At 44.0% G+C, this 60,948-nt stretch overlaps 2 protein-coding genes across 3 annotated transcripts; both read left to right on the top strand.

Moving 5' to 3' along the window:
• Positions 1-1,848: 1,848 nt before the first annotated feature.
• On the top strand, positions 1,849-15,307 carry ANKRD24 (ankyrin repeat domain 24; the record flags this gene model as incomplete). The annotated part of the gene is made up of 20 exons (XM_080935887.1): positions 1,849-1,893; positions 2,777-2,863; positions 2,974-3,104; positions 3,179-3,267; positions 3,929-3,993; positions 4,604-4,661; positions 6,351-6,421; positions 6,544-6,650; positions 6,832-7,016; positions 7,487-7,524; positions 7,837-7,917; positions 8,010-8,117; positions 8,692-8,727; positions 8,802-8,900; positions 9,724-9,796; positions 10,008-10,126; positions 10,224-11,579; positions 13,833-13,958; positions 14,454-14,519; positions 14,755-15,307. 20 exons carry the CDS (start codon positions 1,849-1,851, stop codon positions 14,830-14,832), a joined length of 3,018 nt encoding a protein of 1,005 aa, XP_080792013.1. The 3' UTR covers positions 14,833-15,307.
• Positions 15,308-17,263: 1,956 nt separating this feature from the next.
• On the top strand, positions 17,264-25,919 carry LOC308435044 (uncharacterized protein). 2 transcript variants are annotated; one of them, XM_080935586.1, is made up of 4 exons: positions 17,264-17,357; positions 23,492-23,618; positions 23,822-23,882; positions 24,410-25,919. In XM_080935586.1, exons 1-4 carry the CDS (start codon positions 17,355-17,357, stop codon positions 25,722-25,724), a joined length of 1,506 nt encoding a protein of 501 aa, XP_080791712.1. In that variant the 5' UTR covers positions 17,264-17,354; the 3' UTR covers positions 25,725-25,919. The 2 variants fall into 2 exon arrangements, with proteins under 2 accessions (XP_080791712.1, XP_080791713.1); XM_080935587.1 differs by lacking the exon at positions 17,264-17,357 and having other exon boundaries at positions 23,539-23,626.
• The last annotated feature ends 35,029 nt before the right edge of the window (positions 25,920-60,948 follow it).

Below are 60,948 nucleotides of genomic sequence, written 5' to 3'. Positions count from 1 at the left end.
GCAGCTAGGGTGAAGCTTGGCTTTTGTCTCAGCAGCCCCTAGGGAAGAAAGTGAACACTCATGGTGGCCCTGGCCCGGATCCTCTCCTGCTGTAGCTGAGTACCAGGCTGCAGCCCTGCGAGTGTTATCTCAGGCTGAGCTCTAGTCCCCAAGGTGTCCTTCAAGGTTCCAGCAGGGGCTGTGGGCTCCGGACCCAGCTTCTCTTGTATAGAATGGGAATTTCTTTATCTGGGCACCCTTGCCGACCTTCTGACTTTGAAGAAAATCCCCCAGGCAATGGCGGAGCCTGGAAAAGTTTTGGAAGCCCTGCCTAGCCTAGAATCTCAGTCTTTCCTCTTCAGTCTCCAAGTGTTGGAATCATGAATTGGATAGCTACACCAGGCTCGAAGTATTCTCTTTCTCCCTTTCTGCTTGTCGTTTTTTTCTGTGTAGTCCTGGCTCTCCTAGAACTCCCTCTGCAGACCAGGTGCCCTTGAGCTCGGAGATCTGCCTCCTCCGCCTCTCAAATGCTGGATTAAAGGCGAGTGTGCACCGCTGCATCCTGCTCAGTGTTTTCTCCTTTTTGAAAAGTTGGCACTTGTATGTGTGTGTGTGTACACATGTATGTATATGTGTGTGCACACATGTATAATGTATATATATATGTGCCTATACATGTGCATACACGTGTATATATGCATATATGTATATATCTACACGTGTATATGTATGTATGTATCTATGTACACACACAGATGCTTCATGACTTCCTGCAGAGAGAAGACACACCAGTGTCTAGAGTGTTGTGGGACACAGAGTTGCTTATTAGAGAAACCATACCTCCACCTTTGCGAGGCAATTGAGTGAACTACTCACTTCTCCCCGGGTCTGCGTGTCTGGGAGCTCCCATCCCACAGCCCCTGGCCTGTGTCCCCGCATGCTGCTCGGTCTAAAGTGCCACAGCTAGAAAGCTGTCCCCCAGTCTCGGGTTCGTGGACCCCTCTGTGGGCCCTTCGTGGAGGGCTCTAATTTCAGGCAAGGCAGACAAGTTCCCAAACACCGTGGAGACAGAAACGGGGGCTGCAAACCGCCCTATGACCCAGCCTGGGGCGGTGCACCGACCCAGTTCCATGTGTCTGTTGAATGAAATGTGACTCATTGGGTAAGATGGTGTACCAGGCCTGTGCGGGCGGTGCGTTCTGCTCAGCCTCTCAGCACGGCCCTCCGCAGCCGTGTCTGGAAAGTCTTTATGAAACCCATTGTGCATATGAGGAGGGCGGAGGCCCCAACAGGTGAGTCTAGGTCAGTCCCATGGTGGATAAGGTCCAGGCAGGCCTGGGATTCAAGTTCGGACTGAGACTTGAGAGCTACTGGAACGGAGCAAACAAAGAGCAGATGGATGGACGGGTAGGCTGGAGGAGGGAAGGGGTGACGAAAGCACTAACAAATGTTGGAGAGAATGAATGTGTGAAATGACGGGTGAACGAATGAATGAAAAGATAGGCATGAACGTATGAATGAATGAGTGAACCAATAGACGATCGGAAGGTGATGGATGAATAACCCATCATTCTAAGTAAGGTGACCTGGAGGTGAGGAGGCTGACACCGGATAGGTACCATCCTGGGGAAAATGGGAGCGACATGAAACAGAGAAAGGATGTGAAGGGGTGTGTGTGAGCTTTGGAGGAGGTGGGAGGGGCCTGGGATATGAGCGGAAGTTGGGCAGGCTCTGTGCCTGAGGAGGATGTGGACAGGGCCTGAGCCTGGGGAAGAGGTTTGAGGAGACTGTGCCCTAGGAGGAGGGCACAGCCTGGAGTCTCAGGAGGTAGACGTGGTCTGATAGGGCCCTGTTTTTATCCCGTTCGCCATGAAGCAGCTGTGCCTGTGCGCTGCTGTCTCCTTCGCGATAGGCGTTTGGGTCTCTCTGAAGGCCTTCCTCTCCTTCCTAGAAGGAAGCGGGGTCCGGGCGCCTGTGGAGCCTGGACGGGAAGTGGAGGGCAGCGCCTGGCGTCGGCAGGTGTAGGGTCAGCAGGTCGTTGCCCGATGCAGGTCTTAGAGGACACTTGGCAGTGGCTTGGGAACAGTCCATGTTCCTGTGCAGTGAGTTTAAAAACATTGGCGGCTGCAGTTCTGGCCAGGCCTTGATGCTACCTGGGGGCGATGGGGCTTTGGCAGAGCTGTTGTGAAGGGCATGGGCGAGGTCGAGGGCACTGGAGGTTAGTTTGGAAAAGGCCAGTCATCCCAGCATTCGGAGGCTAAAGTAGGGGATCTTTAATTTTAGTTATACCCTGTTTCAAAAAACCAAAAGAGTAAAATAATTGTGAACTAGGAGCTTGGCAATGGTTCAGTGGGCAGAGCTTGGCACCCACCAAGCCCTGGCTTCCATCCCCAGCATTACATAAACCAGATGTGATGTTCCACACCTGTCAACCCAGCCGTGAGGACTGGGAGGTAGGAAGTTCAGGAATTCAAGGTCACCCTTGACTCAGAGAGTTTGAAGCCAGCAGGGGCTACATGAGACCCTGACTCAAAACACAAACCTGGGGCATTGAGACCCTTGCCTTTAATCCCAGCACTTTGGGGGCAGAGGCAGGCCTAGTTCTGTGACTTTCAGGCTAGCCTGGTCTACATAAGAGAGATGATATTAAAACAATGGGTGGTCCCCTGTCTTAAGGCACACAGAGCGGCCTGAGGAGGATTGGTATCTAGAAACTGCCCTGGTGGTGGGCCTGGAGACACATGCTGGGGGTACACATTGTCTCTAGGCCCCCAGCCCAGGACCACCTATCCTACAGCTCCGGCTCAGCCCCACCGACCTCAGCTCCTGCCCACCGTGTGGCCGGTGCCCTATCCCAAAACCTGCAGCCAGAGGCAGGCGCCAGGCAAGTGCTCGGGGCGGGTGGGGGAGAGCCCGAGCAACTGGCCCTGTTCCTTGGTGGGGAGGGGACATCGACCCACTCGGTCCCTTGAACCTCTGGGTGTGCCGCCACAGGGCCAAGACTGGAGCAAAAGTGACCAGCGACTGCTCCAGGCTGTGGAGAACAATGATGTGGCCAGAGTGGCCTCCTTGACTGCCCAGAAGGGGCTGGTGCCTACAAAACTGGACCCCGAGGGCAAGTCTGCGTGAGTGTCCAAGCCCTGGGGCCAGGGTGGCTTTGGACATTCTTCTGGGGTTGACCCCTGACCCATGCCTCTAGGTTCCACTTAGCTGCCATGAGGGGCGCGGCGGGCTGTCTGGAAGTGATGCTGGCTCAAGGTGCTGATGTCATGAGCACAGATGGAGCAGGTACTTCTGCACCTGCCCCTGGGTGATGGCAGGACTGTCTGCACCTGCCCCTGGGTGATGGCAGGACCGTATCAGCTGCCCCTGGGTGATGGCAGGACTGTATCAGCTGCCCCTGGGTGATGGCAGGACTGTATCAGCTGCCCCTGGGTGATGGCAGGACTGTATCAGCTGCCCCTGGGTGATGGCAGGACTGTATCAGCTGCCCCTGGGTGATGGCAGGACTGTATCAGCTGCCCAGAGCAGAGCCCATAGGTCCAACTGTGGGATCTCACTGTCCACACTGGGGCTGGAGCTCAGTATGTAGGACAGTCACCAAACAGAAGGGAAGTCCTAAGGTCTGTCCTCTGAACTGCTGGCACACTCATCCCAGCACTTGTGTGGAGGTTTAGGGATCAGGAGTTCAAGGTAATCCTCAGCTACTTATGAACTGGAGGCCAACCTGGATTATACGAGAGACTGTGTTAAAAGTAAAAGACCTCTTTGATTGTAGCACCAGGTGGCAGGGAGTTCTAGGCCAGTCTGGGCTCCTTGGGACATTGTTTCAAAAACAAAGGTAGCAAAGGAATATAGCAATAAAAAAGGCCTCTGGGAACAGCACACTTTTAAGAAGTAGCTGAGTTTGGAGAAACCCTGGAGGACACTCCCTTCTCTTCTCCCTCAGGTTACAATGCCCTTCACCTGGCAGCCAAGTACGGGCACCCAGAGTGTCTGAAGCAACTCTTGGAGGTCTCGATGTCCACTCCCTGTCCACACTGAATTCCAGCTACTTCTCCAAACCCTAGCTGCTCCTGGTCCCCAGCCCCGCCCCTTTGTTACAGTCATCAATGTAGGAGGATCTGGAGGGTTTGGAAAGGGGGTTCTCAGGGAAGGAAGATGGGGGAGGGGAGATGGCTCAGTGATTTCAGCACGGGCTGCTCCTACACAGGACCCCATGGAGGCTCATAACCATCTGTAACTCCAGTTCCAGGAGATCTGACGTCCCCTTTTGGTTTCCCCAAACATTACACTCACATACACATATGTACACATACAATTTAAAAATAGATCTTAAACAACGAATCTGTGGGTCCGAGAGATGTCTCAGCAGGTAGAAACATTTGCCTCAAGCCTGATCTGACTTTGTCCCTTGGGAAGCACATGGAAGGGAAGAAGAGGCTCCCACAGGGTATCCCCCACTCTTGGCAGAGAGCTGTGCCGTGGGCGAGCGTGCACATGCACGGAAACCGAGGCAACAGAGAGTTACAGGAAACAACCTGAGATATAGCAGGGCCCAGGGGAGCAGGGGAGGACAGTCATTCAGGAAATCGAGATGACACCGCCTGTCACTCACTCCCAGGCTTCCTGCGTGGTGGACATTGAGGACAGCAGTGGGTGGACAGCCCTTCACCATGCAGGTAAGGTGCAGCCTTGTTCTCCCAACTTCAAGGGGAGCCCTCTGCCAGTGAGCCACGTCCATAGCCCTCACTGGGGGATCCTAGGCGGGGACTCCACCCTGACCACACCCCCAGCTCCCTTGCTGGGGGGATTCGGAGGGCGACCTCTATGTCTGACCTGCAGCTCCAGATCTTTTCTTAGTTTTAAAAGAGTGTGTGTTCATGTGTCCCTGGGTATGGCCTGTGGAAGTCCAAAGACAATCTGAAGGTGTCATTGTCAGGTACCTTCCATATCCTCTGAGACAGGGTCTCTCTGAACCTGGTCTTTATAATTGTGCCTCTGCTTCCCTGGTGACGGTGCTGGGGTCACAAATATGGACTCCCATACCTGACTTATGTGGGTTTCGGGAACAAGGTCCTCAGTCTTCCCAGTCCTCTCTCTCAGTTTTATGTATTGTCTCTGTAGCTTAGGCTAACCTTGAAGTCCAGGCCCTCCTGCCTTGGCCTCTGGGTTTCTAGGTGACAGATGTGGGATGTGGGTCATCATTCCCATCTGCTCCGCTTAGTTTAACCTGCATGCAGCTCAGGGTCAGCCCTGAGTACAGTCCCTACCAGAACCAGCCCCTTTGCCCATTGTACAAAGAAGTCAGGCACGTGTACTAGTGGGGGCACCCTGTTTCTTGGACCTCAAAGTCTAGTCTCTGGGTGTAAAAAGTGGGGTGCCTAGAGCCCTAATTCCTTCCACGATCTCCTGAATGCAGATAGGTCCTCCAGCATACGCCTCAAACCCAGACTCCATCCACAGTCTGTAAGGACTTATTGCAGCCGGTGAGCCTCCTGTTCCCGGGAGAGCACACTTGGGTTTACTTTGGGGGTATCAGCCACTAATTCCCCAGAGTGGCACTCCCAGGCGGTGTCAATGCCGATAGGGGATGTTGCACTTACCCATTTATTGTAGGGTTTATTTATTGTGCTTGTGTGACAGTCAAATGGTGACTTTTGGGAGGTGGTAGTCTCTCCACCAGCTGGGTCCTGGACATTGAACAAGGTCATTTGCCAGTAAGCACTTTTACAACTGAGACATCTTCCTAGCCCATTTTTTATAGTATAGAATAGTTTGTTTATTCAGGTCATGGGGGAGTTAAGAGGGTAGTAGAGGCTGGGGGGGGGGGAAGAGAAGGGGTAAGGGCAGAGACAAGGGAGCAAGAAAACAAGAGCCTAACCCATTTTTTAAAAAGTTGTTTTTATTTGATTTAAAATTTTTGTGAAAATATATTTTAAAGATTCTTTTATGTGTGTAAGTGTGGTTTGGTTGCATGCATGGTGGTGTTCCACATAAGTGCCTGGTGCCATCAGAGGCCAAAAGAGGGTGTAGGGTCCTGAGAACTTGAGTCACATACGTGTTGCCATGTAGGTGCTGAGAATTGAACCTGGGTCCTCCGTGGGGCAGCCAGTGCTCCACCTGCTAAGCCATCCACCCAGCTCTGTGGTATGGTCTTACTCTGTAGCCCAGGCTGCCCCCTAACATGAAACCATCTTCCAGCCCGGGTCTCTCAGCTGCTAGGATGAGCAGTACTAACTGCTGTTTTGTGTAGTGAGTTCTAGGCCAGCCTAGGCTACAGACTAAGATGCTGTCTCAGCAACACACAACATAGTGATCTTGGCAGGCAGCAGCTGTCTCTCCCACTCACTCTTCTTTGTCTGTCATAGTGGCTGGTGGTTGTCTGTCCTGCTCAAAGCTGCTCTGTTCCTTTAAGGCACACATGAACCCCCGGGATCGGGTGAGCTGCTGGGACCTCATGGGTGGGGTACAGTGGTATCCCATGGTAGATGCCCACTACAGGCAGATTCCAGGCATCATCTGCAACGCACAGGTGAGACTCATGCCGTTTCCTCCTATCAGTCAGGTGCCACGCCCCTCATCATAGCGGCTCAGATGTGTCACACAGATCTGTGCCGCCTCCTCCTACAGCAGGGGGCTGCCACAAATGACCAGGACCTGCAAGGCAGGTGAGCACTTCCCCCCAACCTTTCCATCATATGCTGGAGGATGTGTGGCAAATATCTGGACCTCTTTGAGCTGAAGACCTAGTCACCTCTTCCTCCCTTTCCTTCCTGGCCTGGGTACAGAGATGGGTGTAGGGTCTTGGGGACAAACCTCTGCCCCCTCAGCAGCCGCTTTACCCCACAGGACAGCGTTGATGCTGGCATGTGAGGGGGGCAGCCCTGAGACCGTTGAAGTCCTCCTGCAGGGCGGAGCCCAGCTGGGCATAACTGATGCACTGGGCCAGGATGCAAGCCACTACGGAGCTCTGACTGGAGACAAACTCATCTTGCAGCTCCTACAGGAGTCTGCACAGCGCCCTTCACCTCCAAGTGGTATGCAAGCCTGGCCCCTGCTCTCTTAGGCTCTTTCTGGCCACCCCCCCTTATATGTTACTGATTGAGGCACCCCAATATGCCGAGCCATGAATATTTTTATGCTTCCTAACTCGGCAGTGATTTCTTGGGTCATCCTTAGTATGGAGACTCTGCCTTTCCTAAGAGCTGGTAACCCACCCATTCATCCCAACCTGGCGGCTCCACTGCCCTGAGTCTCTGAGAGTTTCAAGGCCCTCCTCACACAGGACTCCACCCATAGTTTCTACCTTACTGTCCCTTATTCAGAAGCTGGATTTTGTGGTGCCCGACCAGGAGACTAGAGCAGTCAGATCTGAGTTTGAGGTTAGCCTGGGGTAGGGAGTGAGCCTCACAGCTGGAACAGAAGGAGCACTGATGCTTGGGAAGCTCTGAGACCTTTCTAGAGCCGAGAACACAGAACTGTTGCCTGTTTCCTCTCTCCCCAGCCTCTCTCGAGGATGACTCCGGAGAGGCGTCATCTCAGGTAGGAATCTGGAAGGCGTGAAAGTCCTCTGCCCCCTGACCTACAGGAACAGTCTGTATGTACAGGGTTCTGTCATGGCTCCTGTCCAGGACCTGCTGCTGCTCAGTGTCTGTCACAGGAACACCATAATCCTACACACTGGGGACTAGGGTCACTAAGGGCTACTTCACGCAGAGCAAGAGCAGGCCTGGCCACTTTCCACGTCCCTGCTCTGGGTCATGAAGCCGGGGAAGTATACACAGCAGGGCTGGGTCATACTGTATCCCCTGTATGGACCCTGGAACTCATGTTCTGCCTTCCTGTCCCCACCAGAACTCAGTGTCCAGCCATGAGAAGCGAGGAGCCCCCAAGAAGAGGAAGGCACCCCAGCCTCCAGCCACCACGCCAGTTCCTGTAAGAGTTGCAGGCAGCCTGCGGGCAAGGTGGGGTCCTTTTAGCCCTAGAGACTTTACCTAAAGTTGTGTCCCCTGATGGGGAGGGGACAGGATGATCAGGATGCTTATGAGGAGATTGTTCGCCTGAGACAAGAGAGAGGCCAGCTCCTGCAGAAGATCAGGGGCCTGGAACAGCACAAGGAACAGAAGAGGAAGGAGGTCAGGAGGCTGCAGGCCCTTCAGTTTATACCCACCTACCTTCCTATCCTCCCTTCTCCCTCTTGTCCTACTGTCCTTTTGCTCCCGACACTCAGCCCCTCCAGGCTCTGTTCATCCCCAGGGCTTTTACTCATGCTGTTTACAGTAGTCCCTCCGGCTGTTCCTGAGGCTCCCTTCCTCCAGCATCTCCCCTGCCACCATATTTAAAATTGTACCCTCCTTTTCAGCTTCTTTCATTTTCACCACAGCACTGTCCACTCAAAGGCTCGCCCGTGAGGGCAGCTCAGGTGAAAGCGCTAAGATCAGAATGAATGAGTACGGCGGAAGAGTGGCCCACAGTGAGGAATGTATGAACGAGTGAATGTAGGAATGAATGAATGAATGGCCCAGAACAGGATCTGCTATGCCAATGTACCAAAGCGCCTTGAGTGAAAGAACAGAATGTGGTCTGACACACAGTGTGAAGGGTCAGAGTGGTACACAGTAGGTGCACACTGTATGTGGAGAAAAGACAAGGCTACCAGACACTGCATGGCTGTCCAGTCCCAACCACTTCTACCTGCAGCCCCTGGAGGCGGAGGCCAGCTCAGTGCACAGCCTGGAGCGACAGGTAGGTGGGGAGGGCGCAGCCAGTGTTTGGGAGAGTCGAGTGTCCTGAAGTCCAGTGCTGACCTCAGTCTGCAGGTGCAGGAGCTGCAGCAGATGCTGGCAGAGAAGCAGGAGGAGAAGGACAGCCTGGGCCGGGAGGTGGAGAGCCTGCAGAGCCGCCTGTCCTTGCTGGAGGTGGGCAGAGCTTGGGAGTGGGAGCCGCAGGAGGAGGGTCTGAAGAGGGGCAGGGCAAGAGGCTGGGTAGGGTTCAAGCTTGGAATGGACACAGGGGTTTAGGGAAGGCAGGGAGTGGGAAACGGAGGCCATCATGAAGTGTATCCTGCCGGGGCATAATGTCCAGGGCACACATGACTTCCATAAAATCACACACATATCAAGACTTCTGCAGGGCTGCAGAGATGGCTCAGTGGTTAGGAGCACCGACTGCTCTTGCAGAGGTCCTGAGTTCAAATCCCAGCAACCACATGGTGGCTCACAACCATCTGTAATGGGATCTGATGCCCTCTTCTGGGGTGTCTGAAGACAGTGACAGTGTACTCACATATAATAAATAAATCTTAAAAAAAAAGACTTCTGCAAACACACATACACATGTAAGGATGGCAGCCCTTCTGACACACACACCAGTCACACACAGGCCACACCCCTCACACAAACGTGTGCACTCACTGCAGATATACACAAAATAAATGTGATGAAATATCCTTACAAGCACGTGACTACACAGACATACACAGAGATGAGCATGTATGGGGATGTGCTGGGATTCAAACCCAGAGCCTTGACTATGTGGTGCTTGCCTATCATGTGCAAAGGCCCTGCATCTCATTAGGAGGTGGAAAGGCCATTTTGGTGCTCAGCAGATACAGACACAGTCAGTTGGGAGTTGCCCTTGCTCCTAGGTGTTGTGTGGAAATATGAACACTCAGTTTGGCAGGACCTAAAGTCTGTCAGTGAGGGGCAGGATCTGAAGGTCTACTTTGTGCTGGACTCCTAGAATGAGAGAGAAAACACAAGCTATGATGTGGCCACCCTGCAGGATGAGGAGGGGGAGATACCTTACTTTCCAGGTGAGATCTGCCCCCTCTACCACACCCTCCCTGCTGCCTACCCGGGATTCTGAGGGCTGGATGGCTATGTGGATACAGAGCCCTGACCAAGGAGGAGGCATGCAATGCCAGGAGAGGGGCAAATGCAGTGTGATCCCTGAACTGCAATGCAGTTCCCCATTGAGCAGCTCCTGACTGTCTCTGGTGTGTGTCCTCTTCTCAACCCTGTCAGGAGCTGACACACTGCGGTCAAAGAACCAGAATCCATCAGCAGAGGAGACAGTGGCTTCCCTGAAGGAGCAGGTGGCTCAACTCACCAGGAAGAACCAGGAGCTGCTGGAAAAGGTTCAGGTGGGGAAACTGAGGCAGTGGGCAGCTCTGCAGACCTCAGGGTGGGCAGGGAACATGGTGAGTCTGCCACTTAGCCTGCCTGCCTCCCTACCCCCAGATCTTTGAGGAGTTTGAAAAGGATGAGACGCAGATGGCAGAAGAAAGTCAGCCCGAGGTCGTCCCCCTGGTCTTGTATGAATCCTTACAGGCAGAACTTGAGCAGCTTCGGAGTCAGCACACAGAGGCCATGCATACGCTGCAGCAGCAGCAGGGGGAGCCACTCACGGCTCAAGGAGAAGAGACAGCACACCCAGAAATCAAGGGCAAGGGGATCACTATACAGGATGGACCCAGTGTCCCAGACCTGAATGGCACCACGTATGCAGAAACCATAGCAAATGGAACGGAACCCCAGGCAGGAGGCTCCAAGGGCGTTGGGAACACTGAAGCAGAGGCTTCAGAAGCAGCACCCGTAGAACCCAAGGCTGCGAGTTCAGAGGCCACGGGGAAAGAAGGATTGGCAGTCGAGGCAATGGACACCAGTGCCACTATGGCTGAGACCCTAAATGTGAAAGCTGTAGGCGACAATGCTGAAAGTGAGCTAGTGGCTGCAGAAGGAGTGAAGGCTGATGGGGTGGATGTGCTGCAGACAGGCCTCACAGGAACAGTGATTAGAAACATGGAGGCCACCAGAGTGCGGGATACAGGAATTCAGGCTACAGGAGTAGGGGCCACATCAGTGAAGACCACTGGAGTGCAGGCCACAGTGGCGGAGGTCATAGGAATGAAGGTCACAGGAGTGCAGACCACGGCGATAGAAGCCACAGGGGTCAAGGACATCACCTTGGAGGCCACGGAAGCGGAGGCCAATTGCTGGAAGGCCACGGAGGCAGACAACCCTGGAGCGCAGGACACAGCTATGGAGCCCACGGGAGGACAGGCCACTGTGACAGAGACTACGGAAGCTGAGACCAGCGGCATGGAGGGCTCCTGCGCTGCGATCCTGCCCCCAGGGGCGGCGGCGGCGGCGCTGCAGGCCGAGCTGGAGACCCGGATCCGCGGTCTGGAGGAGGCGCTACGCCGGAGGGAGCGGGAGGCTGCGGCCGAGCTCCAGGCTGCTCGGGGCCGTTTTGCAGAGGCGGAGGCGGAGGCAGAGGAGGCAGCGCGGGAGCGAAGCCGCGAGCTGGAGGCGCTTCGGGAATTGCTGGCCACGGCCACGGCCACTGCCGAGAGCGCACGCACAGAGGCCGCCGAGTTGCGCCAAGCGCTGGCCGCCTCCGAGGCTCGGGTCGCCGAACTCAGCTCTTCGCAGGACGCTGCCCGGGAGGAGCTGGAGCGCCTGCGCGGGGCCTCGGTTCCTGCGGACGAGCACGAGCGCGCGCTGGGCGCCCTGCGCGACCACGTGAGCCGGCTGCAGGCGCAGCTGGCCGACCTGGCGCACAGGCACGAGAAGACCAGCGCGGAGGTCTTCCAGGTGAGCGCCTGCGCCCTGCTGACCTCTGTGGGCCTGGGCTGCTGCGCGAATGCCTATGCACATGCGCAGTGTTCCCGAGGCCAGAGGGGGCGCCAGTCACTGGATGTTGGAGTTCACAGAGCAGTGTTCTAACCTCTGCTATTTCTCCAGCTCGTGATATTTCTATTTAGATTTAATTTACTATTTTGTATGTGATGCACACACATAGCATGGTGGGAAAGCCAGGCAGCCTGCGGGACACAGTCTTCTCTTCACTATGTGGGTCCTGAGCACCAACCAAGGCTATTAGACTTAGCTGCAAGATCCTTTACCCACTGAGCCATTCTCAAGCCCCCCCCCCCTCGTTTTTATAGCAGAAACCTGTGTAGTCCAAGCTGATCTTGAATGCCTGATCCTTTATCCTCTACCTCCAATTGGAGGGACGGCAGGTGATGCAGGACCTGTCTACACAGTGGTGCATGCTGGGCCAGCTCTCTACCCGCTGAATCCCATCTGCGCTGAAAATTTGTTATTGCCAACTAGGTGACTCACAGCTGCACAGTGAGGCCCGGTCTCAGCAAAACCAAAACCAAACTTCCTTAGAAGGGATGGTGTGTGTGTTTTGAAACAGTCTCTCTCAGCTCTTGGGTTGGCCTTAGAGTCACAGTGTAGCCTTGGAAGTCCTAATCCTCCTGTCTCTGCTTCCTGAGTACCTGGGTCACGGGCTTGCACCACAAACGAGGAAGCGAGGGCACAGGGAGGCCTAACTACCTGTCCAGGGACGAACAGTTCCAGGGTCCGGTGGGAATCAGACCCTTCCTTGAGGTGGAGTGGAATCAGCTCACCATGGAAGGGTGGGAAGAGCCCAAGGATCCAAGCCTCTTTGGGGTCTAACTGTCCCAAGAGTCACGCATGGGCTTGGGCCACAGGTGCAGCGTGAGGCATTGTTTATGAAGAGCGAGAGGCACGCAGCCGAGGCCCAGCTGGCCACGGCCGAGCAGCAGCTCCGGGGGCTTCGTACAGAGGCCGAGAGGGCGCGCCAGGCCCAGAGCCGTGCCCAGGAGGCCCTGGACAAAGCCAAGGAGAAGGACAAGAAGGTGGGTTCCCTCCTTGCTCACTATTGCCCACCAACCGGAGATTATACAAGAACCTCCCAGCCAGCAAGGTCTTGAGAATTTGCCCATTTCTCACATGGGAAACTGAGTCCCAGAGAAGGAAGAAAGTCTCAGCTAGATTCACTCTTGGCCTCAATGCTCAAATTGACAAAATATAACCATGGTAACAGATATCCAGCCTTTTCTGCATTCTCTAATTATCCCCATTTGAAGTAACAGGCACAGAGATGTGATGTCACTCAGACAGGGTCACGTGGCCACAAAATGGGTCATAAGCTGAGATTTGAACCCATTTATATATTTAAAAAATGTTTAAAATTACATGCATTTATTTATGTTGGGGTTGGGGCATGCATGTTTAGTCAGAGGACAACTTGCCTGAATTCATATTGTTCAACCATTTGGGTACCAGGGATTAAACTCAGGTAGAGAGTCAGGCTTGGCAGCAAGTGTCTTTACCCCCCAGCTGTCTCACTGACCCTCAGTTGTATCTTTTTCTGTGTGCCCTTTGTGTGCATGTGCATGTGTGGAAGTCACAGGGACATAAAATGAGATAAAAATCCCAAAATGGGTTTATGGGTTACTGGGTAACCATAAACCAGACAGTCCCAGACCCTAATTTTTCCCAAGGTGTGTCAACATAGGCCTTAAGATAAGGAGGCAGAGTGTTTTCTATGAGGAATCCAAAAAAAAAAAAAAAAAAAAAAAAAAAGAAAAAGAAAACCCAAACAAAAAGCAGTATTTATTGGCCTGGAGGCTCCGTACATAATGTCGGGTTCCTGCTTGTGTGAGCAGGCATGGCCATGTAACAACAGAACTTTATTATTAGGTGTTGTATGTGATTTGGAATCCCTTCAAGGGTCATAAAATAGATCTTTCTTTGGATTTTTCTCTCCAAATATTTAAAAATATGAGGAACATTTAAGCGATGGGCCGTATAAGTACAGTTTCTTGGGGCGCTTTCGCAGCATTCGGAACTCTCCTCAAGTGACTGGATTCCTGGCCTGTGTTCTGACAAGCAGGAGGGTTGATCAGAGTGAGTCAGCTCAGCTTCTGGCTCGAATCGGGGGCCTTCTAAGCTGCCCAGGAAAGGTGAAGAGAGGTCCCTGGTGTCTGCCTGGCTCAGCATGGCCACTCACAGGGTCCCTCCCCTTACCAGATCACGGATCTGTCCAAAGAAGTTTTTTCACTGAAGGAAGCTCTGAAGGTGCAGCAGTCCACCCCGACCAGCTGTGAGGAGGAAGCCCTGCGTGTTCAGGTGACAGCCTTGCAGCAGCAGATACAGGTACTGGCTCTGTGGGGGGGGCAGGGATGATGGAAGGATGATACAGCAGTGGGGGTGGAGGTGGGGATGGGAGGATGGTGGGAGGATGATACAGCAGTGGGGTGGAGGTGGGGATGGGGGGATGGTGGGAGGATGATACAGCAGTGGGGTGGAGGTGGGGATGGGGGGATGGTGGGAGGATGATAGAGCAGTGGGGTGGAGGTGGGGATGGCTGGCAGGGAACTTCAGACACTTCCTGAGTCAGTCACCAGCAGCCAAGGACATGGGGTCTTCACTCAGGTGCAGGGTGTGGGTGTGTCTCCCTGTGGACGGGCTTCCCTTCCAAATTACCTTCTTTCCTTCCCTCCCCTTCTTGTTCCCTTCCTCCTTCTGCACCTTTCTTTTGTGGCAGGGTCTCATGTAGCCCAAGTTGACCTCAAATTCACTACATACACAAGGATGAGCTTGTACTTCTGAGTGTACAAGCTAATCCCTTTCTTTCCCGTGTGTCCACAGGAGGAGGCCCGGGAGCGTGTCGCTGTGGTGGCCTTATACCGCACCCATCTCCTCTATGCCATTCAGGTGAATCCCCTGCCTCCTGACTTCAGCCCAGTTTTATTGTTCCTCTACCACCTCCTAGGCCTCAGTTTCTCCTTCTGTTTAGAGCCAGCCTCCTGGCTTCTGGGGAAATCTTTTGCACTGTCCTACCTCATGAGACATTGACACCCTTGGCTTTGAACAGAGAGATTTGCAAGGGACAGGGGAGCACCTGGCAGGTGCACCAGGGTGTGACTCTGCCTCTGCTGTCTCCCACCAGGGACAGATGGACGAGGATGTACAGTGCATTCTCAGCCAGATCTTACAGATGCAGCGGCTTCAGGCTCAGGGTCGCTGAGGACACAGGTCAGCTACTCAGCCTCCATCCTTCAGACACCACCTTCTCCAGCTCCCAGGGCACGAACATGACTTAACACTCGGTGGAAGACCAGCCAGGGGCCTTAGCGATGGTGGCCCGCTGACCACCCCACAGCTCCCCATAGTCCAGCCCTCTGATTCCGTCACTCCTTGTATCCCATCACCAGGCTGGCTTTTGTCAACTTGACACAAGCTGGAGTTATCACAGAGAAAGGAGCCTCAGTTGAGGAAATTCCTCCATGAGATCAAGGGGGAAGGGCCTGGCCCATTGTGGGTGGAGCTATCCCTGGCCCAGCCCATTGTGGGTGGAGCCATCCCTGGCCCAGCCCATTGTGGGTGGAGCCATCCCTGGGCTGGTGGTTCTGGGTTCTATAAGAAATCAGGCTGAGCAAGCCAGGGGAAGCAAGCCAGTAAGTGACATCCCTCCATGGCCTCTGCATCAGCTCCTGCTTGAGTTCCAGTCCTAACTCCCTTTGGTGATGAACAACGATATGGAATTGTAAGCTGAATAAACCCTTTCCTGCCCAACTTGCTTCTTGGTCATGATGTTTGTGCAGGAATAGAAACCCTGACTAGGACACTCCCTATGTGACATATCATACCTCCGCACAGGAGTACAAGCCCATTGTGTGTGTGTGTGTGTGTGTGTGTGTGTGTGTGTGTGTAAAAGGGAGGGGGAGGCAGGCATAACCAGTGTGACAAACTCAGTGAGGACAGGGATGGGGCAGGGCACTCAGAATGCAGTTTGGTCCTCTGGCTCCACAACACTATTATAGTAGTCAGCATAAGTGCAACACTTAGAGAAACCCAGCAGTAGAGTTGTGTCTTCATGGGACACACCTAGGAAGGGGTGGGAGTGTGGTTAGCAGGGGACCTGTGACCACGGTAGAGGTGGTGGGGTCTGGGGCAATGGTGTTGGTAACTGAGGTAGACTAAAATCTCATGTCATGCCATAGCCAACTTCATTCAGAGCCCCAGACTGTATATGCTGAGGTTTATGAAAGGCTGCATGAGGAAGAGAGAGAGCAAGACAGAGCGAAAGAGCGAGACAGAGAGAGAGAGAGAGAGGAGAAACATGTTTCCCTAGAAGCAAAATGGTTTCTTTGAATAACAGCATCAAGTAATGTAATCTGAAGTAATTTCCCTCCCATTGAATAACGCTGGGAGGGGCATGAATATACCGAGGTCAAAGAGTCTTGTTTCTTGGCGTGTTCTCACAGCATTCAGAATTCTCCTTAAGTGCTTGGATTCCTGGACTGCGTTTTGACAAGTACCAGTGTGATCAGCTTATGCAAGACCTACAGATGCCAAACTAACTTACTTATTCTTCCTCTCTCTCCCTCCCTCCCTCTTTCCCCATTTCTCTCTCTTCTTCTTCCTCTCTCTATCTCAGTCTCTCTCTCTCTCTCTCTCTCTCTCTCTCTCTCTCTCTCTCTTTCTCTCTCTCTCTCGATTTTATGTTTTTGGTTTTTTGGTTTTGTTTTTTTGAGATAGGATTTCTCTGTGTAGCCCTGGCTGTCCTGGAGCTGACTCTGGCTTTAAAGTCATAGAGGTCCTCCTGCTTCTGCCTCCTGAGTGCACAACCATCAACTGGCAATGCCAACCCTTTTTAGTCATCTTTCCATCCCAGATCATCACGTTTGGGGACCTTAATTTTGGGTGTTTCCGGTCTGGTTTAACTGGTTTCCGGTCTGGTTTAAACAAAAAAAATAGATTAACTTATTCATTTAATGTATATGAGTACACTGTATCTGTCCTCAGAAACACCAGAAGAGGGCATCAGATGTCATTACAGATGGTTGTGAGCTGGGAATTGAACTCAGGACCTCTGGAAGAGCAGCCAGTGCTCTTAACCACTGAGCCATCATCTCTCCAGCCCCCTGGTTTAAACTTTTGATGTCCTGCCTCAACCTCCCAAAAGGTGGCATGAAAGGCCATTGCCACCACAGAAGGCTGGTAAAGTGTTAATATTTGGCCAGGAGTGTACAGCTGAAAGAGATATGAGCAATCCTAAGTGCATCTTATTGAAATTGCCGATGCCTCATGAATATCAATTAGGCGGCTTAAATTTGACTTGAATGGGCTGGCGTCATGTCATCTGTGAGAAGTGGGACCACACAGTGCACATAGAGTAATGATCTGTGTGTACTACACACCCTATGCCTATACGAAGAAGTGCCTACTGTGTGCAGAAATAGTGCAGGGACGACTTTGCAGTACGGGCGCAAGTTCTACAGTCAATCTCTGGAGGTCAGTAGTGCCTGGGTTGGAGCCCAGGGCTGGGAACCACTGTGTTAAGTCCTTGAAAGCCTCTCTGTGGCTAAGAAGATGCTCCTGTCACTCAGCCAATCAGGGCGTCGAGACGGACTAGCAGTCAGAGTGGAGGCGGGAACTTCCGGTCTGCCATTCGCGGTTTGACTGTGAGTCTGAGGAGAGCTCTAGTGTGTCCCGTGCGTTGTGCTGCTGGAGCTGTGAGGAGAGCGGGCGAGCTCGGAATCCGCTATGGTGAGCGGGGCCGCTGATCCACGCGGGGAGGATCCGTGTGGGGTTGACCCGGGGTGCGGGAACCGGCGGCGAGACGCGGCGCCCGGTGTGACTCCGTTTGGTCCCGAGGTCTCTGCGCCTCCCGGGCGGAAGCGGGACCTCAACGGCTTAGTTCCGCTGACTGCGCCTGCGCACAGCATGGGGCGCGGGAGTTGGTGCTTGGAAAGTGTTCACGCCGGCGTTCGGCGCTCACGCACGCGCGGCCTTCGTTGTCAGGGAAGGCCGATTGCTGACTGGCAGAGCTCTTGTTCCTTTCGTGTCTTGTAGAGTTCTGCACTTGGCATTTGACATTCAGGTGTAGGTTCCGTCTGCAGTGAATTCTGCGCAGGTGTAAAGTGTGTTATTAACACAGTCGCACGTAGATGCCCCGGTGGTCCAGTCACGTGTGTCAGTAAGGCCAGACTCAGTTTCCTGGTCTGAGTTGTCAAAATTGACCAAATAAGTGTGATTTTGTTCTAAGTGTTCTCTCATGTTCCGCTGGCCTCTATTCTTTCTCGTTAGCACAGTCTGTATTGCAGGTGTAGGGGAAGTTCTGAAGTCAGATGGTGTCACCGAGTGCTGATTTTCAGTCTTGTGTTGCTCATGTTTTGCTCATGATGACCTTTGTCATCGGTTTTCTGTTGTTTCTTGCAGAAATCGTTAGAGTACTGGACTTTGTTGAATCTATAGCCCAGATTTCGTACTGAAATAATACTGAGACATCGGGAAGGCTTACTTTCAGAACAGCTTTACCTCCAGACTTTGAGAAATATATTTTTACAATAAGGTCTCCCATGTCAACTCAGGTTGCCTTCATCTCACTTTGTGGCAACACAGGCCTTGCTGCCTTTCTGAGCCAACCTCCTCAATTTTTGGGTTAATGGTTTGGAGCACCGCACAGTTCTAAAAAAATTTATGTGACTCATGTAGTGGCCTGTTGATATCAGTGACAGGAAAAGGATTTGTGTGTTGAGCATGGTTTCTCCCTTGAAACCGGAACAGAAGGAAAGAAAAGTTTACTGTGTACATTGCAGGGGAAACAGACTAGGTAATAGCTGGACTACAGTTTGTCTAAGCCTGTGTGAGTCAGTGAGCTACAGGGGTCTGATGTGGCAGGGAAGTGTCTTTCTGAGTAGTCTCTGCTTGCATTAACTCATACTGTACAAATGAAGGCAAACCAAATTGGTGGCTGTAGAATTGGGGGAGGTTACCTTGGACCAGTGAAAACATTTCTAAGTGCAAACATGGTGTGGTCTCTTCAGCGTGGTGAGAGATTTGAGACACAGGGCATTTGGTTGTGGCTCTCAACAGCTAACATTTTATACATGGTAGTTCATAGTCTCTTATTAATGGCATCCCCTCTACCAGGAAAGAACTGTCTTAAAGTCAGTATACCCAAGTTTTAAAACTCTCTCCTAAAAGCCAGGTTTTGACATTTGGCTTAGTGTGGTGGTTTGAATAGGAATGGCTCCCATAGGTTCATGTGTTCGAATGCTTGGTTCATAGGAAGTGGCACTATTAAGAGGTGTAGTCCCTGTAGAGGCAGGGTTTGAGGTCTTTTGTGTGTACAAGTTTGGCTAGTGTGACATAGTCCCCCTGTTCTTCTTACTGCAAATCAAGACCCAGAAACATCAAGTTCTTTTCCTGCACCACATCTGCCTGGATACTGCCATCCAGCATCTTTGCCGGGCTTTTTTGTTTATTACTCATACATTAGGCAAGCAGCTCAGGGACAGCCGAAGACTTTGAGCCTCTCTCACTCTCTTTTAAAACACTTTTCTTTAAAATCATTAATATGTTGGCACCCTGTCCTATGTTGGAATGAGAATGTGCAAAGGGGAAGGCAGTAGATGACACTATTAGGAAGTGTGGCTGTGTTGGAGTAGGTGTGTCACTGTGGGTGTGGGCTTAAGACCCTCATTTTAGCTGCCTGGAAGCCAGTATTCTGCTAGCAGCCTTCAGATGAAGATGTAGAACTCTCAGTTCCTCCTGTACCATGCCTGCCTGGATGCTGTCATGTGCCTGCCTTGATAATAATGGACTGAACCTCTGAAGTGTTGGACCTGTTTGGCCCAGTGTTGGGGTGTTCACTCCCACAGAGACACAGAGACGGAAATCGATGCAACAAGCAAGAGGTTTTATTTTTATTGGTCCAGTACGCTGGGGTCGTCCTGCAAGCAGGACCCTGAAGTTCAAGGCACACACTTTTTATACAGTCTTGAAAGCAGATTTCAGCAACAGCATGGGGTGGTGGCATCACATTGGTGGGTTACAGTGACCTTTAGATTTATTGGCTAAGCATATAGTATTTTAGATCTATGGGTAATTGAGCATGAGCTAATTATGACATATGTCAAGCCCTATCAGGGACTTTGGCTATCATCCTGCTTTGTTTCTTGGAACTGGGTGTTTTGGAAAAGTCTCAAAGTAGGGGCAACTTGACCTGGCCAAGAGCTTCACATTTTTCAGTGTTTTGAAAAATCCCAGGGAAGGGGGGCAACTTGTCCTTAGGCTAAGAGCCTCACAGAACCTGTAAGCCAGCTCCAATTAATGTTCATATGATGGTTTCTTGGCAGACATATTGACTTATTGTCATTAGAATGTTAGACCTGTACCAAGGCTGTTGCAGGATATTTGATCACACTGTAAACCTTGAGATTATGTTGTTTACTGGAAAAACCTTATTCTGGTTGTTGTGTGGCTCAGCCCAAGCACAATTTAATCCAAATGCTTCCTACTTGCATATTGTAAATAGGATTCAGTAGAGTCAACCATAGGTCAGAAGGTTGAGCAAGCAACCAGTTGTTAGGGAGTGAACATAGGAAAAAAAACAGAATAAGAGGAACTCAGGGGGACTGATACAGAACTATATGAAATAAAAGGGAGGGACATTCAGTTTGACTGTGTTTGAGATGGCATTGGGAAGTCAGATTCCTTCTTTTGGGACCTCAGCTAAGGAGGAACATCAGCTGGGTGCTTTCTCTGCCTCTTTGAGCTATTTCACTGCAGGATCTGGCTCCCAAGTCTTTTTGGTAAAGTCAAACAATTGAGATTTTATTAAAAACAACAGGAGACCATTTCTTTACCAGGGATTCTTCTCCCTCCCTCCCTTTCTCCTTCTCTTCCTCTTTCTCCCTCTTTTTGTCTCCCTGTGTCCCTCTTTCTCTCCTTCTTCCTGTCTCCTCTCTGAGACAGGGATTCTTTGTATAGCTGTGGCTGTTTTGGAACTTACTCTGTAGATCAGGTTTGCTTCAAACTCACAGTGATCTGCCAGCCAGGTGCTGGGATTAAAGGTGTGCCATACTGCTCAGCAAAATTAGTAAACTTTAATGACTGATAGTTAGGGAGAGTTTTTGGCTCCCTTGAGGAAATAGATAAACTTTCAATATTCCCTTTAGACATTTCCTTGACCCTTTTCTCCAAATTTATAATCCATTAATCTCTGTTACATTCTTCAATTTAAGTACAAGTGGAGCATGAAAAGAACTCGGGGCTGGAGAGATGGCTCAGTGGTTAAGAGCAAAGAGGTCCTGAGTTCAATTCCCAGCAACCACATGGTGGCTCACAACCATTTGTAATGAGATCTGATGCCCTTTTTTGGTGTGTCTGAAGACAGAGACAATGTACTTATATATTATAAATAAATCTTTAAAAAAATGTGGCTTAAAAAAAAAAAGAACTCAGGCTAAATTCCACCTTTAGAGACAGCTTTGTATAATAAGTCAGGCTGCCTGGGGTAGAAAAGGCACAGTAGAGACAACAACATTGTGGCCTGCACTTGTGTCCCCACAACTCAGGAGCTGGAAAGAGCCTATACAATACTGTGTCTGGGCAGGGCAGGGTGAGCGTTAGTAGTTGGTGGAGTGATGTGAGAGAAGGAGTGAGGAAATAGGTGGAGGAATGGAAGATGAAGAGAAGCCAAGCTGTTGGTGAAGCAGAACTGAAGACATGAACAGGTGCTTCCTGTTTTTTTTTCTTGGGAGATGGTGACTTACTGTCCAGCAATAGAGCCAGTAGTAATTGTAAGTGCCTGTGGGCCTATGCATTCTTCCTTTGAGAAAACCTAACACTGTGAGACTCTGGGACTCCTAGCACTGCATCCTAGCCCAGGAAAAAGAGCAGGACCTGCAGAGTGGCCAACACAGCTGACTGACATGACTGCCTGCTGTGTTTACTTCTCATCATTGGCCTGTGTATATCTCTCCAGGTCGTTGTGGTGGCTCATAGAGGCTACCATGAAGACATCCATTGTAGGGTCTCTGAAAATGCAACAGTCCAAGCAGGCACAAGAGTTTATGTAAAGCAAGAACTGTATTGAATTAGGCAGCAAACACTGACTGACCAGAGGAGACTCAGGAGGGGCAGCAGTACAGACTTGGGAACTGACTTCACTTCAGTAACTATAAACAGAACAACCCACAAGCATCTGTACCAAGCTGCAGTTATAGTTCTTCAGTAGGAGCAGTCATGTTTTGGGGAGTAAGGAGAAAGTTGGCCAGCTATCTGGAAAGTCCCTAGCTTCTCTAGAACCTGGGAACTTCAACTGAATTTCACTTTGTGATCAAAATGGAGTCTGAAAACAGAATGGTAGTACTCAGGATAAGTTTCCTTTGCTTGATCTCAGAACTCTTTTCTGTATCTCATTCAAGTCTTTGATGGTCTGTTTCCCAGTAGGACTGCATTGGGTTCTCAGGATCATGAGCTTAATGGTGATGTCCCTTGTTCACTTCTTTGTATATTTTTTGTTGGCTCAAACTGAGCAGCCTGCTTCCTTCTCATGTAGCCAAACCATTAGCACCTTTACAGACCCAATCCCTTAAAAACATAAGCTAAATTAGAAGCAATTGCTTCTCCTTAATAAGCTGATTTTTCTGGCCTTATATTTTTATTTTTATATTTTTGGCTGATGGAATTAGATTTCTGTGCATGTCAAGCAGTTACTCTTGTGCTGAGCTTTACTCACATCTTGACTTTGCAACTTTGGCAGAGGATTTGTTTTTACCAGGATGGCATGCATTCATGACATTAATACTCAGGTTTCAGAATAATCCCATTGCAGTTTAACATTCTTGCTACCTTTGTGTGTATATCTTTGATTTTTAATAAATGTGCATGGGTCTTTTACGTATATACATGTCAGTATCATATATACATCTCTTTTCCCTATGCTTTTTGGTTTTGATTTTGAATAGACACTTGTTTGCTAATATTTTTGAGAACTCTTTGAATTGTCAGTTAAAAATAAAACTGTCATATTAAAAATGCATTCCTTTGTTGGTAAACTGAGGCACTCCAGTTTTCTAATTCAATTAGTATTAAATTAGAGTGAATATTTAACCCTTTGGAGGAATTTCAATTCCTCTTGTGCTTTCTATTCTTTGTTTCTTTTTCTTTTTAAGACAGGTTTTATCACCACTTGGCTTGGTGTGATTAGAAATTTGTATATGGGCCATTTTTTTCTTTCTTTGTTTTACAGATATATTTATTTATTATATATAATAAACATCATAGCTGTCTTCAGACACCCCAGAAGGGCATACGGTTTTATTACAGATGGTTGTTAGCCACTATGTGGTTGCTGGGATTTGAGTTCAGGACCTTTGGAAGAGCAGTCAGTGCTCTTAACCACCGACAGTTCTCTCCAGCCCTATCCTTCGTTTCTTTGAGACAGGTCTTACTGTGAACCTCTGCCTGTCATGGAAATCACTACATAGGCTAGCCTGGTATAGAAATCAAAGAGATCCACATGTGCCTCCTGAGGTCTTGGATTAAAGGTGTGCATCACAATACTTTCCATGTCCATCCGCTTTTGAAGTTAGGGATTTTGATAAAAGTTTGCTAATGTATACTCAATAAACAGGGATCTGTTTGAGTGTCTCTCTGTTAGTAGTGTTTCTCTTGCAATGCCATATGGAATTCAATGGGCCCAGAAATGAGAGGTGTGATCCTCCTTTTCTGTTTCCTTCTAAAATGATTTGGAGACTGCATTTGAATGTCTGATATGGAATAAATGTGTGGAATACCCATAATTACATAAATATATTCTCAGTGAAGAGTACATTTACAGTGCATTGAGTCTCACCATTTTTATTATGTGTATGTGTGGGATATTTTAGGATGCAGTCACCTATGAGGATGTGCATGTGAACTTCTCTCCGGAAGAGTGGGCTTTGCTGGATCCTTCCCAGAAGAATCTCTATAAAGATGTGATGCTGGAAACATTCAGGAACCTCACTGCTATAGGTAAGAATGTGAGTTTTCCTTCATTCTCTATACAAGGGGACAAGTGTTTCTTGGTTATTGGTGCACTTCAGTGATTTCTATTGTGACAGAGGTAGAATGTGGCGAATAAACAGACGTGGTTCTCAGGTTTAATTAAAGATACTAACTTAAAATATGCATACTATCCAATAATATATCATAAATTTTCTGTTACTATATTCTAGGCTACAAATTGGAAAACAGCAACATTGAAGAACACTGTCAACGTTCTAGAGGACGTAGAAGGTAAATGTCATGTGCAAGCTGATACAAATGTGTTACTGACGAAATCTTAATGTACTCTGAAGTTTTAAAGAAAAGCTACATTGGGAGTAAGCACAGATTTAAGTATACTGGTGATTATTAAACTCTCATAAGACTATGTCCTTTAATTTTAGGTAGTTGACCTGTGTTTCTAAGGTGTTCCTCTAAGAAACAAGACAAAGAAACAATATCTTATCATCTGAGCAATGTTATAGAACTATCAGCCCATTTAGTTTCATCCCATCCAAGTATCATAAAAGGCATGCACATTGGTTAGGAGACCAGTGAATGTTCAAGACTTTATAAGTAAAGAGTCTGTAGTAAAGCTAGAGTTACTTACTCATGTACTTCTAGTGACTTTCCAAAATTAAGTAATAAGAACATTTAATGGGAAACAAGAAGGTTGTTGTCATGGAGAAACCTTAATCTCTACCGCATATATCTATGTGGAACAAAAAGTTCACCTGTGTGTATGTAGTGTGAAACCTTTTGTTATTTCTCTTTAATAGGCACAACATCTGCTATTGTGGATATGAGCCTTGTGAGCATATGGGACATGACAAGGAGCAGTGCAGCTCTGTGCAGAAGAACTTTCTTCAAACATATGGAAGAATCCGTGCTGAAGAGAAACCCTATGAATGCAATCACTGCAGTAAAGCCTTTGCAAACTTCCGTAGTCTTCAAAAACATGAAAAAAACCATACTAGAGAGAAACCCTATGAGTGTAGTCACTGTGGTAAAGCCTTTGTAAGTCGAAGTGCTCTTCAAATACACGAAAGAACTCATACAGGAGAGAAACCCTTTGATTGCCATGCATGTGGTAAAACGTTTGCTCGTCACAGTAATCTTGATATACACAAAAGAACTCATACAGGAGAGAAACCCTATGATTGCAGTGAATGTGGTAAAGCCTTTTCAACTCGAAGCCATCTTCAAATACATGAAATAATTCACACTGGAGAGAAACCCTATGTATGTAATCAGTGTGGTAAAGCCTTTGCATATCGCAGCAATCTTGACGCACATGATAAAACTCACACTGGAGAGAAGCCCTATGAGTGTAATCAGTGTGGCAATGCCTATGCAAGTCGTAGCAGTCTTCGAAATCATGAAAAGCATCACACTGGAGAGAAACTTTATGGATGTAATCAGTGTGGTAAAGCCTTTGCGCGTCGCAGTAGTCTTGAAATACATGAACGAATTCACACTGGAGAGAAACCTTATGAGTGTAATCAATGCTGTAAAGCCTTTGCACGTCGCAGTAGTCTTCAAGTACACGAAAGAACTCACACTGGAGAGAAACCCTATGAGTGTAATCAGTGTGGTAAAGCCTTTGCAAGTCGTACTAGTCTTCAAAATCATGAAAAACATCACACTGGAGAGAAACCATATGGATGTAACCAATGTGGTAAAGCCTTTGAATTAAATTGTGATCTTCAAATACATGAAAGAACTCACACTGGAGAGAAACCGTACGGATGTAATCAGTGTGGTAAAGCCTTCGTAAGTCGTCGTTATCTTCGAAATCATGAAAAACATCACACTCTTGAGAAACTCTATGATTGTAGTCAATGTGGTAAATCCTTTGCAATTTTCAGATATCTTCAAAAACACAAAAAAACTCATAGTGGAGAGAAACCATATAAATGTACTCATTGTGGTAAAGCCTTTGCATATCGCAGTAATCTGTATAGACATGAAAGAACTCATACTGGAGAGAAACTATATGAATGTAATGAATGTGGTAAAACCTTTGCATATTACACTAGTCTTCATAATCACAAAAAATGTCATACTGGAGAGAAACCCTATGAATGTGATTGATGCAGTAAGCTTTGCCACATCTATGGAATCTTCATCAAAGAACTCATACTGCAGAGAAACCTTATGAATGTAATCAATGGGTTAATGCCTCTGCATTTTATAGTCTTCAAAGGCATGAGAATTCCTATTGGAGGGAAACATGAATCTAATACATGCAGTAAACCCTTGCACACCAAACACTTTTCTTTTGGTTGCTAAGCCATCTCACTGGTGCTCATGTTCAATTAATAGAACCACTTCATCACTAAAATATTGTTTTCAGATCATATACAAATTGTCACCCGAGGATAGGGGGACACACAATATTTGAATAATAAAACCTATTTGCAAATGAAAATGATATATTGCCATCTCTTTTTATTGGTTATGTTTATCCTGAGAAGTACTTCTCAATACTTTTTCAGAAAGACGAATGGCATAGAATTTTCTCAGTAAGGGTGGTTGCTGTTAAGCATGATGACCTGTGTCTTAGGGTTGGTATTTCTGCACAAACATCATGACCAAAAAGCAAGTTGGGGAGGAAAGGGTTGATTTAGCTTACACTTCCACATGCTGTTCATCACAAAAGGAAGTCAGGACTGGAACTCAAGCAGGTCAGGAAGCAGGAGCTGATGCAGAGGCCATGGAGGGATGTCACTTACTGGCTTGTTTCCCATGGCTTGTTCAGCCTGCTTTCTTATAGAACCCAGGTCTACCAGCCCAGGGATGGCACCACCCACAATGGGCTGGGCCAGGGATGGCTCCACCCACAATGGGCTGGACCCTCCCCACTTGATCACTAGTTGAGAAAATGTCTTACAGCTGGATTTCATGGAGGCATTTCCTTAGCTGAGGCTCCTTTCTCTGTGATAACTCCAGCTTGTGTCAAGTTGACACAAAACCAGCCAGTGCAATTGACTCCTTGTCAATTTGACATACAAACGCATCACTATTAAGTCTCAACTCTTACTTTACTGTTCATTCCCAAGATCTAAATAACTTTAAGAGTCCCACAGTCTTTACAAGATCTTACATATTAAAATTTCAATCCCTTAAAAATATCCAATCCCTTTTAAAGATTATTTATTATATATGAGTACACTGTAGCTGTCTTCAGACACACCAGAATACGGCTTCGGATCCCATTACAGATGGTTGTGATCCACCATGTGGTTGCTGGGATTTGAATCCAATCCCTTTTAAAATTCAAAGACTTTTTCAATTCAAATTCTCTTACCTGTAGGCTCCACTAAAATACTTTCTTCCTTTAAGAGGGAAAAATATCAGGGCACAGTCACAATCAAAAAAATCAAACTCTAACCATCCAATGTCTGGGATCCACTCATGAACTTCTGGGCTTCTCCAAGGGCTTGGGTCACTTCTCCAGCTCTGCCTTTTGTAGCACACATTTTGTCTTCTAGGCTCCAGCTGCCTGTTCTCCACTGCTGCTGCTGTTTCTGGTGGTCATCTCATGGTACTGGCATCTCCAAGACATTGCTATCTTCTGCTGCAAGTAGGCTTCACCAATAGCCTCTCATAGGCTTTCTTAATGGTGCCAAGTCTCAACTTCTTCAGTCCTGGGACACTTAATTGCACTTTCACCAATGGCCTTCCATGCCCTCTCACAGTGCCAAGCCTCAGCTGCTCTTCACAACCCTTTCATTCCTTCAAAACCAGTACCACCTGGGTGACTTACACATTACCAAGTCCAGCCACAGCACGAGGTACAACCTTGGCTAACTCTGGAACACAGCTTCTTTGTGCTCTTAAAAAAAAAAAAAAAACTTTTCAGATGATTTCACCTAAATGATACTGGTTTCTTCTTAATTGCCACTAATTTCCTAGCTCCAGCTAACCAGGATCAATAGTCCCAGTAATGCAAAGGTTTTGCGTTAGTAGTTCTGGTATCTTGTTAATTACAACTGATTCTTTAGCCCCAGCCAACCAAAATCACAGAATGTTCACAATCAAAACAGCAACAGCCCTGATAAGAGTCTTTATTTATTTGGACTTTTTTTTTTTTTTTAAAGATTTATCTATTATATGTAAGTACACTACCTGTCATCAGACACACCAGATGAGGGCATCACTTCATTTCATGTGGTTGCTGGGATTTGAAACTCAGGACTGCTTGAAGAGCAGTCAGTGCTCTTAACTGCTGAGCCATCTCTCCAGCCCCAATAAGAGCCTTTAATCTTCTTTCTGAAATTTCACAAGCCAGTTCTCCATCTTCTGCAGTGTTCTCAACATTATCCTCCAAACTCCTACAAAACATCCCACAGAGCTCTTAATATCCCAATGTCTCTTCTAGCTCAAAGTTCCAGAGTCCTTCCACAGTCCTCCCCAAAACATGGTCAGGTTGCCACAGGAATACCCCACTTGGTACCAATTTGTCTTAGGGTTTCTATTCCTGACAAACATCATGACTAGGATGCAAGTTGTGGAGAAAGGGGTTGATTCAGCTTAAATTTCCACATCGCTGTTTATCACCAAAGGATGTCAGGACTGGAACTCAAGCAGGTCAGGAAGCAGGAGCTGACGCAGAGGCCATGGAGGAATGTTACTGGCTTGCTTCCCCTGGCTTGCTCAGCTTGCTTTCTTATAGAACCCAAGACTACCAGCCCAGGGATGGCACCACCCACAATGGGCTGGACCCTCCCCCCTTGATCACTAGTTGAGAAAACAGCTGGATCTCATGGAGACATTTTATCAATTGAGGCTCCTTTCACTGTGATTAACTCCAGCTTTTGTCAAGTTGACACAAAACCAGCCAGTGCAACCTGAGATTATTCTCTGGGAGACACATGTTACTCATGCAAATTTTTCTGAGTATTAATACTTGGGCTGTGACATGTGCATACCCATACAACAGCACATACATAAATAGTTCTGAAACTTAGATCAGGACCAGTGAAGTCACTCATTACTTGAAGGCACTTGCTGCATAACTTGACTATCTGGATTTGATTTTTCAAACCTGTAAGATGTCTTCTGATGCATGTGGCATGTACACAGAGCACAAGTGTATTTTATACAGATAAAAATTTAATAAGATGAAATTATGAAAGAATAAGCAAAATACTGAGAACATAAATGATTTATCACTCACAATCGATACATTATATTTCAAGAAGTGTTTGTCAAAATAATGAGGGTTCCTGTTTCAATTTTACATTATTCTTTATTCAACAATAGGCCATTTAAAGAAACAACTCAGCTGGGTGTTGAGTCGCATGTCTTTAATCCCAGCCTTGGGAGACAGGCAGATGTATTTCTGTATTTGAGGATCACAGCTTGGATCACACAGTGAGTTCAAGATAGGATAGCCATGTAGAGATGTTCTGTCTGATAAAATCCAAAGCAAAACATCAGTAACATTCTCCCCAAACCAAACAACTATATCTCTCATTATGGATCTTTTTCTAATATTATCTGGAAGTAGTGAAAATATTGTAATATTGGTATTTTTAAAACACTGAAATATAGGACTTAAAATTTTTTTTGGTTTAATCCCAAGTATGAGAATATGGGGGTGATTCATGGCAGGTAACTGCTCTAGGTAAGGTGTTATTGTTGCCAGAGGCAGATTCTTTGTGCAGTTGTGTGACATTTGAAATTCTGGGGACTTTTCAGAGGACAGGTGGTGTGGGTTACTGGTTGGTGGTAGTATGCTGTTGACCATGATTTGTTACATAGTCATGAACAAAGAAACTGGACACTAAGTATCCTGATGATGAAAATCAAAGGTGTTCCAAGGAACTCAACACTCTTTTTTTTTTATAAATAATTTTTTAAGATTTATTTATTTGTTTTACTTAAGAGTACACTGTAGCTGTCTTCAGACACTCCAGAAGAGGGCATCAGATCCCATTACAGATGGTTGTGAGTCACCATGTGGTTGCTGGGGGTTGAACTCAGGACCTCTGGAAGAGCAGTCAGTATTCTTAACCGCTGAGCCATTTCCCCAGCGGAACTCAACACTCTTAATTAGCAGGATGTAGTCTATTGATAATATCATCCTCTTTTCCCTCTATACCTTAGAGGTTTGAAAGGGTGGAAGAAAGTGGGTGGAGGAGGGTGAAAGAAGAACCCACAAAGTAGCAAACAACTACTACATCTAGACACACCTCTAGTCAACAAGGTTGTTGCCCTCACTCTTATCAAAAGAACTGTGTTAAGAATAACATTGTGGGGGCTGGAGAGATGGCTCAGAGGTTAAGAGCAATGACTGCTCTTCCAGAGGTCCTGAGTCCAAATCCCAGCAACCACATGGTGGCTCACAACCATCTGTAATGGGATCTGATGCCTCTTCTGGTGTGTCGGAAAACAGCTACAGTGTACTCATATATAATAAATAAATCTTTAAAAAAAGAATAACAATGTGAAACAATTTGTAAAGCCCATTCATAAAGAGGTAATCCATTCAATTTTTCAATGGCCATGAACCGGGGACGATTTTAGCACCAGAAAGTGAAAGAAGGCAGAGATCTAGTGGGGCCTCTTCATTTTCTGCATTATAATGGCATATTTAGGGTCCAGAATGTGGTCTCAATAGTACTGATCCTGCTGGATACCCAACTGTGTTTCCTAGCACCCACATCAAATGATTCCAGAACTACCTGTAATTCCAGGTGCAGAAGGTCTGTCTGATTTCTGGCTTCCTTGGGGACCACATAACACAAGAAAGATCCATATCCACCCCCACACACATACATGGGACTGTATATTGTAAAATCTGCTTTCTTCACATGTGTATGTTATTTTTAAAATAAATACAATTTAATTCATGTATATTGTGGCAGAGTCCTGGAATTGAGTTGTGTGAGAAGTCTTGAGTGCTTGTGAGAACACTCCTAAAACAAAACAAAACAAAACAAAACAAAAAAAAACCCCAAAAGTCTTGTGATCTCAGTTTCTTCAAATCAGACTTGTTTTTGGAATCCTCTCAGGGATTGCAGATAGTAGCAGGTGAGAGTACTCATCACTGATTGCTGTTCAAAATTTAAACTGTGCTTTATGTTTCTGTTGGAAACCATGTGTGTAACACTTGTGCATGTTCTTGTCAATTTGAATTCATGAGAACTTTACTCAGGTAACATTTCTTAACCCTCAGAGTGTAAATTGACTCAGGCACTGTATAACATTGGCTGTTGCATGAGACATTAGTCCAGCGTTTGCATTGGCTCAGTTCTCTCAGGAACCCCTACCTGTAGAACAGTGACAGACACTGAAAAGGGAAAGTAAATTAGCAGTGATATAACAGTGGGAACCCTCACAGGACCTCAGCAATGCAGCAGAAACCAGGAAAGGCTTTGTCTTATGTTGAGCTTGTGCATTTTAAAAGAAAGAAGGAACATAAATATTAAGATCATATCTATTAAAGTTCTTGTAATTTATCATTACAATTTCTGTTTCCTTTCCCCCCCATTTTTTTAATGTGAGTACACTGTAGCTGTTTTCAGACACACCAGAAGAGGGCATCTCATTCCATTACAGATGGCTGTGAGCCACCATACAGTTGCTGGGAATTGAACTCAGGACCTTTGGAAGAGCAGTCAGTGCTTTAAACTGCTGAGCCTAATTTTTGTTCCTAATATCAGCCCCTAATGCCTGTTTTCTATAAAGAGTTTAGATAATGAAATATGGGACAGTTTGAAAGAATATTGAAAAGGAAGATCAACATCATGTGTAAGAGATAATGAATCCCCGAATAAATCAAAATTAGATAGTCAAACTTTAAAACTGGTAAAAGGGGCAAATTTCTTAGTTCAAGCAAAATTGAAAGTAAACAGCCTTACCATCTGATAACCTGCTCAGCTCCATTACTATAGTTTCTTTTAGATTCATCTTCCAGTGCTTGAAAAATCACTTGAAGCATTGGGTAAGGAACTGGATCATCAACCTAAAATTTTTACCATTTTCTGCTTGACTTGACATAGTTCCCTTTCTATCCTTGAAGGATTTTAAGACTGTCTTTGGAGGAATCAGAAAGGAGGTCAAGACCAAAGTCTTTTCGATAAAGCATTGAGACTACGTATCAGCCCATTGCCCTCTTCCAAAGCCACAGATCATCCCAGCATGGGAAGATGGCCCTTCCCCCCTCCCATCTTTTTTTCCATTTTTTCTTCCTTTCCAAACATGATAGATGATGGTCAAACTTTCTTTGTTCTATAGTTACCCTCAATAAGCTTGCAGCCTAATCAACTACCCAGCAGCATTTCCTGCACCCACTCATGTATAAGCTTTTATGGTAGTTGCTTTTATAAGCTGCTCCGGGGATGGACCCTCAACACAAGAGAGACACCTGCACTGATTTGGTACAGAGACTATTTGGAACCATACTTCCATTTTGAGTAGGGTGTGTGGGAGTAAAGTGTAAGATCCCTGGGAACTGACATCCTACATGGCCGAAAGAGACGTCCATGTATGTGGGCAACTAACTTCCTGGTTGGCAATTTGAGATATAAATGTTAGACAAGGCATGTTTTAGTTAGGGTTTTATTGCTGTGAACAGACACTATGGCCAATGCAAGTTTTATAAAAGCCAACATTTAATTGGGGCAGGCTTACAGGTTCAGAGGTTCAGTCCAGTCAATATCAAGGCAGGAACATGGCAGCATCCAGGCAGACATGGTGCAGAAGGAGCTGAGAGTTCTACATCTTCATCCAAAGGAAGACAGAAACAGACTAAACATCCTCAGGCAGCTAGGAGGCATGTCTTCAAGCCCACCCCCAGAATGACACACTTCCTCCAACAAGGCCACACCTTCTAATAGTGCCACTCCCTGGGCCAAGCATATGCAAACCATCACAAGGCAAGTCCCCTGCCACAGTCCAATACCCTAACTAATGGGATCAGGATAAGTGTACAAGAAAGACATATTCCTACGGAATTCCCCTATCCCTAAATCCAGATGGGTGGAATAACTTGTACATATGTTGTGGATTTTAGGCATAAAAACTCTGTACGGTCTGCACTCAATGTCACTGTTCAGCTCTGGAAGCCCAATTGTGGTCCTGATAGATAAGTCCTGGACCACATGCAGTTCTGGACCCCCATTCCCATGCTGGCCAAGATGCCTGACTACCTGATTGACCTGATTTTATTATTTAATGTGCATGTGTGTGTATGTATGTGCACGTGCATGTGTGTGTCTCCATGGCCAAGCTAGGGCCCACCCCAGATTTGTGTTTCAGAGATCTTTAATTATTTACTTCTTGTGTCTGGGCTTGTGTGGTCACTAGGCCACCAAACTTCCTGAAAAACAAAACAAAGCAAGCAAAACAAACCAAAATCAACCACAAACCAACCAAACAAACAAGTTGGCTTGCCTGCCTGCCAGTTGGATTTTATTAGTTTTTGACTGATTGTATTTCAGCTTTGATTGTGTATCTTTCTTAAGATAAGAAAGTAAAACTATAAATGTACTCTTAGGGATTATTTTACTATCAGCTGTTTGTGGAGTGTTGTTTATGTTACACAGTTGGTTACATATACTGAGATGGTGGCAAAATCCCTCTCCATGTATTTCTGGTTGTTTGGGAATTCGTTGTATAGACTGGGTCAGTCTACCTAGAAAGGTCTACCTAGAAATTTTCTTGGAATTCCAGAACAATGAATAATATTTATGTTGATATTATTTTCTCCCTCTCTCCTTTCCTTCCTTCCTTTTTTCTTCCTTCATTCATTTTTTCTTTCTTCCTTTCTTTTTTAACCTATTTTCACTAATTAATTAACTAACTAACTAACTAACTAACTAACTAACTAACTAGCTAGCTAGCTAACTAAGTCTGCCTCGCATACAGAAGAAGTTCTAGGATAGCTGATTATATTTATGTTCTATTATGTGTTTTAATTAAAAATAACAAAAAATATAAGATAATCTGTCCATAAAAGTAACGGACAAAAACAGGAGGCACCCATGTGGCTGTGGATGGTGTGAGGCTTCTGGCTGCTTTTGGGTGCCTCCTCACCATTCTGCACATGCAAACTGGGTTTAATTAAGTTCTGTTCTCATAAAGCATGGCAAAGGGAGATACAGAGGCAACCTGAAACAGTAGGTCACAATGCCAGCCACCTCCATCTTGGTTAGATCAATCAGTAGCCAAGATGGCCGCCATCCACTGTCAGCCTCCATCTTGGTGAGGTCAATGCACAACCAAATGACAGAACAAGGAATTAGAAACAGATATGCAGTACATTTATCTTTGTTTTGTAAAATAAAGTCGTTTAAAAAAAAAAAAAGAAGGCTTCTTACCTCCAAACAACATGGACTACACACACACACACACACACACACACACACACACACACACACACTTCCCAAAGCCTCAGATATTGGTGGTAATAGAATACAAGAAGCAAGTAGAAACTCCCCACCTCACTCTCCTCTACCCTGCAGTGAGTCATCAGTATCTCTCCTGCAGTCTGGGAGGGTTGTCATCTGTCCTCTGGGGTAGATGACACAAGGGTCACTCTAATGGATATACCGAGATGAAGCAAGCGATACTGGAAGCCAGAAAAGTACACATTTACAATGTGAGCTTTGAGAGTGCTCAGTGATGGCCAACATGGTTCCAAACACAAGGGCAATGTATTCATATCATCCACGGAAGACCTGGGAGGTTAGCTTGTGGGGTTTTCAGAACACTAAGAAAAGATATTTTTTTTTAAAAAGACCTTAAAAACTAAATCTCCATTAACTTATATTTTTAATTTATCTTTTATTGTTACCAAAGATAAAACAATAAATGTTTGATCAACTACCTAAAAAAAAAAAAAAAAAAAAAAAAAAAAAAAAAAAAAAAAAAGAAACAGATATGCAGATGCAAAACCTTCCAGGGAAACACACACAGACACACACACATACACAGACACACACACAGACACACAGACACACACACACACACACATACACACACGATTGTCCAGTTGTCTTGCTTGAAACCTGTTCAAGTCCTAGGCTATAAAGGTGGACCTTCTTTCCTTTTTTATTAAAAGTGAGGTCAACCAGTTGTTCTTTTCATGAAAATACAAGTACTTACTAAAGGATGAATAAGTACCAAAAGGTGGACTGATGTTTTAAATTGCCATCTTCACAAATATAGGTTTGCCAGCAGACCTTTTGAAAATAAATAAATGAAATTAAAAATAAGTATGAGGCTGACCAGTTGTCCACTTCAACAGATAATTAAAAGGAGGTCAGCCAACAAATGTTTTTATTGTTTTTTAACAAATCTGAGGTCGACCAGTTGTCCCTTTTATTAAAAGCAGAAGTATTGAGTGGCAGGATGGTGTTTTAAACTTTATGGTTTCTGTCCTTCCTTTAACAAAAAGAGGTCAACCAGCATAAGAAGTGTTGTTTGCTCGGCTTGTTTTTGTTTTTAATTAACTTAAAAATATATTTAAAAAAAAATGAAGGTGGTAAACCAGTTGTCCTACTTAGTTTTCTCATTTTAAACAAGACCAATCAGTTGGGTGGTTCCAGGGGTTTCTTTTCTTTTTGATTTGTGTATGTGTGAGGCTGGTGATCAGGTAATCAACTTCCTCCCTCTCAACAGAATCAATGAATGTTACAGTGAGATGGCTCAGTTTTTGTAATTATTACATTCTTATTCTAATAAAAGGTTGGCCAGTAAATATTTCTTTCTCCTCTCTATCTCTCTCTCTCCATGAAGAGAAGAAATTAATTATTTGGCTAGGTTTATATTGCTTCATTTATATTTCTCTTTGGTTTTTGTCTATCTTTCTTAAGGATTTATTTATTATAGATAAGTATAGTAATGTAGCTGTCTTCAGACAGGCCACAAGAGGGCATCATTTCTTGTTACAGATGGTTGTGAACCACCATGTGGTTGCTGGGATTTGAATTCAGGACCTCTGGAAGAGCAGTCAGTGCTCTTAAAGACTAAGCAATCTCTCCAGTCCTTGTCTTTCTATCTTAAATATAAGGAGTTGGACACACACACACACACACACACACACACACACACACACACACACACAACCACTGTACACAGTATGGAGTTGGGGGCAATCATGGAGGAGGAGGTAAGCAGTGGCTGAGAGATTTGAGGAAGGCACCAGTAAACCTCAGGATTTGAAAATCAAGCCAGCTGTGTAATGTTCCTTAAAACTTAGAAACATTGTAACAAAGCAATATTTAATCCATTTTTGCCTTCTACTTTTTTTTTTTTTACTCCATAGACCAAGTTGGCAGGCTATGTGGAATGTGAGCATGCTTTGCTTTGTTTTGTGCTACTCAACTCAACAGACATATTTTTGGCTTTGTTTTTGCTTGTTTGCTTGCTTCCTTGATTGACTTGACATGATTTCTCTTTCTATGTGTGTATGGTTCCAAGACTGACTTTGCATGAATCAGAAAGGAAGCCAGAACTGTTGTGTCCAATTCGCCTGGCAAGGAAGACACGAAGCAACACTCTGGATTCTTCTCAACAGCCTTTATTCAGGAACACCTCGATGCTGAGTACGGGAACCTGGAGCGCTGAGCGCTCTCTCTATTTATCTCCCTCTAACGGGGGAAGGATGATTTGTCCTTCAGGGATTGGTGGAGCGGGGATCACCAAATTAGCATAGCGCCACCTGGTGCCAAGAGCAGTATTGCACATTCGTAGTACATTTGTTTACCACAGTGCAAGCCGGATGTTGGTGCCATCTTAGTGGGCGCGGTCGGGGAACCGCTCCCTACACAGAACCAAAGTCTTTTTGACAAAACATCAAGTCAACACACCAGCCCATTAGGACAGACTGACTGTCCTCCTTCACAAGGCAGGATGATCCCAGCATGGAAAGTTGGCACTTCCTTCCTCCTTCCTTCCTTCCTTCCTTCCTTCCTTTCTTCCTTCCTTCCTTCTTCCTTCCTTCCTTCCTTCTTTCCTTCCTTTCTTTCCTCCCTCCTTTCCTCCCCCCTCCCTTCCTCCCTCCCTTCCTTCTGTACTCTCACTGTTGCACTTCTATGGCTATGAATTGAGTTCCTTTGACCAAGCCAGCTCAGTCAGTCAATAGGTTCTCCAGCACAGGAGTGACCCTAGCCAGTTCTGAGGCTGAGGCAGGTTTAGTTTTTCCGAGTTTGCTTTATTTTATTTTATTTTTTACCATTTTAATTATGTGCAAATAACATGGTGAGTTCTAAGTTAAGGAAACAAGCAAGATAATAAACACGAATAGTCATGGAACAAACAAGGCCATAAACAAAGTCTCCTGATCACTGTTTTTAAGGGTGTTTTGTTATCTGAGCCTACTTCCCTGTCATAGCCCAAAGTCATAATATTGTCTGAAACCTAATTCTTTGTTCTAGCCTAACATCAGATTATTACCTGAGCTTATTTCCCTGTCCCAAAGTAAAATTCCTACTTGAAGTAGCTTACTTTCTTGTCCCGGCCCAATGTCAAATTCTTGCCAAGAGGCCCCCAAAGCACTGTACATTTCCTCCTTTTTATTTCATAAACAAGACTGTGTCTGTCTTTGATTGTTCTGTCAAGAATGCTTTCCTTACCAGTCCTGGAATATGCATTATCAAAGAGCAATGAATTTCTGTCTTAGGTTGGTAAGGCTCTGTGCAGAACTTACCCATCTCTGACTGCCAGCCTATTAAATTAATAACTCTGGGAGTCAATTTTTAGTTTTAAACCATGCATTTTGGCCACCAACATGCTGATAGTGTTAAAGGCAAGTTTTATCATAATGGGCAGGAATAAAAATATTCTGAGGACAAGAAGGGCTAGCATGGTCAAATTATATATGCCATTCATGAAGCTTGACCAAGATGAAAATACTGACCTCAGGCCATGAATGTATCAATTTATCAGTCTTTGAATTTAATTTTTATCAAAAGTGTTTGTATCTTCAAAGTTGAGCAGAGCAGCATTCTTTAAATAAATAATCTCTGTATGTAAAATTAAAACATCGAGAGAGATGTAGAATTATGCTAAATGCCCTGCAAGTATCTTTGAACTTTTCCCCAATTAATGAGACTATTACTGTAAATTTTAGAAGTAACACAAATCCATTTGTAATTAGCATGACACTCAAGGCTTCTTAGTCTTAAAATCTGAACCTCCTCTTTAATAATTTGAACAGTATCACTAAGAGCAACAATCTGATGTTCCAAACACCTGTCTGAATCCTTTTGAATACTCAGAGCATTAGTAACATTTTCTTTGCTAAATGATTAGCAAACATAGCTGTCTTAATTTCTTGTGTCAAAGCATTTGCAGAAGAAGTGGTGCTGGCTATTCATGTAATTAAACTTGCTATACCAGCAATAATCAAGCCCACTACCCTCTTGCTTCTGCTTAAGGCCTGACTCACTTTTTCCAGTATTTGCAAGCTTTTTCCCCCCAAAATACCAAGGTTCTGTAATACTCACAGGCAATAAAACAAAAACTGGTTGATAAACCACCATATCAGTCATACCAGATTGAAATTACACATTATACATTATACATTAACACAATTAGAAAGTATACAATCAACACAACTTAGATTAAATACTGTGAAAGAAACAAAAGTAATTTTAACCAGTTCATAACTGATTAGGAGCCTTAACACATTTACTAACACTTGTTCAAAGTCTAGAACCTGTCCCAATTTTATCTATTGCTAACATATCTTCATAAAGAACTACAGCTAACTTTCAAAAACATCTCTGAAAATGTTGAGAATCAGCCTTCCAAATGAACACTATCATTTTCTTTTTTACAATATTGGATTGATTTTTAGACCAGTCTATGATTGAGTCAGAATAATTTGTCACATAAAGGGAAAGAGAAGTGTCATTATAATTTCTTTTTTTGATTTAAGTTTTTGAAGGCAGTTTTTCCAGTTTCCATGTTTTCTGTACCACAAGGTCTAAAAGCTTGAAGCAAGGCAGCTTGTCCAATCTGGGATATAGTCAAGCAAAGGTGGGTCAGGAACATATGTCCAATACAACTTTTTTTATATATGCTGATTTCCCATTAAATAAGCTATCTGCTAATACAGTAAGTGCATTTTCTGTGGGCTGCATAAATAAATGTACAGGAAATGTAGAAACATACATAGAGGAAAATTTTAACAACTTGTCTTTTGGCTAATAATTATCAATTTTGCCTAAAATGTTTGCACATATAATAGGCCATGTATCAGTATTCTGGAATAACCAATTTAATTGCTGTTTTGAATAAGGAATAAATATTTCATCAGGTTCTTTCCTAAAATATTTTTTGTGGTTCTATCCTACAACTCTGTATTAACACAGGAACAGCTTCATAATAGGCTGTTAAAAATTTACTTGGAAATGAAAAATGATAAATTCACATGAATGGTCACTTTTGTCAAAGGACTATGGTGGGTGCAGACAATCAACAATTGATCCTAATCTATATAATGTATCTGTTGTTGACTAATAGCTTCCTCTACTTTCTTCAAAGCCATTTATCCCTCATCAATTAATTGTTGAGGAAAGCCAGGATTTGCATCCCCCTTAATATCAAACAGAGATTTAAGCTCTCCTGTAAGCTTAAGAAGAAATCTTAGCCAATGAACATCCCCTAACAACTTTTTAAAATCATTTAGTGTATGTAAATTTTTTTCTTTTTCGAATTTTCTGTGCCACAGTCTATCTAGGATATGACTGATGTCCCAGATATTGAAAAGAATATTGCCTTTGAATCTTTTCTGGAGCAACAACTACTCCCCAAAATAGTTTTTAAAGCTCATTGTATAAGAGCAAAGTCTTGTACTAAAATTCCTTCAGAGGGATCAGATAATAAAATATCCATATTCTGAATAATATACACTGAAAGATTCAAAGTTGTAACTTTTTGTATTGAAGCAGCCACAATTTTTTTACATAATGTAGGACTATTAGCCATTCCTTGAGGCAAAATTTTCTAATAAATATCAATTCATGGGTTCTCCAAAATTTCAAGCAGGCACACCAAATGCAAACCTTTTACAATCACCAGGATGCAAAGGAACAGTATGAAAACAATTCTCCAAATCCATAGTAATTCTGTGCATTTTCTGGAATAGCAGTTGGAGCAGGCAAGCCAGCCTGCAATGACTCCATGAGTTCCACAGCCTCATCAGCCATTTGCAAACCCTGAAACAGTCCCCACCTGCTGGAATTCTTCCTAATTGCAAATATGTGCCTATTAAAAATCCCGAGCCGGTGATTGAACTGCAAACGGCAACTATAATTTCCTTCGCAACACCAGAGCAACTGTAACTTTGGAAAGCAAAACTCAACCTCCAAACAATCCAATATTTCCAAAATCAACACCAAGTGCATCACCCTCATACTACAAATTTCAGCTGCCAGCTCCTCACACAAACTCCTCACTTTTTCTATCTCAGCTGCCAGCTCCTCACACAAACTCTTTTTCTATCTGTAATTTAGAGAGAGGAGCACCTTGTCACCTGTTGAACCCAATAAACACATCACAGACATTTCTTTAGAAAAAACAACCATCAGCTTCCTTACCATAGAAGCTGAGGAGCTGCTGGCCCCTTTAAGAGCGGCTTGTGCAGACAATCAGCCCCTGCAGGGCTTCTCTAGCTGTGCTAGACTCCTAACTACTGGTTTAGGGCTCTAAAGGAAATTAAGACTGCTTGTTATTTTACTTTAAAAATGAATTAAAACTAAAATAAGCGGTGAATAATCAGCAGGTAAAGTTTAAACCATTTTTTCTTTTGAACATGAAAAACATAAAAACATCCAAGCAACAAAACACAATACACAGACATCAATTGACAGACATAGATTGGTGCACTAAAGACAGACAAATAGATAGAGAAGGAAGAGAACTAGATAATGTCCCAACAAAGGGACCCAGATATCCTAGCTAGGAGACCTAGAAGCAGAACTAAGCATTCCTTCAATATTTAGTCATACTATTGCTTGAAGCCTACTTCTTCGTTCTAGCCTAAAATCAGATTCCTGCCTGAGCTTACTCCCCCTACCTGGCCCAAAGTCATATTCCTGCCTGAAGTAGCCTACTTCCTTGTCCTGGTCTAATGTCAAAATCTTGCCATGTGGCCCCAAAAGTTCCTCAATTTCCTTGGAATGCTGTGTGGAATACCATGACGATGGATAAGGCATTCTGTAAGCCAGGGATGTTTAGGATAGTGATTATCAATGTTTCCTGTATAGGTACAACACAGGATAGCCCAATCATCTAGAGAGTTGCAGAGAACAGAAACTTGGTTTACTGTGTAAGGGACCATAATAGTGGCTGGAGGTTTACCAAAGTGCTGTATACATTGGCGGAGTCCTAGCATAGCTAATTTTGCTACAGCTGATGGGTAATATTCAATAGCTTGACTAGGGGAAACATGGGGGTGGATCCACAGAAGTGGATCACCTTGCCAAAGTACTGCAGATGGCTGAAATAAAGTAGGCAGAATGCACAAGACGACATCTTTACCTTCATGACAGCGAGTCAGCTGTGCCCTTTGTAATGCTTGTTCCACCAATGCTAACTCTTCTCGGGTGGCAGGGGTAAGGGTACGTGGGGAATTAAGATCTGAATCTCCTTGAAGTGTAGCATAAAGGGGTTTTAAATCACAATTGGGAATATGTAGATAAGGGTGAATCCAATTGATGTCACTTAGCAATTTTTGAAAATCATTTAAGGTCATTAATTTATCTATTCTAATGGTTGTTTTTTGAGAGGTGATGCTATTGGGGGCAATGTATGCTCCCAAATAATAACTGTATCTTGTTGTACCTACTCTGGGGCAATGTACAGCCCCTTGTTTTGTAAGGCTCTAATAAGGTCTGAAAATGCAGTTTGTACTTCTTTACCCGATTTTCCTGCTATTAAGACGTCATCCATATAATGCACAAAACGAATTTGAGGATATTTTGTTCTAATAGGGTGTATAGCTGATGCTACATATAGTTGACACATGGTAGGGCTATTAGTCATGCCTTGTGGTAGAACGACCCACTCATATCTGCTATGTGGTTCTTCATGGTTACATGAGGGTAACGTAAAAGCAAATCTCTCAGTGTCCTTAGGGTGTAGGGGAATAGAAAAGAAACAGTCTTTGATATCAATGGAAATAATAATCCAGGCCGATGGTAGAGCAGATAAAAGGGGGAGCCCTCTTTGTATGGCTCCCATGGGTTGCATCTGCTGGTTAATGGCTCTAAGGTCATGTAAAAGTCGCCATTTACCAGATTTTTTTCTTGATTACAAATATTGGAGTATTCCACGGTGACGTGGAGGGCTTAATGTGGTTGGCTGCAAGCTGTTCTTGAACTAGGTCTGTTGCTGCTTTAAGCTTTTCTAATGATAAAGGCCACTGCGGCACCCACACTGGCTCTCTCAACTTCCACGTGATGGGGATCCACTACGGCACCCACACTGGATCTCTCGATATCCATGTGATGGGGATCCACTGTGGCACCCACACTGGATCTCTCCACTTCCATGTGATGGGGATCCACTGCAGAACCCACACTGGATCTCTCGATGTCCACGTGATGGGGATCCACTGCAGAACCCACACTGGATCTCTCGACGTCCACGTGATGGGGATCCACTGCGCGGAAGCCACACTGGATCTCTCGACGTCCACGTGATGGGGATCCACTGCACTGAAGCCACACTGGATCTCTCGACGTCCACGTGATGGGGATTGCCTCCGCAGTGGCCCCTAGGAAAACCCAGCCCTTTTCTGTCCAACTGAAGCTTTATGTCTATCATTTGTAGATTTCCTTGTAAATGTTTCCCAGGCCTTTACCTGGTATATACCCCATGGTACTCATCATATTTTTGGATGGCATGGAATATTCATTGGTAAGTTTTAGTTGTAGTGCTTTTAAGACTTCTCTGCCCCATAGTGTTATTGGGAGGTCAAGTATGAAGGGTTGAATTGCCCCAGAGTGACCTTCTTGATCCTCCCGCCTCAATAGTCTGGCACTGATGTCTGGTGTCTTGGCATATCCGAGGCCTTGCAACGTTTGATCTGTGACTTGGACAGGTCACCCTTTTGGCCAATCTTTATAGGCGACAATGCTCTGATCCACCCCACTATCTAAAAGCCCCAATATGGGTTTTTTATCTACTAGGAGGGTTGTGGTAGGTCTCTGGTGCATGCCTAAAGCAAGATAAGCAATGTCCTGTCCTGTCGATCTAAAACCCTGCTTTCCTCTTATCCTAGGCTTGGCCGCATACAAACTATGATGACTAGGCAATGTGAGAATTTGTGCTATCTGGTCTCCTGGTGTAATAGCTGTGATACCCCTAGGGGATTCTACCATAATTTTTACTTGTCCAGTGTAATCTGAATCAATAATTCCAGGGTGAACTTTTAAACCTCTCAGATGACTGAGGATCTACCAATTAATAATTTCACTGTGCCTTTAGGGAGAGGTCCATCGAAGTCTGTGTCTATAAGTTGTACTCCCATATTTGGGGTTAATACGAGTCTGGAGGTGGAACGGAGGTCCAGTCCTGCAGAACCCGCAGTGGCTCTCCTTGGTTGTATCGAAGATTCCTGAGGCTGATCTTCTCCTCTCCATTCTCTACCCTGTTGGTGATTGCCCCATATATTCGAGGGCTCTGGGGTCGGGGGCCCCGTTGTCCGTTTTTTGGACGGACTTTTCCGTATCCTGCAGCTAAAGGTTGTCCCTTTATGGTTTTAACAGGGTGACATTCATTTGCCCAATGATTTCCTTTTCTACATCTGGGACACAGACCTGGTCCCGCCTGTGGGAGGCCTTTTGGTCTAGGGTTAGGACAGTCTCTTTTAAAATGTCCTGGTTTGCCACATCCAAAACAATTTTTGTTGCCTCTTCCTCTTGTTGTCATTTGCATAACAGCTGATGCTAAACCTTCATTAGTCAATGGTCCACCTAGCTCCCTACACAGTTTCATCCAGGCCTCTAGTCCCTTATTTTTACAAGGGGCTATCGCAGTGCGGCATTCTTTGGTACATTGTTCATACACTAGTTGTTTTATTAATGGCATAGCCTCCTCTGGATTACTGAATACTTTACCATCAGCTTCCACCATTCTAGCAACAAAATCTGAAAATGGCTCTGTCGGGCCCTGTAAGATCTTTGTGAGATTTCCACTCACCTCTCCTCTGTTAGGTAAGGACTTCCAAGCTCTAGCACACATACGGTAAATCTGCTCATATACCTCAGGTGGATAGCCAATTTGTTGTGCTGCAAATCTCCCTTGTCCTAGAAGCATGTCTTTGTCCCACGCAGGGTTGCCCTGTTGTGAATTTATGTAAGCTTTTTCAGTGGTTCACTCTACCATGAATGCCTTAAAATCTAAGTACTATCCTGGATTAAGACAGGCTCTCGCCAATTGCAGCCAATCTACAGGTGTCATAGCTACACGACCAAGGGACTCCAATTGAGCCACAGTAGAAGCGGCCGTTATCCCATAGGTACGCACAGACTCTGCCAGGCTCTTAACTACCTTAAAATCTTAAGGCTCATGGTATCTCTGATTGTTGGCATCCACAAACACGGGGCAGGAGACCTCTCTCCCAACTCTTCTACAAGTTGCACGATGCAACGTGCACCCACCCTGTTCTAAATAGGGAGGTGGTTCCGATGCTCTGCTAACTTTGGCCCTGTCAGGATCATACCTTTCACGCTCATACTTATTGGCTTCCTCATCAAGATCTTCAGCGTCATCCTCACTAAGGGTAGTATCTGACTCACTCCGATTTTCAAACTCTTTCAGCGAGGGTTATATCTTAGGCATGTATTTTTTTTCCCTTTCTTTTGGCAGCGGCTTTCTTTCTATCTCATTTTCCGGCGATGTATCCTTTTGTATTGTTTTATTCTCTTGATGCCTCGTGTCCCTTCTCTCACTATGACTGTCACCAGATTCTGACTGGCTCTCTTGGTATTCTTTGAGCGCCTTTTGGCTGGTTTTAATAGCGGCGATACAGCGGCTGTCTTCAAGATAGGCACGAATCAACTTCCAGATAGGTCTCATACCTGGTTTTAATCTGTTTTCTTTATATGCCCTATCTAAGTCTCTTCCTAACTTGTCCCAACAAGGAAGGTTAAGGTCCCCGGAGACCGCAAACCATGAAGCATGGAGATCGTACTGAGACAAAAAGGTTTGGATGTTTTTCTTGCTTAGTTTCACTTTTCTTTCTCGTAGTAATTCTCTGAGCGCCAGGCATATGTGATGGCTCTGGTCATTTCCCATGTCATGGACACACTTATCTACGTGTGCGGACTCTTTAACCATGACCAAGCGAGCCTAACGCTCTTCAGCGGGGAGATGGCACCTGCAAATGAGGAACACTATCAGCACTAGGACTGTCCACACCGGTACAAACAGCGCAAGTGTGAGGAAGTGATCCATTCAGATCTTTCCAATAGTCACTTGCTGTGAACTTTATAGTCCCAACTTACCTAGGGAACTTACCAGTACTGCTCCTGCCACCACTTGAGAGTTCTGAACCTTCACGGTTCCTGGGTTTTGGCGCCACTTGTCTCGCCCCACCTTGTCCCGCAAGGAAAAGACGCAACACGGTCAGGTTCTTCTCTCAGCAGTTTAATCAGGATTCCTTTCTTGATGCTTTTGGATGGGGAGCCCCGTATTCAGGAGGCTCTCTCCTTTTATCCTCCCTGCCCATCTGCCTCTGAGGTGTCGTAATATGATTGGTCGGTAATCTGGCGTGATACAGGCACATGCACTCTTGGGGTGTTTACTAGTTAGAGAAGGCGGACACTGGCGCCATCTTAGGGTGCGGCTCTTTGTCCAAATCCAATACGGCTTCCTACAGGTCAATATATTCAACCTGCCACCAGATTGCTGGATGGTCACCTCAAGGAATGGTGCCATATCTGGGGCTCAGTGTTGGTCTCTGCTATTTGCATACCTGGCATTCAGCAGTAGCTGTAGCCAGGTTAGCCTTGGTGAGTGGAAGTCAGCAAGTCAGTTTTGTTGAGCACAAGCATCACCATTTTTGCCACCATGGCCACTTTGTTCATGTGCCCATTGTGCAATGACAGTGATGGCTGGGGAAAGAGGCTGGTTGTCAACAGAATGGGTTATTTTATCCACTTGATTATTGAACTCCTTCTATGCTGAAGTCACCTTTGAACATTTACATGGGACACAGATATCTTCACATCCTTTGCTCGCTTGGAGATATCTATCCACATAATTTTCCCCCAGATGTCTTTTTTTACTAATTTTCCAACCATGATCTTTCCCAGTCCTTGAGCACCTAGCCGCTAATCCATTGCCTACAGCCTGTGAGTCAGTGAACAATTGCACATCTGGCCATTTCTTCTTCCATACAAACTGTAATAACACATGTAATGCCGGAAGTTCTGCTCACTGTGGAGATTTTCCTTCACCTTATCTTTCAGGGTTGTCCCAGAAAAAAGTTGTAATGCTGCAGCTGTCCACTTCTGGGTGGTGCCTGCATAACGTGCAGAGCCGTCAGTAAACCAGGTATTAGCGTTCTCTTCTTCAGTCAGCCTATCATAGGGAACACCTCATAAGGCTATAGGTGCATGCTTGGCAACAGATGGCATTTTAACAGGAGTAGAAGCCATAGGCATTTGAGCAACTTTTTCATGTAACTTGCTTGTGTATTCAGGACCTGCTCAGGCCCTATCATGTATATACCATTTCCATTTGATAACAGACTGCTGCTGTGCATGTTCTACTTTACGACTTGGAGGGTCTGATAACACCCAGTTCATGGTGGTCAGTTCTGGTTACATGGTAACTTGTCTAATTGTCAAAGGTACAGTTTCCACTAAAGCCCAATAGCAGACCAAGAGCTGTTTTTAAAGGGAGAATAGTTGTTTGTAAATTATGGTACAGCTTACTCCAAAAGACCAAAGTCCTCTTTTGTGATTCACCTACAGGGGCCTGCCAGAGGCGCCAAACAGCATCTCTATTGGCCATTGACACCTCAAGTACCACTGGGTCTGCTGGTAGACCAAGGGTAGAGCAGCCTGCACAGCAGCCTGGACCTGTGGAAGAGCCTTCTCCTGTTCCAGGCCCCGCACAAAGCCAGCAGCTTTCAGAGTCACTTGGTAAATGGGCCTGAGTAACACCCCCAAGTGAGGAATGTGCTGTCACTAGAATCCAAATAGACCCACTAACTGTTGTGATTCTTTTTTGGTTGTGGAAGGGGCAAGGTGCAATAACTTATCTCTCACCTTAGAAGGAATATCTCTGCATGCTCCACACCACTGGATTCCTAAGAACTTTAGTGATGTAGATGGTCCTTGAAGTTTGGTTGGATTCATTTCTCATCATCTGATATGCATAGGTATTACCAACGTGTCTGAAGTGGTTACTACTTCCTGCTCACTTGGTTCAATAAGCATAATAACATCAAAATAGTGCACCAATGTGATATTTTGCAGAGGGGACAGACATTCAAGATCCCTTTTAAGTAAGTTATGACACAGTGCAGGAATGTCAATCTATTCTTGAGGCAAAATTGTAAAGTGTATACTGCTGGCCTTGCCAACTGAAAGCAAATTGCTTCTGGTGGTCCTTATGGAGAGGTACTGAGAAGAAGACATTTGCTAGATCAGTATCTGCATATCAGGTACCAGATGTGTTAATTTGTTCAAGTAAGGAAGCTGCACCTGGTACAGCAGCTGCAATCAGAGTTGTTACCTGATTTAGTTTCCTATAGTCACCTGTCATTCTCCATGATCCATCTGTCTTCTGCACTGGCCAGATAGGAGAGTTAAAGGGAGATGTGGTGGGAGCCTCCACCCCTGCATCTATCAAGTCCTTGTTAGTGGCAGTAATTTCTGCAATTTCTCAAGAATACAATGCTGTTTTTGAGTCACTATTTTCTCTGGCTGAGGCAACTCTAAAGTCCTTCATTTAGCCTTTCCAACCATGAAAGCTCTCACTCCACAGGACAAGGAACCAATGTGAGTATTCTGCCAATTTCTAAGTATATCCATTCCAATCACACCTTTTAAACTGGGGGAATGACCACAGGATGTGTTTATGGACCTACTGAACCTACTGTGAGCTGGACATCAGTCAAAGCTCCATTAATCACCTGTCCTCATTAAAGCCCCTTCTTTAACTGAAGGGCCACAATGTTCCTTTGGATTTCCTGAAATCAGCGTCAATTCAGAACCAGTATCTAATATACACCAGAAAGTCTGATTATTTCCTTTTCCCCAGTGCCCAGTTACCCTTGTAAAAGGTCATAGGTCCCTCTGGGGAAGAATTGGAGAAAGGCTATCAGTAAAACTTTTAGTTGTCTTATGAAGATTCTTTCTCAGGGAAACCTGGCCAACCCTTCATTCAAGTGGCTCTGGGTCTGCAAACTGGTTTGTCTGGAAATTGGATTCACTGCCTGAGATTGCCTTTGCCATGATCCAATGTAGCCTTTCTTTCATTTGTCTGAGATTTTTCTCCTTTTACAGATCAAACAGATAGCCAGTAGTTACCTATCTATTTCATGCCTGTAAACTCCACTGTGGCCTCTACCAAAAGTCTAAAAGAGTCATTTCATTATCAATTTCACCTCTCCTGTGCTTACCATTATGGACTATGTCATTATAAACATTGCTTTGTGTGGAGAACTTTTTGAGGTCTCCTGCCTGGGGTAGCTCTACTTTCTTGTCCTGGCCCAATGTCAAACTCTTGCCAAGGAACCCTAAAAGCTTTCCACGTCTCTCCCCTTTTATTTAATAAGCAAGACTGCTTCTGTCTTAGGTTGTTCTGACAAGAAAGCCTTCCTTACCTGTATTAGAATAGGCAACATCAAAAGCAATGCATCTCTGTCTTAGGTTGGTTAGACTTGGTGCAGAATCTAACCTGTTTGACTGCCAGCCTATTAATAACTCTGGGGGGGTCCATTCTTAATTTCCAGCCATGTATTTTGGCCACCAACTTGTTGATGTTAAAGACAAGCTTTATTACAATGGGCAGGAATAAAAGTATTCCCAGGACAAGAAGGACTAGCATGGTCAAGGTATATATGCTATTCTTGAAGCTTGACCAAGATGGAAATGCTGACCTCAGGCTATAAATAATTTTATCAGCAATATATGCAGCATCAAAGCTCAGTGGAGCAGTGTTTTTTCAATTTATAATATCAGTATGCCAACATCTAGAGAGGTGTTAGTATTATGTCAAATATCCTGCAAATGTTTTTTAACCTTCTCCCAATTATTGCAGGAGGTGATGTGGGCCTCCATTTGTGGTGGTTCTACCACTAACAGCTACTCTGAACCGGGCGAAGGCCTAAGGGTTTGAAAGAAAGGTTACCAGAAAGTTTACTCCATCTTGAACTGCCTTCAGGAAAGCTTGCAGTTACAGTCACATAGACAGGGTCCCAGTATTATACACCCAGGTAATTACAGGGGAGGTGTGTAAATTCCCTAGCTGCTGGGTGTACAAGTCACCCCCTAGGGTGGAAGTCTGTAATTAACTTTGTGCACCTGGGAACAGGAAGGCCAGGTGTGGAGTGGCTTGAGACTGGGCCAAATAGCATAACAAAAGGGGGTGTGTATCTCTCCCAGGGTCAAGGCATGCAAGCAGGCAGAGTAGCAAACCCCAAGTGGATGAGAGAGTTGGGATGATTATTCCAACAAATTATAGTGACTATCATTGTAAAATTTGGAAGTAACACAAATCCATTGATATTTGGTGTGGCACTGAACATGCCTTCTTAATTTTAAACTCTTAACTTCCTCCCCAATAATTTGAATAGTATCATAAATAGAGTCAATCAGTGGTTCTATACTTGTAACTAAATCCTCTTGATTATTTAAAACATTAGTAACTTTATTTATTTATTTTTTGCTAAATGATTAACAAAAGCAGCTGTCTTAACTTCTTGTGTGCAGAAGCAGTGGTATTATTAATGCAATTAAGGCTGCTATACCAAATATAATCAAGCCCATCACCCTCTTGCTTTTGCTGAAGACCTGACTCACTTCCTGCAGTATTTGCAAGCTTTTTTCAGAATACCAGGGCCCTGCAATACTCACAGGCAATAGAACAAAAGCTAGTTGATAAACGGCCATTACAGACATGCCAGATTTCAATATACTAATACAATTAGAAAGTGTAAAATCAATACAACTCACATTGAACAATGTAGAAGAAACAAAAGTAATTTTAACATGACCAATTAATAAGAGACTGAGAGACTTGACACATGAACTAACATTTGTTTGTAGTTCAAATCCTGTCCCAATTTTATCTATAGCCATTGAAACTTTATAGAGAACTGTAGCTAACTTACAGATATGTCTTTGGAAGTGGTCTGACTCTGGATATCTCCTTTTGTTCAATGTTTGATTTATTCCCTGCCCAATCAATAATTTGCATTTTATTAGAAACATTGTATCACATTGGGGGTTGATTATAACATTCCTTCCCTCTAATAAGTTTGTTAAATGCCAGGTCCTCATTCTCTATGGGTTCAGATCCACAAGGTTGTATCTCTTGGGGATCAGTGGCAGATCCCTTATAGTGTTTTGGCATGCCTATCTCTAGGACTGAGTTATAGTTTTTTCTTCCAAGTTTGAGGAAACAGTGAAATACACCCATTATTTCTTCATAAAACAAACAGAAATCCCATCACCAAATGCATTGAAAGTCATAGTCTTATTATAAATTGTTCAGGGAGATCTAAGAAGTTGAGGATTATTACTGGTCATGAGAATCTCCACTGGACCACACTGCTGGATGTATCAGTGGTGGGTCAGAAACATAGGCCTAGTGAGCTTCACCACATGCCGGAATTGTCATCATTAGCTGGGAATCAGCAGTAGGATGGGGCTGTTACATTTGTTGTACCAGCCTTTCTGGCAGCCATCATACCCCATTTTCTTCCTGCAAAAAAAAAAAAAAAAAAAAATGCAAACATGACCTTGTCCCCATATGAGTACATGGTCCTTTCCATGCTATTTGCCTGTCATAGGATCCTTCCATTTTACAGAAGCATATGTAGTGGAAGTGTAAGGATGCCAAAAACGTTCAGTATCTGAATGGTCATGAGCTTCCAAATTTAAAAATTTAAGATAAAGAGAGCATGGTTTAAATAGTTTTGTGGTGTACAGGGATATAACTTTGCCCCTTTTTATTTTATGAAGATATTGTTTTAAAGTTCCACGGGCCCATTTTACAATGCCTTGCCCTATAGGATTATAAAAAAATCTCAGTAGTATTATTGGTAACATTAAATTGCTGACAGAAAGTCTCAAATGCTTAACTGCAATAGCCAGTTTCATTATCTGTTCTAATCTGATTGCAAACACCCAGCATATAAAACAATACAGGCAGTGACTAATCACATCTTTAGTTGCTTCTCCTGTTAAAGCAGTTGCAACCTGAAAGCTTGAAAAGGTGCCAATCATCACACATACATATTTCAATTCCCCCAAATCAGGAATATGGGTAACATCCATTTGCCATAATTGATTAGGTATGAGTCTTCAAGGATTAACACCATTATGTGGTACAGGTAAAAACTGAGGACATTTAGGGCAAGTCTTTACAATTTGACATGTGTATTCTCTAGAAATAGCAAATTGTTGTCTCAAGCTGTTACTATTTTGGTGATGTAAAGAATGAGATTGCTTGGCTAACTGTTCCTGTGTAACCTATAATCTGCCTGGTTTACACATCTGCTGTGGTATTGCCCTTACTATGGGGTCCGGGCAATCCAGTATGAGCTCTTAAATGTCATACAAAATAAGGGGCAGCACTTTCTCTTAAATTGAGTTGTATTTGCATAAGTAATCACAAAATTTGAGAATTAGCAGTATCTAAAAAAGGAACAGTTTCAAGTAATTGTAAATCATGAGCTATATATTGGCTATCAGCATACAAATTGAAAGCTTGGTTTTTCAGCATTTCAAAAGCAGTAGCTACAGCTCGTAATTAAATTATTTATGCTGAAGCAAGGGAAATTCAAAAGAATGAATATCATGTGATTCAGTCACACATTCTGCCTTCCCACTAGATGAGCAATCTGTAAATATAGTAAGTGCATTCTCTATTAGCTGCATGTGTAAATTTACAGGAAATACAAAAGCATGCATAGAGAAAATTTTAACAACTTGTATTTTGCCTAAAATGTTTGCACATGCAATAGGCCAAATATAAGTATTCTGTAATAACCAATTTAATCACTGTTTGGAATAAGGAATAAGATATTTCATCAGGTTCTTTCCCAAAATATTTTCATGATTCTATCCTAAAATTCTGTATTAACACAGCAACAACTTCATAATAGGCTGTTAAAACTTTACTTGGAGATGAGAAAAGATGAATCCACATCAAGGGTTCCTTTTGCCAAAGGACAGCTGTGGGTGAGTGAGTTGTACCAAGGATTCAAACTGCCAACAATTGATCATAGTCTATATAAGGTATCTATTGTTAGCTAATAGCCTCCTCTACTTTCTGCAAAGCTATTTGTCCCTCATTAGTTAATTGTGAGGGGAATTAGGATTTGCATCCCCCTTGAGAATATCAAACAGAGGATTAAGCTCTCCTGTGGTGAGCTTAAGGTAATTAATGTTTCCTAACAACTTTTGAAAATCATTTAAAGTAAGTAATTTACCTTTTCTTATTTGAATTTTCTGTGCCACAATCTGTTTAGGATATAACTGCTGACCCAAATATTGAAATCTTTGAATCTTTTCAGGAGCAACAACTAATCCCCAAGATTTTAAAGTTTGCGGTATAAGAGCAAAAGCTTGCAGTAAAACTCCTTCAGAGGAATCAGCTGATAAAACATCATCCATATAATGAATGATACACACAGAAGGTTTCAAAGTCCTAACTTCCTGTACTGAAGCAGCAACAAACTTTTGGCACAATGTGGGGCTATGAGCCATTATTTGAGGCAAAACCTTTCAAAGATATTGAGCTGACTTATAGGGCCTTTCAGCCACCTTACTTACATCTTCTGAATTATATCCTGCCTTTCCCGACTTACTGGCATCAGTATAAAATGTAGGGGCTCCAGATATTGGAGTTCCCTTTATTATACAAGGGAGAATCCAATTAGTTCTTTTTATGAACTGAAGTCACTTGCTTTTAGGGTATCTGTTGTTAATCTCTCCATGGAAATTACTGCATGCCCTTTGCCAGTGTTCATCTTGTTCCCGTAAAGAGGCAATTTCTGCATTAGTAAAAGGTACCACAATTTCAGCTGAATCCATTCTGACTAATTGTCAAAGTCTCATTTTACCTTTTAGTTTCAATTCAGAGACCTTCTCAATGTAGGTTTTCAGTTTCTTACTCTGCTTATGTGGTAAAATATCCATTCTAAGATATAATCTTCCCTTTGCATAAGAATTCCTTAGGAGAATAAGTAGAAAATAAAATGACTAAGATGCAGGTCATCTTTGGATCAATACAATCTAGATGTGTACCCTGCAATTTCTTTTCTACCAAAGCTAACTCTTTCTCAGCCTCAGCTGATAGTTTCTGTGGGTTATTCATATCTTTATCACCTTGGAAGGTTTGAAATAAATGGCCAAGTTAATTGTAGGCCACAGCCAGTTAATATCTCCCAGTAGCTTCTCAAAATCATTAAGGATCATTGATTGGTTTCTTCTGATTTGTACATTTTGTGGCCTAATCCTTTGTAGACTTATTTATACCCTATATAATTAGTATAATCCCCTCTCTGTTTTTCAGGGGTGATTTGCAATCCTCAGCAAGGCAAAGTTTTTTGTTTTGTCATATTCTTTTCTTTTCTATTGGATATTCTATATATTTACATTTCAAATGTTATCCACTTCCCCCCTCCCCTGTCTCTCCCCCTCCCTCCATGAAGGTGCTCCTTCTTTCAACTAACCTCTCCTACCTCAGTGCTTTGGCATTCTAGTACACTGGGAAAATGAGCCTTCACTGGTGTTAGGAAAAAGATAAAGAAATTGGGGGGAGGGGTGGTATATTCTATGGAGGTGTGGTGAGGTATGGGGGAAAGGGGATACCTCTGGTAGACACACGTGGAAGCATCTCTTCCCCTTGAGGGAGCAGCCAAATGACAGCATAGTATAGAATAGAGTTTACTCAGGGTATGGGAAGGGGAGTTAAGAGGGTAGTAGGGACAGAGAGAAAGAGAGAGAGAGAGAGAAGAAAAGTAGAGTCTAGGCATCAGCATGTGGAGAAGAATAAAGGGAATGGGGGGGGGGCAAGAACAAGAGAGAACAAGAGAGAGGAGAGGGCAAACAGCCCCTTTCACTGTGCCAGGTAACTGTGGGTTGGAGCATACCTGACTGTTGCCAAGTAACTGTGGGGTGGGGTTTATAGAATTATATTTCCATGTTTTGGTTTAATTAAAAAGAAAAAATTAAAGGTGAAGGTGGAGCAGGAATAGAGTTGTTGTGATCTCTGAGTACTTCATGCTTGCTTTGGGGCGACATTTCTTCAGTGAATCTAAAAAAGTGAGAGTAGAAATGTTTGTCCAGTCTTAGAGTTGGCTGTTTCCTTGTTGTGCAGGGTCTATGGAATCATCTGGATAGGTCAGGAGGAACAATAGAGAAAGTTAGAGCATCTAGATGTAATAAGACCTGAACTTGACAAGATGTTGGAACACACACACACACACACACACACACACACACACACACATTATAGGTAGATATTAAATGCATTTAGAAGAAAGAAAATTTTTGCAGGAGAAGTCCTAATGATACAGTTCTTTTCCCTTTCTTATAATAAAAAGGAAAAAGGGAGGGGGAGGCCGATGGTGAAAGGGGAATAGGGGTGCCAAGTCTTTTAGGCTACTTCCTGCTGTCTTGGGGCATCATCAATTTCAGGGTGTAGCTGGCTTTCACCATCGGGGTCCACCTGGTACACATTCACATCAGGCTCCTCCATGGACAGCGGCTGGTGATCCTGTAATGAGAACTGATTAGTAGTTTGGTTAGAAATGTTTTGTATCTGTCGTTGAAGAAATGTAGGAGCAAAATTAATGAGGCAGGGAGCAAATAGTAATGCCAGAAAGATGACTAGAAAGACGTTATGAAAGGGAGTATCCTCTTCCACATAGGAAGAGACCTCACATTCCTTTGAAATTTTGTATGTCTGATTGTAGCTTCTGGATTTTTTCTCTTACTATCTTGAATTTGTTGTTGTAAAAACAGCATTTATTTTTGGAGGAACAGAAAGAGACCATCTTCTTTAGCTGTCAAAACATCCAGCTCTCGACAGTTCTGAAGGTCTGTGAATTGTTTCATGGGCTTTCAGAGCTTTTGGGAGCTAGTGTCATTATCAGTGAGTGCATACCACGTGTGTTCTTTTATGATTGGGATGCCTCACTCAGGATGATAGCTTCTAGTTCCATCCATTTGGCTAGGAATTTCATAAAGTCATTGTTTCTAATAGCTGAGTAGTACTCCATTGTGTAAATATACCACAATTTCTGTATCCATTCCTCTGTTGAAAGACATCTGGGTTCTTTCCAGCTTCTGGCTATTATAAATAAGGCTTCTCTGAACACAGTGGAGCATGTGTCCTTGTTATATGTTGGAGCATCTTTTAAGTATATGCCCAGGAGTGGTATAGCTGGGTCCTTAGGTAGTAATTACTATGTCCAAATTACTAAGGAACCACCAGACTGATTTTTAGAGTGGTTGTACCAGCTTCAATCCCACCAAAAATGGAGGTGTGTTCCTCTTTCTCCACATTCTCACTAGCATCTGCTGTCACTTGAGTTTTTCATCTTAGCCATTCTAACTGGTGTGAGGTGGAATCTCAGGGTTGTTTTGATTTGCATTTCCATGATGACCTGGGATGTTGAACATTTCTTTAGATGCTTCTCAGACATTCAGTATTCCTCAGTTGAGAAGTCTTTGTTTAGCTTTGTACCCTATTTTTTAATAGGATTATTTGATTCTCTGGAGACTAACTTTTTGAGTTCTTTGTATATATTAGATACTAGCCTTCTATGAGATGTAGGACTGGTAAATATCTTTTCCCAATCTGTTGGCTGCTGTTTTATCCTATTGACAGTGGGTGTCTTTCGCCTTACAGAAGCCTTGCAATTTTATGAGGTCCAATTTGTCGATTCTTGATCTTAGAGCATAAGCCATTGATGTTCTGCTCAGAAAAATTTCCCCTGTGCCTAAGTGTTCTAAGCTCTTTCCCACTTTCTCTTCTATTAGTTTCAATGTACCTAGTTTTATGTGAAGATCTTTGATCCACTTGGACTTGAGATTTGTACAAGGAGATAAGAATGAATAAATTTTCATTCTTCTGCATGTTGACTGCCATTGAACCAGCACCATTTGTTGAAGAGGCTGTTCTTCCATGGAGTGTTTTTAGCTTCTTTGTCAAAGATCATGGGACCATAGGTGTGTGGGTTCATTTCTGGGTCTTTAATTCTGTTCCATTGATCTACCTGTTTATCTCTATACCTATACCTTGTGGTTTTTATCATGACTGATCTGTAATATTGCTTGAGGTTAGGGATGATGATCCCCCCCCGGAAGTTCTTTTATTGTTGGGAATAGTTTTGGTTACCCTGGTTTTTTATTATTACAAATTAATTTGCAAATTGCTCTTTCTAACTCTATGAAGAATTGAGTTGGAATTTTGATAGTGATTGCATTGAATCTGTACATTGCTTTTGCCAAGATGGCCATTTTTACTATGTTGATCCTTCCAGTCCATGAGCATCTTTCCAGTCCATGGGAGATCTTTCCACCTTCTGAGATCTTCTTGAATTTCATTCCTCAGAGACTTGAAGTTCTTGTCATTTAGATATTTCACTTGCTTGGTTAGGGTCACACCGCAGTATTTTATATTATTTGTGACTATTGTGAAGGGGTCGATTTCCTAATTTCTTTCTCAGTCTGATTATTGTTTGAGTAGAGAAAGGTTACTGATTTGAGTTAATTTCATATCCAGCCACTATACTGAAGTTGTTTATCAGCTATAGGAGTTCTCTGGTAGAATTTTTGGGGCCACTTAAATATAGCATCATATCATCTGCAAATAGTGATATTTTAACTTCTTTTTTTTCCAATTTGTATTCCTTCCAGTAATATATTGAATAAGTAAGGTGAGAGTGGGCAGCCTGTCTAGTCCCTGATTTTAGTGGTATTGGCTACTGGTTTGCTGTATATATATATATATGTATATATATTTTTTTACTATGTTTAAGTATAAGCCTTGAATTCCTATTTTTTCTAAGACTTTTAACATGAAGGGGCGTTGGATTTTGTCAAATGCTTTCTCAGCATCTAGTGAGATGATTATGTGTTTTTTTTCTTTGAGTTTGTTTATATAGTGGATTATATTGATGGATTTTTTGTATATTGAACCATCCTTGCCTCCCTGGGATAAAGCCTATTTGATCATGGTGAATGATTGTTTTGATGTGTTCTTGGATTTGGTTTGCAAAAATTTTATTGAGTATTTTTGCATCAAAGTTCATGAGGGAAAGTGACCTAAAGTTCTCTTTCTTTGTAGAATCTTTGAGTGGTTTAGGAATGAGTGTAATTGTGACTTCAAAGAATGAGTTGGGTAGTGTTCCCTCTGTTTATATTTTGTGGAATAGTTTGGAGAGTATTGGTATTAGGTCTTCTATGAAAGTCTGATAGAATTCTTCATTGAACCCATCTGGTCCTAGGCTATTTTTGGTTGGAAGGCTTTTGAAGACAACTTCTATTTCTTTAGGATTTATGGGGCTGTTTAGCTGGTTTATCTGACCCTGATTTAACTTTGGTACCTGGTTTCTGTCTAGAAAATTGTCCCTTTTCTCTAGATTTTCCAGTTTTGTTGTGTTGGGAGCCGTTTGTGCCTCACCAATAGATGGTGCCAGCTTCCTGCCTATGATTCAGCTAACAGAGCTGTTGCCCAGCCCGAGAGACATAGTGCTCATGTACCACAGATGTCACAGCCCGCTCTCGGGGCATGCTAATGAGTTACTGGAGGGAGCACCAATCAGGTAGTGACACGAGTCTCCTGGGCATATATAAGCAGTGCATTTTTCTTCCATGTGGGGGTCCCCTGCTCAGAGTATTGTACAATAAAGGTTGTTCGCAGAAGAATCCTGTTGTTGCACATCATTCCTGCTGGCGGGACGTGGGGTGCGCGACATTGTTGAGTATAGGCTTTTGTAATAGGATCTGATGATGTCTTGAATTTTCCCAGTTTCTGTTATGTCTCCCCTTTCAATTTTGATTTTGTTAATTTGAATACTCTCTCTGTGCCCTCTAGTTAGTCTGTCTATAGGTTTATAAATCTTGTTGATTTTCTCAAAGAACCAGTTCTTGGTTTTGTTGAATCTTTGTATAGTTCTTTTTGTTTTTATCTGGTTGATTTCAGCTCTGGGTTGATTATTTCCTGCCGTCTACACCTCTTTAGTGTATCTGCTTCTTTTTGTTCCAGAGCTTTCAGCTGTGCTGTCAAGCTGTTGTATACTCTCTACAGTTTCTTTTTGGAGGCACTCAGAGCTATGAGTTTTCCTCTTTTATTTTATTTTTTTACTCATAATGTTTCTCTTTATTTTTTAACTTTATTTTAAAAAACAAAGATAAATGTACAGATTTTAAGCATTTTTACATAAAAGTATACAAATATATTTTTATAAGGTTGTAATTAAGTATTTGTGGGTACATATACATACACATATGTATATATGGAACAATAATATAGGAAAAGAGGTTATTAATTTGAGGAGATAGGAGAGAAACTGGGAGGGGCTGTAAAAACAAAAGGAGGATGTGATACAGTTCTATTTTAATTAAAATATATTCTTTTTTTCTTTTTTTCTTGATCTTCACACAGTCTGTGGGTTGTTTCTGGGGTGTTCAGAAATTTGTGGGGTTAGTATCCCATTATCAGTGACTGCATATTATGTCTGTTCTTTTGTGACTGGGTTATCTCACTCAGGATGATATTCTCTACATGCATCCATTTTCTTGAGAATTTCGTTAGGCCATTGTTTCTGATAGCTGAGTAGTACTCCATTGTGTAAAGGTACCACAATTTTTGTATCCATCCATCTACTGAAGGACATCTGGGCTCTTTCCAGATTCTGGCTATTATAAATAGAGCTGCAATGAACATTGTGGTGCATGTATCTTTGTTGTATGTTGGAGCATCTCTGGGGTATATGCCCAGAAGTGGAATAACTGGGTCTTCAGTTATTAATGTCCATTTTTCTGAGGAACCACCAGACTGATTTCCAGAGTGGTTGTATCAGGTTACAACCCCAACAGCAGTGGAGAAGTGTTCCTCTTTCTCCACATCCTCCCCAGCATCTATTGTCATCTGAGCTTTGGATCTTGGCCAATCTGACTGGTGTGAGGTGGAATCTCAGGGTTGTTTTGATTTGCATTTCCCTGATGGTTAAGGATGTTGAGCACTTCCTTAGATGTTTCTCAGCCATTCGATATTCCTCAATTGAGAAATTTTTGTTTAAGTCTGTACACCATTTTTTAATAGGGTTGTTTGATTCTCTGGTGTCTCGATTTTTGAGTTCTTTGTATACCTTGGATATTAGGCCTCTATCTGATGTGGGATTGGTAAATATCTTTTCCTACTCTGTTGGCTGCCGTTTTGTTTTCATGATAGTGTCTTTAGCTTTACAGAAACTTTGCGATCTCATTAAGTCCCATTTGTCAATCTTTGACCTTAGAGCTCGAGATATTGGTGTTCTATTCAGGAAATTTTCTCCTGTGCCTATGTGTTCTAAGGTTTCCCCTACTTTCTCATCTAATAGTTTCAGTGTACCTGGTTTAATGTGGAGATCTTTGATCCATTTACACTTGAGCTTTGTACAAGGAGATAAGAAAGGGTCTATTTTCATTCTTTTGCATGCTGAGTGCCAGTTGGACCAGCACCATTTGTTGAATAGGCTGTCTTTTTTCCATTGAATGTTTACAGCTCCTTTGTAAAAAATCAGGTGACCATATATGTGAGGGCTCATTTCTGGATCTTCTATTCTATTCCACTGATCCATGTGCCTATTTCTGTACCAGTACCATGCAGTTTTCAGCACAATCGCCTTGTAATATAGCTTGAGGTCAGGGATAGTGATTCCCACAGATGTTTTCTTGTTGTTGAGGATGGATTTTGCCATTCTAGGTCTTTTGTTATTCCAAATGAAATTGCACATTGCTCTTTCCAACTCAGTGAAGAACTGGGTTGGAATTTTGATGGGGATTGCATTGAATCTGTAGATTGCTTTGTTAAGATGGCCATTTTAAAAATGTTGATCTTTCCAATCCATGAGCATGGGAGATCTCTTCATTTTCTGAGATCTTCTTCGATTTCCTTCTTTAGAGGTTTGAAGTTCTTCTCATACAGGTCCTTCACTTGCTTAGTTAGAGTCACACCAAGGTATTTTATAGTTTTTGTGACTATTGTGAAGGGTATCTTTTCCCTAATTTCTTTCTCCACATGTTTGTCCTTTGAATATAGGAAGGCTTTTAATTTTTTTGAGTTAATTTTATATCTGGCCACTTTGCTGAACTTGTTTATCAGCTGTAGAAGTAATCTGGTGGAATTTGTGGTGTCGCTTAAGTACACTATTATGTCATCTGCAAATAGTGAAGTTTTTACTTCTTACTTTCTAAATTGTATTTCTTGATTTTCTTTTGCCGTCTAATTGCTGCGGCCAGAACTTCCAGTACTATGTTGAATAGGTAGGGGGAGAGTGGGCAGCCTTTTCGAGTCCCTGATTTTAGTGGGATTGCTTCAAGTTTCCCACCGTTAAGTTAGATGTTGGCAGTTAGTTTGCTGTATATTGTTTTTATTATGTTTAGGTATGGGCCTTAGATTCCTGTTCTTTCCAAGACTTTTAACATGAAGGGGTGTTGAATTTTGTCAAATACTTTCTCAGCATCAAGTGAAATGACCATGTGCAATTTTTCTTTGAGTTTGTTTATATGGTGGATTACATTGATGGATTTCCGTATGTTAAACCTTCCCTGCATGCCAGGGATGAAGCCTACTTGATCATGATGAATGATCGTTTTCATGTGTTCTTGGATTCGGTTTGCAAGGATTTTGTGGAGTATTTTTGCATCAATGTTCATAAGTGAGATTGGTCTGAGGTTCTCTTTCCTCGTAAGGTCTTTGTGTGGTTTAGGAATGAGGGTTATTGTAGCCTCAAAAAATGAGTTAGGTAGTTTTCCATCTGATTCTATTTTGTGGAATAGTTTGGAGAGTATTGGTATTATGTCATCAATAAATGTCTGATAAAATTCTGCACTAAACCTATCTGGACCTGGGCTTTTTTTTGATTGGAAGGCTTTTGATGACTGCCTCTATT

The sequence above is a fragment of the Micromys minutus genome, assembly GCF_963924665.1.
Source record: "Micromys minutus genome assembly, chromosome: 22".
NCBI lineage: Eukaryota > Metazoa > Chordata > Mammalia > Rodentia > Muridae > Micromys > Micromys minutus.
This window is presented reverse-complemented; position numbering and strand designations above follow the sequence as displayed.

What these genes read in the sequence shown, in the direction of transcription:
- LOC308435044 (XM_080935586.1), top strand. An exon ending in CAGGAACCTCACTGCTATAG is followed by an intron (nt 23,619 to 23,821) that starts GTAAGAATGTGA and finishes ACTATATTCTAG; the next exon opens with GCTACAAATTGGAAAACAGC. An exon ending in CGTTCTAGAGGACGTAGAAG is followed by an intron (nt 23,883 to 24,409) that starts GTAAATGTCATG and finishes TCTCTTTAATAG; the next exon opens with GCACAACATCTGCTATTGTG.